Source organism: Phalangium opilio, unplaced genomic scaffold (assembly GCF_054372755.1).
Source record: "Phalangium opilio isolate 3A_F unplaced genomic scaffold, DU_Popi_V2 ptg000090l_1, whole genome shotgun sequence".
NCBI lineage: Eukaryota > Metazoa > Arthropoda > Arachnida > Opiliones > Phalangiidae > Phalangium > Phalangium opilio.
Window position 1 is genome coordinate 3,559,071 of NW_028324195.1, and position 72,089 is coordinate 3,631,159.

At 38.1% G+C, this 72,089-nt stretch overlaps 3 protein-coding genes across 3 annotated transcripts; 1 reads left to right on the forward strand and 2 right to left on the reverse strand.

The window, feature by feature from the left end:
- Positions 1-18,215: 18,215 nt before the first annotated feature.
- LOC149645039 (uncharacterized) lies at positions 18,216-20,452 on the forward strand. Its single transcript, XM_089850407.1, has 6 exons — positions 18,216-18,569; positions 18,952-19,296; positions 19,364-19,446; positions 19,531-19,682; positions 19,735-19,917; positions 19,977-20,452. Exons 1-6 carry the CDS (start codon positions 18,216-18,218, stop codon positions 20,450-20,452), a joined length of 1,593 nt encoding a protein of 530 aa, XP_089706533.1.
- A 16,414-nt stretch (positions 20,453-36,866) lies between these two features.
- On the reverse strand, positions 36,867-37,903 carry LOC149645040 (uncharacterized). The gene is made up of 2 exons (XM_089850449.1): positions 37,353-37,903; positions 36,867-37,278 (listed from the first exon to the last, which is right to left on the reverse strand). The coding sequence occupies exons 1-2, from the start codon at positions 37,757-37,759 to the stop codon at positions 37,206-37,208; spliced, it is 480 nt and encodes a 159-aa protein (XP_089706575.1). The 5' UTR covers positions 37,760-37,903; the 3' UTR covers positions 36,867-37,205.
- Positions 37,904-46,442: 8,539 nt separating this feature from the next.
- On the reverse strand, positions 46,443-48,739 carry LOC149645041 (uncharacterized). Its single transcript, XM_089850408.1, has 2 exons — positions 47,866-48,739; positions 46,443-46,987 (listed from the first exon to the last, which is right to left on the reverse strand). Exons 1-2 carry the CDS (start codon positions 48,737-48,739, stop codon positions 46,443-46,445), a joined length of 1,419 nt encoding a protein of 472 aa, XP_089706534.1.
- Between the last annotated feature and the right edge of the window lie 23,350 nt (positions 48,740-72,089).

Sequence of the window (72,089 nt, forward strand, 5' to 3'; positions counted from 1 at the left end):
TTTAGATTTGAGATCATTTTTAAATCAGTTCGCTATTCCTTTAAGGTATTTCATGGGCAGTGGCAGTTTTTGGGAAAAAACTTAAGGGTTGAAATTTTCATGCAGACGCCATTGACACGTGTCAAAACATACAATTTAAACTAGTATTTTCCGAACTCGGAAACCGTTCAGCATCATGAATCGGTTTATTGACCGGTTTTTTGCTTTCTTTTTCGAGACGAACTTAGCAGATTACACTTCGTCGTAGCGAACAATTTCCCATTGTTTTAAATTTGCCGCCAGTTTGAAACGTCAGTCAAGCGACATCTACTAGTGTATGAGCCACCTATATTTTCGAGTACCAACTCTAGGGACTAAAAACGAATGTAATTTTCGGAAAGATGGTTGGATAGGGTTTGCAAAACCGTGTGATGGCACTGTCTATCGCCCAGCTATTCAAGATGGCGCCGGTTTCAAGATGGCGGTTTAAGGAAAATTTAAATCGGCTGTATCTAATTAACTACTAATTGTATTGCAATGTTTAATATCTCAAATGGAAGATATTAAACAGTTCTTTAATTTATTTACACTTGTGATTCATCATAAATTGCATATTTTTGCAGAAAATTACCAAAAAAGAGATTTTGACCTCCTAAAGATACGATGTTTTGTTTTATTAAAGGAAAACACTACGACATGGAAAATTTTCAACATCATATATCATATCAACATTAAATAAGCTGCATTTTAAGCTATTATTTACCTTCCTACGTTAATTTATGAATAAGTGGTGGAAAGAAGATGTATAGGCTGCCTTACCTTTAGTCAAATCTGGAGCGGTTTATTGTGCTTTATATATTTTTCAAAATAATAAAAATTACCTTATTCAGTTGGAGATAATAATTTTAATAGTTATTTCGTTTTAAACTTAAAAAATAACACATTTTAATTTAAGTGCAGCAATGGTTTAGATTCACTACAAGCGGCGCTGTTAGCCTAGTGTTATGAATTAGTCATACCAAAATACAACGCAATAAAGATAACGTGGCATTTTTATGACGACGTCGACGAATGTTTTTTGTATGCAGTTCAGTAGGTGCCCAAAATGTCGCGTGAAAAAGGAACTAGCTGTGTTAGAAAGCCGTGTATTCTTTGTAACAAAGAATCACCTTTAACAGAATTGACAATTCCTCAAGATGAACAATCATGACAGTTTCTTCGTAGTGCGGTGGAAGTTAGGAATTTTGAGCCAATACTGAAACTGGTCTTCTCTGAATCAACAATGGATAATTTATACTACCATAGGAACTGCCGAGCGAAATTTATAAGTAAGAAAACTTTATTGAAACTCGGGAAACAAGCCGAGTCTGCTGGAAAAGTTTTCTGAATCTCAAGATACCAGAAGATCGTCAAGGGCCGGTCCCTCAAAATCCAGAGTTTATGACTCTGTTTGCATTTTTTGTGAAAGAACATCCATGTTTGCATTTTTTGTGAAAGAACATCGAAGTATCTTAAAGGGTCCAACACCTGTGAGCAACTAACACAGTCAATGGAATTAAGAGCAGACGAGACTGTTCGAAAAGTTGCGATTGAGCGAGCTGATGATCGTTTATTTTCCATTAGTGACACTAGCATTGAAGTTAAATGAAATAAGGAACAGACCGGAGTTTCAAGAAATATTCGATGAGGTAATTCATAAAACGATGCAGAAATGGCTGCTTTTTCAGCAACACTGTAAGCGTCTAATAATTCAGAGTCTGACTTCATGGTTGAAGGGTTGATTTTTCGAATGTAGTCTTTGTAGCATGATTTGTCTCTGCTAGTTAGGGCTATTAAACGATCATCAGCTCGCTCAATCGCAACTTTTCGAACAGTCTCGTCTGGTCTTAATTCCATTGACTGTGTTAGTTGCTCACGGGTGTTGGACCCTTTAAGATACTTGGATGTTCTATCACAAAAAAGGCAAACAGAGTCATAAACTCTGGATTTTGAGGGACCGGCCCTTGACGATCTTCTGGTATCTTGAGATTCAGAAAACTTTTCCAGCAGACTCGGCTTGTTTCCCGAGTTTCAATAAAGTTTTCTTACTTGTAAATTTCGCTCGGCAGTTCCTATGGTAGTATAAATTATCCATTGTTGATTCAGAGAAGACCAGTTTCAGTATTGGCTCAAAATTCCTAACTTCCACCGCACTACGAAGAGACTGCCATGATTGTTCATCTTGAGGAATTGTCAATTCTGTTAAAGGTGATTCTTTGTTACAAAGAATACACGTCTTTCTAACACAGCTAGTTCCTTTTTAACGCGACATTTTGGGCACCTACTGAACTGCATACAAAAAACATTCGTCGACGTCGTCATAAAAAAGCTACGTTATCTTTATTGCGTTGTATTTTGGTATGACTAATTCATAACACTAGGCTAACAGCGCCGCTTGTAGTGAATCTAAACCATTGCTGCACTTAAATTAAAATGTGTTATTTTTTAAGTTTAAAACGAAATAACTATTAAAAGTATTATCTCCAACTGAATAAGGTAATTTTTATTATTTTGAAAATATATAAAGCACAATAAAACGCTCCAGATTTGACTAAAAGTAAGGCAGCCCCTAAATCTTTCTTTCCACCACTTATTCATAAAATAACGTAGGAAGGTAAATAATAGCTTAAAATGCAGCTTATTTAATGTAGATATGATATATGATGTTGAAAATTTTCCAAGTCGTAGTGTTTTCCTTTAATAAAACAAAACAACGTATCTTTAGGAGGTCAAAATCTCTTTTTTGGTAATTTTCTGCAAAAATATGCAATTTATGATGAAACACCAGTGTAAATAAATTAAAGAACTGTTTAACATCTTCCATTTGAGATATTAAACATTGCAATACAATTAGTAGTTAATTAGATACAGCCGATTTAAATTTTCCTTAAGCCGCCATCTTGAATAGCTGGGCGATAGACAGTGCCATCACACGGTTTTGGAAACCCTATCCAACCATCTTTCCGAAAATTACATTCGTTTTTAGTCCCTAGAGTTGGTACTCAAAAATGTGATATTGAACACCTGGCTCATGGACTATAGTGCCATTTGTGAAATCCTAACTTCCACCCCCCTTTTATTCCTATCGCAAGGCCTAGTATTAGAGAAGGCAGTGGAAATATAGAAGGCGGTAGGGACGAGTGAATTTTTACCTCTCCGAGTGACGTATGTCACGGAGAGGTATTACACCGGCCGTGTCTGTCTGTCTGTGTGTGTGTCTGTCTGTCTGTCTGTCAGACCCCACGTGACCGCGTTCGCAGTTTACAAACAAATACCCGATTTCTGGAACGCGTTCGAGGTTCACGGAAATTTGGCCATTCATCTACCAACACCAGTCTTTACTAACTGGCTTCTATGGACCACAATCTGCTAGTCTTTGTCCATCCCACATGGACACTAGCCTGTACTTGCTGGCTCGTAAGCACCACCATCTTCCGTTCTTCGTCAATCCCACATTGACACCAGCTTCAATGCATCACCATCTTCAGTTATTTGTCCATTCCGGCTTCTTCTCCATCGTTATCGTTTGGTTTTAAGATATTCGCGGCGATCGGCTAGGGTTACGAGAAACGTCTAGCCTCCCAATGGCAGGGCTTCCACCATCGGTTCACGCGAATGCGTTTTTATCTGTTATTTTAATGGAAACAAATCGTATATATACCCCAAAATTTGAAGAAAGCGGGCAAGAGGGGTACCCTTCACTTTAAACGTCAATATTAGCAAAGTTTCTAAAGATAATAGGAACAACTTCATTTTAAACGATTTATCTATTTTTAAAGTTATTTACTGGCGATTAAAATAATTAATATCATTTATATGAAATTAATAATTGAAGATAAACTTATTTCTATGTAATGACACAAGTGAGAGTTTATATAGAACCAGTAATGAAGATTGCATCCGAATCGAAACACTACACGCATATCAAAGTTAATATAAAGCGAGTAGGATGATAAGATCTCTCACAAAACGATAACATTTCCTTTTTGCAGAATATTAAATGGAAATATTTTAAATAGTTTTTGGCATTACGATTCTTTAAGTAGTTGGGTAGCTATAAAGCTCTGTATCATCTTAATATTCCAAGAACATCTTTTGATATTAACATTTCAAATTTGGTGTTTACTTTTTAATTCAGCTTTACTACAATTATATATAGTGTAAACGCATTTTTTATATTCATTAGATAAAATGGATGTTAATTCTTCATCTAGCCACAAGTGTTGAAACGATTGGGTCTGTGAAATAAGATACCCTAGATTTAAACTAGAAATGACCTTAATTGCTTCGCCTCCTCTTATAGGAGGTGTTAACGGTTCAGAGTGAGCCGAAAGTTAAATACACCCTTCAGTGATACATTTTAGGTCCTCATTAGAATTATTGAGGATACAAAGGAAATTGATAAACGCTTAAGCCTTTGCTAAAGACCTTGGAAATATTTCGCCAATGTGAACTATGTATTTCCGGTTTTTGTTATTGGCTGGTGGACCTGTGTTTAGAAAGTAAATTTGTCTCGGCTCGGAGAGGTTTATTTTGGTTTCCCAACTTGTTACTTCTCCTGAGAGACAGGCTATGGAGAATAGGTATGTTGGTGATCCTCAAATATTGTTTCACTTTTCATTTTTACCTTGTCCCTTTTATATTACACTAACCCCTCTTTGTTCGAGTCTCGGACGTTTATGTTTAGATAATATGGATGGGTTTCGCAACAAGAATCGAAGGCATCCATGTTAAAATTAAAAAGATAGCATTATCATTTATTCCCTTCTGATGTTACACATTAATTGTTGCTTTTATCGCCATTTCAACGATATGGTAAGGAAAAGTAATTTTCAAGCCCGGTAATCAAAGACGTTAAGTTCATAAACACTTAATTCAGTTTGCCTACTAAAACCTGTGTAATTTTGCAACTAGTTTAAGGTGGTATTGCGAGATCCCTATAGCAAAAGTATCACAGATGTACTTTTTTTGGTGTTTGGAGGAAAGTATTTTGCTACACAGAAAAAACAATGTTTAGATTCTAAACGTTTTCCTAAACGGGAAAATGCAACGCCTTTTTAAACACGAGCCCAGCCTATACGCGTTTAGTTCTGAAATTTTTATTTTTCAAACGCGTATAGTTTGAAAATGTTTACGTTTCAAACGCGCATAGATAGAAAAAGTATCTGTTTCAAACGCGTTTAGATTGAAAACGTTTATGTTTGAAACGCGTTTAGATTGAAACCGATGATGTTTCAAACGCGTTTGGTTTGAAAACGTTTAGGTCTCAAACGCGTTTGGATTGAAAACGTTTAGGTCTCAAACGCGTTTGGATTGAAAACGTTTAGGTCTCAAACGCGTTTGGATTGAAAACGTTTAGGTCTCAAACGCGTTTGGATTGAAAACGTTTAGGTTGCAAACGCGTTTGGATTGAAAACGTTTAGGTCTCAAACGCGTTTGGATTGAAAACGATTATGTTTCAAACGCGTTCAGATTGAAAACGTTTATGTTTCAAACGCGTTTTGATCGAAAACGTTTAAGTTTCAAACGCGTTGAGATTGAAAACGTTTATGTTTCAAACGCGTTGAGATTGAAAACGTTTATGTTTCAAACGCGTTAAGATTGAAAACGTTTATGTTTCAAACGCGTTGAGATTGAAAACGTTTATGTTTCAAACGCGTTGAGATTGAAAACGTTTATGTTTCAAACGCGTTGAGATTGAAAACGTTTATGTTTCAAACGCGTTAAGATTGAAAACGTTTATGTTTCAAACGCGTTGAGATTGAAAACGTTTAAGTTTCAAACGCGTTGAGATTGAAAACGTTTATGTTTCAAACGCGTTGAGATTGAAAACGTTTATGTTTCAAACGCGTTAAGATTGAAAACGTTTATGTTTCAAACGCGTTAAGATTGAAAACGTTTATGTTTCAAACGCGTTAAGATTGAACACGTTTATGTTTCAAACGCGTTCAGGTTGAAAACGTTTATGTCTAACCCGCATGTATTTTTCCAACGTTAATATACAGATGTGGTATAGCTTAAGTAATATATAAACAACTATTTCAAATTATAATATAAAAATTATTCTTGGAATATCAAAATAAAACGGATCTGTATAGCTACAAAACTACCAAAGCCATCGAAAATACGAAAAATAAATCTATATGTTACTTTTAAATTATGAAAAAAAGAAAATATTAAGGTTTTGTAGGATTTCTTTACACGAGGCGAACTGCTACCGCTTTGCAGGTTGGAAAACATAAAATATTACCTCTCCGAGTCAAAAGGAGGACTACTGCTACAAAATAATTAACCCAGATATAGAATTATTTCTCTTTTTTGAAGTAAAAATTTACGAATTATTAAAGCAGTATTCCAAGCATAGCGAATATACAGTAAAGCAGTCTTGGACACACTTAAATCAGTAAATGGGAAGAAAACAGGAAATGAAATGTATAGATTTTGGAGAGATATAACCTTTATGTGTTTGAAAAGGCCCAATTGTCTACGCCTCAATTGTTAACCCTATATTCTTATAGCTACATTCACAACTGGTTAGCAGTATAAACACTACTGTCTCGTTTCACCTCAACGATTTTCTTAGTTTGCCAACATGATTGTTAACGTTAAATATCACCAAAGCTGACTTGTGGTTAGACGCACTGTAAATCAATACGCACCATAATATGAGTGAAAACTTCTAAGCTATAACCCGATAACGATTAGCCCTTTCTCTGATCTAATTGCCGCCACGATGCATTCTTCTATTATTAAATCCAAACCTGATTATTTAAACGTGTAATTAACTTTCGGCTCACTCTGGACCGTTAATGTCCCTTCATTACAGACACGAAAATAAAAACCCACAGTTTAGTTCACCTCAGGTCTCAATTATTTACTCTTTGGTTCACTAAGCCTATTGCGGAAAATACTTGATTTACCCGATTGAGTCCAGACCTAAGCTTTCATCATGAAATCTTTATAGCAAGTATTATTCTATATACAGATGTAGAATAGCTGAAGTAATATATAAACAGCAATTTCAAATAATAATATTAAAAAAAATCCTTGGAATATCAAAATGAAACAGAGCTTTAAAGCTAGAAAAGTACTAAATGCATCGTAGTTACGAAAAATATTTCCACACATTCACTTTATATTATGGAAAAAGTGAATATTAAGGTTCTGTAAGATTTCTTTACACATCAAAGCAAAGCGAAATGCTAACGCAGCGCACTAGTGTAACAACGGACGGACACACACAGACAAAAACATACACTGCTTTTTAACTCTTTCCGTATTAATTTTGAATTGAGAAACAGGATTATCTTAAATATTAAAATAAATATATAATTAATATTTGACATTTTCTTCGTTAGTTGTTCGCCTCATTGAGCTTTACATCGTTTTAAAAAAGAACAATTAAACATTCTTGAAAGACTTGACTAATATTGACGTTTGAAATGAACCATACGCCTGTTGCTTCGCCTTACTCAAATAGGTAGTATATAAAGGATTCGAATCGCAGCTGTAGATAAGAACATCGCAATTGCGTGAACTTTTGGAGGAAGACCCCGCCATTGGAAGGCTAGACGTTTCTCGTAACCCTAGCCGATCGCCGCGTACAAATATAAGTACATTGGTAATGGTATAACAGTCAACGTGGTCGTCCCCTAGCAAAAACGTTGAACTGACCTGACCGGTCCCAGGTGCCTAGAAAGGCTTAAAAAAGTGTAAACACTCTATACACTCATTTGCAAGTTTAGAATCATCTTGATTTTTAATAGAAAACCCCATTTTGATGTTTTTACGTTGGTACGCCAAGATAACAAATAATATATTTTGATTGGTTATAATTACTAAACCTCTGATCTAAACTTACAGTTCACAACATAAATGGCACTGAAACATTTTTGAAGGCAATTTTAGCGTGAGTCAAACCGTTTAATGAGCAACACTTTTCTAAAATTAGGACTAATAACTCAAAATTAAACCCAGTTATATTATAAACCAAACTAATATAGAAACAAAATTTTATTTATTTACTAAATATGGGCGAAGTTCTAATATGGCTTTTTTGTGAGAAAATTCTGACTTTTGACGTGTCAAGCACCAGCGAATGAATGTACCCCATGCCCAAATTTCTGAACCTTGGCCTCTCGGCATGAGAAGGGGTTAAAACCGATTCACCAAATAAAGTATTAATTATTCTTCCTCAGATGCTCGAGTAAACTACATGACGTCAATATGTTTATATCCTTTACACCTAGAGTAGGTTTTGAACACGTTTAAACCCTGGCGTTTCGGGTTATGCTCACTTTACGATAAGTTAAGATTTTAAACGTGTTTTTAAAGGCTTTCAATGCGCTGTTGTGTTTAGTTTTTATATGTTTAGCTATTACACCCATTGTTACTAGTTGGTGTTTTGTTTTCGCACGTCAAATCTAGGGGTTTAGATTTTCAACATGTTTAAATCAAATGGATGTGCTCAAAACCTATACGTTGTTTTTTCTGTGTATATAGTCCATTAACGTAATAACTATGGCTTTTTGGAATTGGGTTTTATCGAAAAGATAGTAACAATAAGTGAGTTAGGCGATCTTATCATAAATAACTGATACGGAGAAAAAGGTATACATGTTAAATTCTGATAAAAAATAATAGTGACAATATTCCAGATAAATGTCTACTACAAAAAAAAGAATTGGATTTTTTACAAAGCTTAAATTTCAAAATATTACGCTTAAAGTTAAACTTCAAAGCAAGTGGATTTAGAAAATAGAAAATATTTTTAATTTAACCGAACGTAGAGTACGACCCTTTTTTCTACATAATTTTTTTCGGAAAATTTTGTCGATTGAATACATTTGTCAGTTAAAATCTTACTAAGATTATTCAATCTCAAAAAATATCATCTAAAATTGTTGTACTGTTTAAACGAATAAACTTCTGAATAGTTTTCGATTATTTGTAGTTAATCGTATTTTTCGAAAAATCGATCAAAAAACCCCGAGCCCTACTCTATACAACAGTAACAAGGAGTATAAACCCATTAGTGGAAGCAGTATTTTTTTCGAAACAATCTCGCTTATGTTTATCCTCTCTAGACTTCGCTAAAAACGTATTACTCCTGCGTAAAATAGTTATAGACAGGCAAGGATTCATACCATTAAAGAAGGAGCGCAATATTATCCATATTTTCTTTTCATATACAGAGAAAAGAAATTATTATGTTTCTGAGAGGAGCTTCCCATTTTGGTTGTTGTTTTGAAAAGTATAGCGAAATGCACGGACCTTGATAGATATAGGAGGCAATGAATGAAATATATCACAATGCACGGGCCTTGATAGATATAGGAGGCAATGAAGGAAATATATCGCATGCACGGGCCTTGGTAGATATAGGAGGCGATGATAATCTCTCTCTTTGCACGAGAGGTTTATCTTTAATATTTAAATAAATATAATTATTTTTAATTATTTTAATCTTCAGTAATTAACATTAATAATAGTTAAATCGTTTAAAATAAAGTTATACCTATTATCTCTCAAGCTTTGCTAATATTGACGTTTAAAGTGAAGGGTACCCCTCTTGCCCGCTTTCTTCAAATTTTGGGGTATATATACGATTCGTTTCCATTATAATAGTAAGGAAAAAGCGCAATTGCGAAAACCTTTGGTGGCGATCGCACCTTAGGGAGGCTAGACGTTTCTCGTAACCCTAGGTGATCGCCGCGTATATCCTAAAACCAAACGATGATAATGGAGTAGAAGCCAATGATACAGATTGGTGTCTATGTGGAATAGACGGAAGACCAGTGGATGGTGGTGTTAGAAGCCAGTGTAAGTGCAGACTGGTGTCAGTGTGGAATTGACAAAGAACAGAAGATGGTGGTGATTAGAAGCCAGTAAGAACAGACTGGTGTCCGTGTGGGATGGACAAAGACCAGAAGATGGTGGTGTGAGAACTCAAGTAGAGGAGCCATTTCCGTGACTGTTAAAGCAGTTCGAAAATGGCAAACACGTTTGCTCCGATACGCAAACTGCGAACGCGGTCACGTGGGTGTAACAACGGACAGACACACAGACACACAGACACACACACAGACACGGCCGTTACAGAACCTTTCCTGGACTACGTCACACGGAGAGGTAATAATTAAACTTCGTCTAATTTGTCTAGAAAGCTGTAGATTGCAGCAAGAGTGTTACAGCAGCCTCGCTAGCTACGCGTAACGGTTTAATGATGTAGTTATTTACCTGACGTGTAACAGGGAATCTCACAAGAAATGCTTGCCCGGTCCTTAGGACAGATTTTAGGCTTGCCGGAGCTAGCTTTCGCTTTTTTGCGTCTAATGTAAGTAAATCTTTTGACTTACCCTCGCGTGTCGGGAGAGTTGGCGCTCTCCTGTAAGCGAAGCTTCTGGGCGACAAAGTTTGAGGGAATACGACACGTGTCGGCGATCCTAGCCGACTGCCCCGTGTCCGCCGGAGGTGACATGACCCAACTAACCCCTCTCGTCACCTCCCAAGTAAACTTTAACTACTTCCTTCCCATTGAAATTCAATATTAATGTTCGGTTGCCTGGTGGTTAAGCGTCCTGCTCTGTGTTGTACATCGGCATTAGACTAACCATTTTAGGGGTAGTCTTCCAGCCAACTGCGTTTTTCGCTTCGCCATGCCCCCCCCCCTTCGAAAAAAAACGGCCGCTGCACTCGCGTTGCCAGTTCTTTGGTGAGCCTAGACACTGGTTCTGAGGGGCAAGTTCTTAGGCCATGGTTCGGATCCGTTTTGATAATGGCCTAACCCCGTCACGGCGTAGAAACTGTAAGCCTAGCTTGCGTCGGTAATGCCCGAGTAGGACCGGGTTTCATAAAATTAGCGCTTGTTTCTTGTGAAATCGCTCGAGGCAGCTCGATACAATGTGAATGTGGTTGACCCTTCCTTTAGAAGTAATTCCCGTCCAGATTTCATGGCGGCGCTCTAATGTAGAACCTTAGCCCAATTTCATTCGCCTTGTCGAAGGTTATACGCTAACTAACTCGTAAGACTAATCCTGTCGATGAGTACCGCGGATATGGTTGTCGATTGCGTATCTGGTAGTATACCTCGTGGGGTTTAGTATTCAAAGATCTGACAGATGTTTGACTTCCTGTACCGTATCGTCGCGTATTGTATTGGATTCGGGGAAACTCATTAGCTATCCAATTGCCCAAGTCATAGATGTTAGGGCTTTTGAGTATTTCTCGAGCTGGAAGGGCTTTTAAACGCATTCCGTACTCCTAGGAAGTCAATTTCGTTAGAGTCCGACATCAGCAACTATCCCCCCTGCTCTCTCGTGTTTAGCCCTGTCTTTAACTTTTTTCCCCATAACTCGCTGTCCAGCGAAGCTTCTTATTCCACCATTTCCCCGTCTCTAGTTATTTGTATTCAGTTTTTTGCCTGCCAGTTAAATCACCGGCTTGGCTAATATTTGGGAAGCTAAATAGGCCCAAGTGGAAAAACTGGTTTCGTAGACGTAGAAAGGGTTAGATCGTAATTATGAACTGAATTCGCTGAGCTCGCGCGATAAGCGATTCTAGTCGGTCCCAATGTGAAGGTGAACTCGCGGTTCCTAGCATTGTGGTCATTTCTGTTGGTGCTTCTCGCCAGGCTAACCGCGCAATCTAAAGTGGCCTTTTATACTGACCGTTTCGCCAGTTTGAAACTGTAGACTTCATTCCATAAGTTCAGCCATTGTTTTAGGCTATCACATGTATGCTCTACTCTAGTTGAGGGGTTTGTAACGATGGAATGGCGTACCTAAGAATTTCCCTCTTTTTCTTAAATTGTGAAGAGAAAACACCTACCGTGTTTTCGTTGAAGAGAGAAATGGAAACTTTCCAAAACCCCAAAAAACAACCTTGTGTGTAGGAGCGAAAGATAGAGAGCACTTGTTATATTTTTCGATTCAATAAAATGTACTTAGACTTTTTAAACGTATCCCCAACCGGCTCATTATTTCCTCACGGATATTAATATTATTTAAGTGCTTACTTAGCGAGTTATTTTGTAGCGAGGTTATTAAACTAGGCTATGAGCCCTTTAACTCTAATTCCCCGCCACATCCCATAATTCAGATAATCCACCGAAATCTATTATGTAATCCTACAGCTCCTATGAATGACAAACGTATGAAATCCTCCATGCCTTACTATAACGGAAGACAACTCTTCTGATAAACCTAAAACCATTTCAGCAACCTTGAGGTAAAGTGTTACGACACACGACTTTTGATTAAATGGATAATCTAGATCGAGGACGTATGTTAGTGAAGTGTAGATAGCAGAAAGTTCGGTGGGATTTAGACTTACAAATGGCAAAATCAAGATTCTGCTTACATCAAAATCAGTATCAGTGGGCGATGCTGTTTGCATATATCCGCTTCACTCTGGACTTGGACAAGGCTGTTTCCAAGTGTTTCCTTACATCCAAATTGGATCCATATTCAGGAGCTCAATTCTATAATCTTTATTTAAATTATACACTTGTTATATACACTTGCATGTTTCACACGCGTTAACTCAACTTTCGCAGTATTTACAAGTGTCGGCGAACAATGGTTTATGTTAAAAATGGTACATAGGCTGTTTTACCCACTCCCGAACTATACATTATAGCTCCTACTATATCCTTTATTTTGAAAATGTACTCTAAAAAAATCATAAAATTATTTAAATCCCCATTTTTGTTGAGGCTTATCTTCTGGGTCAGATTGTGAACTTCTGGTTAGTTGTAGGGCAAAATGCCTTGAGATGAATTATGTGTGTGAATTCTACAATTGAAGATTAAATACGAGTGAACCGGGTAAGTAGAACCAGAGTTATTAAACCTTTTCTAGATTTTGTCATCCATTTGCCAATAGAAGAGTGTGGGAGACCACATAACGTTAAAGAGCGTCCAAAACTCTACAAGATCTGAAATTTTAACTTGGTTTCATTTTTTTTTCGGTTTCCTTCTACTTTTGGGATAAAGTGACTTTACTAGGCCTACATGCCCAATGAAAGTTGAGGAAAAGGGAGGCCAAGAGGACCGCTACCAGTTTATTTCTTCCATTCAGGAAGGTGGCGAAATTAAGCCGAACGTCACAGAAGGAAAAATAATTTGAAATTGCATTAGTTAAAATGTTGGCCGCTGATAGCGTACTCTTTAGTATGGTAGAAGGTACTGGCTTTCAAGATGTTATAGCAATTGGTGGGCCGCAGGTGCACGTGCCAACGTCTTCGGAGTTAGAACATTGACTCCATAAAACCATGAAAGATTTTATGCCACAAATTGTATGTTCGGATATTACTCCAAAATATATGTCAACTTAATTTATTATCTAGATTAGAAAAATGTTATGACATTCAAAAACACTTTTTCGGTGGGGTGGGATTACTTAAGTGACATGTACTTCAATTGACAATAAATGGTGCGTAAAAAAGGCAATTCTTGGTTTTATCGGTGACGAAGACAATTTTCAATAAAACGTTTCACTGTGCTTCAAAATATTCAAGTCGATTTCACCGAGGTATTCCAATGTTTTAGTTCTGTGAAGTCCTTTAAATGAATCTAAGAATTTCAAAGAAAACCTCTTACAAGAGCCTGGCTTATAGGTAAGGATGTGGTGAAATATTATATTTTCAAAATAGTTCAATTTATGGTAGTTTTATAATCCCTGATGGTATTTAGGAATTGTAGTTTAAAATTATGTTGATTAATATCAATAATCTCAGGAGACTAGATTTCTGAAAATAGCTTCTATTGCGTAAATAATAGCTTAAATAAATGATAATTTAAAAATTCCTGTAGAAGTGTTTGACTTCTATGGCACCTATCCTTGAAGGGGATGTTCGACTGTTTCACCTTGCCCTCCGTTAGGGGCTTTTAAGGCCTTTTGCCAAAAAAATCATATTATCGGTGGACGCGGTTTCAATTTTATAAGAAGGTTGAATCATGGATGAAATTCCTTAAAATTTCTGAAAAATGGGCCTACAAGTTTGTCATCAATGCTCCTGATGGAGCTGATTTAATGAAATCGAAGAATTGTCGAGTCACTTCTCTTATTTGAGGTAAGAATTGTGAAATATATTTCAGTGTCGTCCTTTATCGTAGTATATAAATGAGAGAACGGGATGGGTATGAATTTTCCATAGAGATAACATGGGGTATGATACCCTATGGGAAAATGAACATTGGGTATGAAAATTCAACGGTCTCGAATGTTTCCGAAGCGGTTGTTTTGTGCACCTTGGACGGCGCGGAGAGTACTTAAGTTTCACGGTAAAATGAGAAAAGAGCAAGACGGGTTAGTAATAACATTGAGTGTATAATTTCGTCTCGATTTCTCTAAATTGGCTCTCTTGGACGGCAAGGAGAGGACGTAAATGTTACGGTTAAAAAAAAGAGAGAGAGCTCTAGTTTCGTTACGATGAGAGAACTCAAGGTTTGGAATTTCATAAATTGTTTATGCGTGCGGTTCACCCGTACGAGACATTTGTCTGCGGCGGTGTGTTTTTTTATAATTAAGGAAGGTAAATCGGAGTATAGGAAAGAAGAAAAAGATTTTTTTGTCGTGATGCAAAATTATGCAAATTTTTACGGTCTTTGATCAAATAAGAGATCGGGAAAGTTGGGTATATGTATACGGGGTAGAAGAAACAAGAGGCATGGATGAGGGATATACCCTATGGAATATTACGATAGGTATTTTCTCCCTTTAACATGGATATACATGTACTGTGGATTTTAGTATTATAAAGGTACAGTTTTCAAGGAAGATTTACAGTATATCATGAGTGAATAATATGTTAGCTCCCTATAAGTTACTCAGGCTCCATAGGCGTAATGTATCCAGCGATTTCTTCTCATTTCGCCCGCGCGGGAAAAAAATCCGAATTTTGCGCTCTCTCTTGTCGAAAAAAAAATCACGCTCGTACGGCTCCCGACCTCTAGTCGTCGGCTGCTTTTTCACCAAGGGAGTGTTTTAGTCGTGAATGTTTATGTTTTAACAATTTAACATTAAATCATGGCGTTTGAGTCAGTACTGAGACAAAAAAAATGCAGGAAATCAATGCAATTTACCGATATTGATCAAGAATGCTAAAGATAAGAGTTGTTATTGTGACTGGAAACCAGAAAATTATGCAACTGAACTAAATCCAATCAACTGATCTCTTAACTGTTTTCTTAACCGAGGCTACTGAGCGAAATATTCGGCTGCTTAAATAGCTCCGATATCATTTGCTAGCTTCCACTACACGCGCTTCCGGGGAAAAACTGGAAAGAAGAGTAAATAAGATTTTCGTTCACGTGGTGGCCGCAGAGCGTCGCATATAATTGGGAAGCCGGCGGTGCGGGTGAAAACGCTGGAGTATAAAAATGAATTGCCTAAGTAACTTATAGGGAGCTAACATATTATTAACTCATGAGTATATCTATAAGCTATATTTTTTAAAAACGAATTATTATATAATGATGCTACTTATTTAATTTTATTCCTAATCCGTATCTGGTTTGGAACACATCTCGGAAAACAACTAAAAATGTAAGCGATTATTGTATCAAAGTTTTTCTGAGGCAGTCGTTACAAATGTATGTTATAAAATTAAGGTTGGAATGAAACTCCTGCATAGTTGAAGCAAACTTTATGAGAGCCAACAACGAATACGTCCTTAAAGAATCGGCGTTTCTCGTTATTAAAACAGGTGAAAGTGGTGTTTACACTTTTAGGTCACCTTTCCCCTACAACGAGTTCAACTCCTATATCTCCAGACATATTTGCGGGTTGCTATGGGACGAGGGTGAATACGAATTGGACGAATTATCTTGAATCGTCGCGTCCATATCGAAGAAAGCACCAACCTTTACGCAAAGGGGCTAGAAAAACAAGTTTATCTTTCTGAACTTTTTGGAAAAACAATGATAAACGTCGAAGAATTAGGGTGACTTGTCTAATCTCTGTTCAATAGAGTGTAAATATCACTCTTATAATAAACATTGCGCATTATCCAAAGCGCACCAAATGAAACTATGGAATATGTAATATTTATCTTGCGAATAAAAGTATTTTGATTTAAACCAAATATGTTTTTCATATATCACAACATGGACTTTCTAGATAGGAATTAATACGTAAACCTATTGTCGGAATGGAAGTAGGAGTTTTATTAAAAAGTGCCTCAACAACTTAATCTGATTCTTATATTTTAATTTCAATATGCCGAAAATCAATTTATTATTCGTCACTATGACGTACATGATGAAAGAAGATATTGTTATAAAACACCTATGACAACAAAATCCTTTAAAGTTTCTAATCCTAACCCCAAAACCCCTTAAAATTGATTCGGTATCTAATTATATATTTTTAAATACCGTGATAATGTCTAGACCGATTGACCTTTTGGTCATCACTGACGTAATTGATCAGTTCTAATAACATTTACAAACATATTAATAAGTCAACGTCCAAAGCTCGTGTGTGATATTAAACAATACAAATTCCAATTTTTCGACTAATATAAAAGACCAACTCGAGAAACTAATATTCACAACCAACTCTAAAGAGTACCATGACATCCCTCGATAAAAACAAGATTGTTACCATACTAAAGTATACAGCGGCCTTGGGAGCAATACCTGGACGCCCAGATCTGTCTGCACTGTCATTCCGAACCTTCGAGGTTATTGTTCGGAAGTATCATAATGGATTTTGAATTAATATTCAATCTATTCCCGAATCTTGAAGCATCAAAGTATCGCTTTCTTACCATCCAAACATTGGGTGGCTTAACCCAAGTTATTAAGGTATGGTATTAAGAAAAAACAAATCTAATCATGATCCTAGTGTATTCATTCAATTAATTTCCAAGGTGGAGAAACTAGACCTGGCAGTAACAGAGGAAGAAGACCATCTTGCCTCCATATTTTTAACCGCTTTGAGCCCAACTTCGCAACAGCCTATACCCACCACCGTATCTATTTTGGCTTCCGTATCATCACCAATGACGGAACCAAGAAGTACACCATCAACCTCGGCAGCAACGACTTCATCACTATCTCCGGCCATCCCGCCCCAGACCGTAACAGTAGACGTTCCCTCTAAAAAGGGTTAAAAGAGATGTGCCACGCCAACAGAAAAGCATCCAAAGAAAAAACTTTGAAAAAAAAATATTTATAACGATTATTTGGAAAAATTAGTTGCGTTACAGCAAATTTGCCAAAAAACTTTAGATGGCGAGTTTGATAATTTTGAAATGTAAACAAACAAACAAACAAACCAAAAAAAAAACATTAATAAATAAAATTTCTTTAAACACTCTGAAACAATGTTTTATCATAATTCCATAGGCATATTACTAAATAAAAATAGTTCAGTTAGAAAATCTCTTTATTACAAAGAATTTTTTAGATAAATGTCTTAAAGCTGGAATGATTTTTTTCATTCATCTTCCCTATTTTTTCGTCTTTGATCAGGGTGTTTAAAGCTTTTCCAGTAACGTAGAAAGGAGCGTCACTTTATCGCAGATCATATTTCACGACTACAGAGGGTGTCGAGTCTTTCACATATATAGAGAGGATTATGGAGAGTAATGGGTATGAACTTTCATTACGTATATCAGATCGATTCAGACCTAGCAAATTATTAGTCGCGACGAACAACTAGACAATATGTTTTTCATGCCCTTTATGCTCGAGAGAATTTTCTTTCAAGTTCCTTTTAAATCGCCACGTTCGTGAACAACATGGAAAAACAAAATATGTCTGCCATGTCTGTAATAACAGTTTTGCCAGAAGGTACAGACTAATTCAGCATTCGCGCATTCATCGGAGTTGTCTAGTTTCCCCCACGCCAGGACCATCTCACCAACAACCAGGTGTATGACTTTCTTCAAAACCTCGAAGAAGTCGCGGTTCTCGAAGACGCCATCGTGAGTTCGCGATATACCCCGCAAACGACTGAAACGGATCCAGAATTAATAATTAAAAAAATTAGATCATCATTAATTAAATACTTGGAAAACAATCTAAGTAAGAAGCGGGGTATAAAGTGGAACATTTTTTTACCTGTGAGACACGTTCGCGAACTGAACGACGGATCGGAAGTCGAAGCATTACCCTATTTCCGAAGCCGAACTCAAACTTCCTTACTATCACATTTAATATCTAACCAAATAGACTCGTGTGTGAAACAATGGTACAGGCGATGGAGGAATTTCAAGATATGGGCAGTGGATGGACCATAGATCGTATCTTGTTTTTTCAAGTGGATATTATTAGATACATGTCACTGGTTGGTGGTACCTATATAGAGCTTCCTCCTGAACTGAATAATCCCGAAAAAGGACTCTTAAATATAAAAACTAATGATCAAAAATGTTTCTCGTGGTGCATTCTCGCAAAATTACATCCGCAACCTCCAAAATCTAATCGCGATGATCGAAATAAATACGTAGCTTTTGAAACGGAGTTAGACTGCACCGACATAAGTTTCCACTCAAACTTAAAAGGTTTAAAAATAAAAACCATCTGTCAATCAATGTTTTTGGTTACGAAAATGAAGTTTTTCCTCTCCACATCAGCGAAAATAAAGCTCCCGAGGATCGACAAATAGACCTGTTTTATCTAAAATCAAAAGAAAAGCAACATTTTTGTCTAATTACTGATGTTAGCCGACTATTAAGTCATTTCACAAACTATAACGGAAAAATTTACGTGTGCCGTTATTGTTTACATCGTTTCGCGGGAAAAAAACTCAGAACGAAATCATAGAGAACACGTGAAAAACTGTAACGTGCACATTCCACAACTCATTAAAATGCCACACAAAAAACCCATCTAGAAATTTGAAAAAAAATTGATTGGCTTCAGAAGGTAGGAAGTCATTTAGAATTTCCATAAGTTCTTAGTCTTAATAAATTTATTTTTAGGTCCCATACGTCATAGATGCGGATTTTGAATCTATAATTGACAAAATACAGACTTGTTACCCATCGTCTTCAATCTCATCAACAACCAAACTTTCTGAGCACGTCGCGTGCGGTTTCAGTTACGTCGTAATAGGACCCGACGAAAAGCCAAATGCACCTGTAACATATAGGGGAACCGATGCCATAGACATTTTTCTAGAAAGTTTGTTGAAGGAGCAAGACAATATCACTGAATTATTAAAGGAAAATATTCCTATGGATCTGAGTCCAGCCGAGGAAAAATTATGTCGTAAAGCGACTCATTGTTACGTGTGTGAGGACGTCTTAACACAGGATGATCCGGGAGTGAGAGATCATTGCCATTATTCTGGTAATACGAACATAATATCAATAAAAAATTAATTAATATTAGTTTTTAGGGCGTTTTCGTGGAGTTGCGCACAATTCTTGTAATTTAAAGTTGCGAGTAGGAAAGTTTACTCCTGTCAATGCACGGTATGTTCTTGTTTTAACATTAATTATTAACTATAATAAACTATGTAAAATTTTTTGTTACGACGCCCATCTTATAATGCAAAGGATAGGGCTTCAAAAAGATGAGAGCATTTCGTGTATCCCATCTAAAAGTGAAACGTATATCAGTTTCACTTTCGGTCGTCTACGTTTCATCGATTCAATTCGTTTTATGCCCGCTAGTCTAGAAACTTTAATTTCTAATTTGGCCATGGGGGGTAAAGAAAAAAAAATTTCCCATCTTGAACTCTTTCTATCCCGCACATCAAGCCCCGTATCTACTGAAAAAATTAACCTATCCATACGACTATATGAGCAACGTAGAGAAGTTTCAAGAGGTCGAACTTCCACCCAAAGAAGCCTTTTTCAACGCTCTCACTGACGAACACATATCAGATGAGAGTTACGAAAATGTTCGTCAAGTGTGGGACATTTTTAACATCCAAAATCTAGGTATTATTTATGGTAGCTTTCTTAAAGTAATAGTGAAATTAATGGTGGTATATTAACAGGGGAACTCCACGATTTATACGTGCAGGCAGATACCCTTCAACTCGCCGACGTATTCGAAAGTTTCCGCGCTATGTGTGTAGAATATTACGGTCTGGATTGCGCGCATACTTACACCGGACCGGGGTTCGCCTGGGAGTCCGCGCTTCACATGACCAAAGTGAAATTGGAGTTACTTCTCGATATTGATATGCACTTGTTTATAGAGCGTGGTATTCGAGGAGAGGTTTCGATGATTAGCCATCGCTTCGCCGAAGCTAATAACCCGTATCTCCCCAAAACCTATGACCCCAAGAAGGACAGTAATTACATCATGTACCTCGACGTTAACAACCTTTATGGTTTCGCCATGGTTGATTACCTACCCACGAGTAGGTTCGCTTGGGTACCAGTCGAAGACCTCCTCGACTACGCTCATAAAAACGTGCTTTCTCTATCGGACGAGTCTCCTTACGGTTTCATTTTGGAGGTAGATTAGATTATCCCGCTGAGCTTCAACATGAACACAACCAGGGTTGGCAAGGTGGAAAAAACCGCGGTTATTACCTGGTAAAAACCGGGTGGCAAAACTAATTTTTCCGCGGTTTTTACCGCGCGGTTTATACCAGGTTAAAACCGATGGCAAAAACCTTTTTTTCCGCGGTTTTTTCCAGTTGCTATGTGAAGTATCTGACTAATTATTCGTTAAATATTCGCGAAAAACCTGGAAAATTTGAATACTAAAAATTTAATAGAGTAATAACCACCTCAAATTTAAAAATTAAAAATACTATTGTTATTTTTCTAACATAACAATAACAAACATCACGAAAATGCACTTAAAACTCGCTAGTTTACCACTTTGTAACCATGAATTTAGTTTTTGCCGGTTTTTACCGGTTTTTTCCACGTGTCCCGGCAAAAACTAGTTTTTGCCGGGTTTTTGCCAACCCTGAACACAACTGTTACCCTCTCGCACTCGAATCTCAAAGAATACAAACGGAACAATTTTCTTCATATAACAAACTGATGCTACAACGATTACACCTTCCGGAGAAAGACACCCTACCTAAACTAGTTCCCAATCTTTACAACAAAGAGCGATACGTAGTTCACTATCGCAATTTGAAATACTACGCATCGAAAGGACTTAAACTCACGAAAGTTCACCGTATACTATCTTTCGACCAAAGTCCCTGGCTTCGACCCTTCATAAATTTTAATACTGAAAAGCGGAAACTTGCCACCAATAGTTTTGAAAAAGATTTCTTCAAACTTTTGAACAACTTGTGCTTTGGTAAGTAAGCCGCAACTTCAATTGAACAAAAAGTTGCAATCTAATTTAATTTAATTAAAAAAAAACCAAGTAAAACGATGGAGAACTTGAGAAACCGGATAGATTTTCATCTCGTGCAAACACCCGAGCGAGCCATCAAGAAAGCGTCCTCTCCAGCATTTGAAAAATTTACGATTTTCCACAACAAACTCTTGGATATCCATATTAAGAAGAAGTCGCTTACTTTACACTGGATTCACCGTTTTGGATCTTTCGAAACTAACTATGTACGAGTTTCATTACGAGTACATGCGAAAGGCTTACGGTGACAGGGCTCAGTTACTTTTCACGGACACGGACAGCCTCACGTATAATATACAAACGGACAACGTCTACTTCGACTTTCATAATTCATCCCATCTTTTCGATTTCTCGGGACATCCCGTGAATCACCCTCTTTACAATAACGTAAACATAGAGGTTGTTGGAAAAATGAAAGATGAGATGGACGGAATTCCTATACGTGAGTTCGTTGGCCTTCGTCCCAAAATGTATTCTATCCTCTCCGAGAAGGGGGAAAAACCGCGAAAGGTGTTTCTGAAAGAGTACTTGTAACCGTAAAATTTAAAAGTATTTAAATTAAAACTAGCAAATTCAGAAGTTCCCAGGATACCCGTTTAAAGGACTTATTGTCCATGACTAACTATATTTACCGAGTAATCCATTGTCGAAAGAAGACACAGTCGTAGTAGAAATAATACTTGTCTTTATGAAACAAAAACACGTCTGAACTTAGCGCGTGTACAAAGGAACTGCAACTGACAACTGCCCTCTTACAGATTGTAGGCGGGGGTTTTATCCCCGCGAAAAATGTTTTTTAACAAGGTTGACAGCAGTGGCGCTTAAGGCGCCACTTCGGGACAATTTAACATTATACAAAATTAATGTAAAAAATGAAAAATGAACAAAGCAGACGACGCGGTTTTTCCCCGGGAAGGAGAAGCTTCGTGTGGACGGTTACATCCTCCCCCCCAAAGAAAAGTCGTCTGCTGCGGCACTCTTGTTCCCAATCCGCTAAGTCTTGGGCAGGCGGCGAGGAGGGCCTCCTGGCCTTGGCAGCAGTCTTCTATGGCGAATCCCATGGGCTGCGTCAAATCGTCATGCTGCGTTCCGAATAGTCTCCCATGGTTCTCGCGAGATTGCTTGACGGGCAAAATTAAAATCACTAGACGTCACATCTGTGATTGAATGCATGCGTAGATACTGTTCTACGTCTGGGCGAGACCGAAGAGTTTTATGCGGATATGTTGCTGGAGGGTGATAATTTATGTCCTGTTCAGGACCTCCAGACTGTGGATTCTTCCTCAGTACAATCTCACGTTTCCATCCTTTACGGAAAGGATTGACAAATCTCATACGATTTATGGGAACAGGGTTGGACAATTCCGTATCGTCTTCCACAGATTCAGAGGAAGAACTGGAATCGTCAGGGTGAGATAGAGGAGAGGGTAGAGGGAGAGACTTCTCCCTCGAGCTCCTATCAGGAGAGGAGGGAGGAGAAAGGTCTGGCGGTATCCTATTCACTCGGAAAACCGCTGGAGGATCTGAGAATAAGGCGAATGCGTCTGGCTCAGATTCCTCAGGTAGATCAGAGACTTCTGGGAAGGACTCTGGTACTTCTTCCGACGGGGAATAAGAGGATCCATTAGTGGATGAAGATGAGGTTTGATTGCTCCTCGTTTTTTCTCCAGACGACTCGGTCTGCGCTTCTTGGTCTCTCAACAGTCGTTGTCTTCGTTCTCGTCGAGTCTCACGACGTTCGTCACCAGTACTGACTCCAGCGTCCTGAAGTACAGGTATGGACTGTGACGAGGTAGAACTTGAAGATGAACTACTTGACGTTGAGGATGACTGGCTTCCGTCCGGTTGGCAGACATCTTTGTTTGACCAATACAGCTTCAAATGAGCGATATTCTCGATTCCTTTTCCTTCTCCAGTTTCTGGGTCTTCTAGTTGATAACGCAATCGATCGATCTTCTTTGCGATTTTGTAGGGACCATCCCATTTGGGACATAACTTAGCGGCGACGTTACGTGCCGCTTGAGACAAGGGATGCGTCTCCTTCCAGACAAGCGCACCAACGGGAAATTTAATTCCTTCCCGCCTTTGATCGTAGTAGCGCTTCTGGTGTGCTTGCGCTTTCTTGGCAAGCTCTTTAGACAAAGCAAGTTGCTTCGCTAAAGCTGAGAGCGATGCGGACCTTTCAACAAAGTCCGTTACTGGCATACCTACGTCCATGTCCCAGGGAAATCTCGGTTCCCTACCCATGTTCAGGTAGAAAGGAGTTCTTCCTGTTGTTGTATGTGTAGTCGAGTTGATGGCGAACTGGATGAATGGTAAGTTCTCGTCCCATCTTCGGTGATCTCGACCAACGAACATCTAAATGATTTCGCCCAGAACTCTGTTAGTGCGTTTCACGACGTTACTCTGCGGATAATACGGAGTGATGTATCGTGGTTTGACTTTGAACATCTTGAGAATGTCCTTCCAAAGTTGAGAAACGAATTGTGTCCCATTGTCGCATACGATGGCTTTCGGACATCCGTAGCGAACTATCATGGAGACGAGTTTCTTTGCACACGTTCTGGCTGTGATGTTCTTCATTGGGTACAGTTCGACAAATTTGGTGGCATAGTCCGTGAAAACTAGGAGGTATTTGTGGTGGTGTCGGCTTCGTGGTAGAGGTCCCATTATGTCCACTCCCAGCAAATCAAATGGCTCAGAAATGGCCGTAGGCTGCATGAGACCTGGACGTTTTCTATTGCGGGCCTTGTGCATCTGGCACAAAGGACATCCGCGGACGTACTGGGTAACGTCCTGCCGGAACGATGGCCACCAGTATCTGGCTCGTACTTTGTCGAAGATACGATCTCGACCTCGATGTCCAGATAGAGGGTGGTCATGGAATAAGCGGATGGCGTCCCGCCGGAACCGCTGTGGCAAATAGATTTTTGCTGGTTGTCTACCATAGGCCTTTCGCTACAAGACATCGTTCTTTAGCTCGTAGTACCGATGTCTTTGAGGATTATCTCCTGATAACTGGAATATGATGTCATTGGTGGCTTGTTCATCTTGTTGGGCTTTTCGCACTTCTTCCAATGTGAAAGAGTGATACAAAGCATGATTGGCGGGAGGAGCTAATCCGCTACTGGTTGAGGACGAAGTCGAAGTCATTGAAGAGGATTCCGCTGGACTGGAATCTTCTGACGAGGACGGTGAAGTCGTGTCTTCCAACGACATGGCTAATAGCGAGACAGGTGCTCTGGATAATGCGTCCGCAACCTTGTTCTCAACTCCCTTCTTGTGTATGATCTTGAAGTTATACGTCTGTAGGCACATTGCCCAACGAACAAGTCGAGAATTTGGTTCTTTCAGTGTGAACAACCACTGAAGTGCTTTGTGATCAGTGATCACAGTGAAGGGTATACTTTCCAAGTACGGCCAGAACTTTCCAACTCCCCAATAAATGGCAAGACATTCCTTTTCCGTGGTGGTATATCGTCTCTGGACGTCGGTCAGTTGCTTACTGGCATAGGCAATAGGTACCTCGACGTCATCTTGGATTTGTGACAGGAAAGCTCCAAGTCCGGCGTCGCTAGCATCCGTTGTCAGGATACACGGCAACTTATGGTTGTAAGCCGCTAAAGGAGGCGCCATACAGATCGCATCCTTGATGGCCTGGAACGCTTCCTGCTGTTCTTTCTTCCACTGGAACGGAACGTCCTTCTTCTTGAGATGGTTTAATGGGGCAACGATCTTGGAATACTGCGGGATGAATCGTGAGTGCCATCCAGCCATGCCCAGAAATCTTTGGATTTCTTTCACGTTCTTTGGGACGGGAAAGTCTACCATAACCCTAGTCTTGGAGGGATCAATATGAATCCCTCGTTCATTTACTATATGCCCTAACACGGTCGCTTTGCTTTGCGCAAAGCGACATTTCTTCGTCTGAAGCGTAAGTCCCGCTTCAGACAGTCGGTGAAAGACATATTCCAAGGCTTGTAAATGGTCTGCCCAAGTACTGGATGGAATGACGATGTCATCCAGATAGACACAGATGGAAAAGTGATGTCCGTCCCTGAAGACTTCGTCGATGAGTCGTTCAAACGACGACGGCGCATTGCATAGGCCGAACGGAAGTACTTCGAACTCGTACTTTCCCGCATGCGTGATAAAAGCGGTCTTTGCTTTCGCTTGCGGGTGGAGATCTATCAGCCAATAGCCGCTCTTCAAGTCCAGTGCTGTGATGAACTTTGAGGCACCCATTTTTCCTAATAGTTCTTCTATTCGCGGAAGCGGATACGGATATTTCACGGTCACTTTATTTAACGCGCGATAGTCGACGCAGAAACGTATCTTTTCGCATTTCTGGTGGACAAGTACCACTGGCGACGCGTAAGGACAAACGGAGGGCTTCACGATTCCGTCGCGGATCATTTCGTGAAGATGATCTTCAATTATCCGTTTTTTCTCGTCGCTGACACGATACGCGCGTTGACTAACGGGAACATCGGTGGTAGTCTGTATCTCGTGATAGACTAAGTTCGTACGTCCCGCTTTTTCCGAAAATAGTTTTGGAAATCGTAATAAGAGAGTTTTTGAGTCTTCTTTCTGCTTAGGACTCAGTATAGGCGACGCGACAGCTTGTTCAATATCCTCGATAATCTAAGGTGTTTGAGTCTTTAACCCCGGGAGATTAAGCACGAATGGAAACGTTGTTCCGTCAATCTGACAAGTTTTTGTACCAAAATCCAAAACGGCACGATATTTATACAGGAAATTTTTTCCCAAAATAAAGTCGTTTGGTAGTGAGGGAACTACGTGAAATTCCTGCTTTAGTTTCAACTGTCCTAAGCGGAAGTCTATTCGCGCACGTCCCTTTGTGAAGGTATAACGTCCATCGCCTAACACTATGCATTGAGTCTCTTCTTCTTCCGGAAGTACTAAGTCTGGTTTTAAAGTTCTGACTAAATTTCGCCACTGATATAAGCTGATAAAACAAGCATCAGCGCCTGAATCTAGTCTGGTCGCGAAAGTGCCATGCGAATACACGGCATCTATGGCCACGGGAGGATCAACCTCACAGCGACGCATATCCATAGAGCCAAAGTCGATAAGGGGCTTCAGTTTCTTCGCGCGGCGGGAAGACAATCCCCTTTTTTTCTTCCCGCTTTCGCGTTTTTCGAAGCCTGTCTTTGCGCGACTTCTTGTTTGTCCGGACAGGTTGTGGCATAATGCCCTACGAGTCCGCACTTATAGCATTCTACGCGACTCAAATCGTTTTGCTCTGTCTGAGCCGATGTAGGTCTATTGGGAATTCTTGCGTTTGGTGTCGCAACCTTTGATGTCGCACCTCGCCCCGGCGGTTTTATTAAAACCGCGGCGGTGGGAGAATTTCTTCTCCCACTGGATTTACGCGGGGTAGACTTTGCACTGTCTCTAGGATACAATGAGCTAGAGGGGGGTCGCTCGTAAAATTTCTTCGGTTACGCGGCCCTTCTCTATGAAACTGCGCATTGTCTTTACGCTATCGTGAAAGACATGGATGCGTATTTCGGGGAGGGTATTTCGCTTGCAAATACCGACCAGTTCAGAGTCAGTATACGGAACGCGTAGGTTCTGATTCATCACGGTAATACTCGCGATGTACGCGTCAAAAGACACACCGGTGGGTTGTATAAACTGCGCTATTTCAAGGCGGAGGGATTCCTCCGCTCTACCCGAAAAGAAATAGTCTCTAAACGCGCCTTTTACTGTACGCCACATTAGTGTCTGATTTGGCCTATTCAAGTCTCTAAACCAGATTAATGCACGACCCCTTAATATTTGGGGTAGAAGCGCGATAATGTCATCTCCTGTCATGCTGTGATAATCAGCGAATTCCGTCAAAGTCCGAAGGAATTCTGGCGCGCTTTCACCTTCGACACCACTAAATATTAAGTGAGGAGGCGGTTTTGGCCTACTTTTTGCGGCTGGTCTAGTGCCTACATTTGCTAACGTAGTTGCTAGAGTTTGAATAGTTTGTTGCCAAATATTTGACGCTGCACCTTGCGGTGGCGGCGGCGGAGGTGGGATTCCTCCAGCCGCTTGTCCTTGCGAAGGACTAGTACCGAGGCTTGGAGGGGGAGTGTTCCTCCTCGGGGGAGTATGGGATCCCGGCAACTGCGCGTTAATCGCGGCGATTAAAGCATGCGGATCGACAGGATTCATGACGCGACAGTTAATAAGTCAAGCAATGGCACAAGTAATTGTCACAAGTACGCGTTAAAGCACAATTGTCAGTCGTAACGAGTCCTGGCAAGCTCGCCACTTTATGTAACCGTAAATTTTAAACGTAGGAAAGGGGCCTAATTTACACGGCTCATAAAGATATTTAAATAAAAACTAAGAAAACTAAGAAAAGTTGTCCATGATTATATAATTACCAGATGATTCATTGTTGCAGGAAGAATAACGCAGTTTGTAGAATAACCACTATTGTATTTATTTTATCAAAACCAAAAATTAAACACGTCCGAACTGGCCCGTGATACAAAACTAACTGCCCCTAGTCGGTGGCGGCGCGGGTTTTTTATCCCTTGCGAAAGTAATTTTTTTGTCTTTTTACAATGAGCTAGTGGCGCTTAAGGCGCCACTTGTGAGAGAAATTGTAAACATAAATATAGAAAATAGATGAAGCAGACGACTTCGGAGGAACGTGGAGGGCGTCGTTACATTCTCCCGGCCGCGGCATGGCTAACCATGGCTAGTAGATAGCCGGGAGAGGTTGATACGGGGGCAGGGGCTCTGGACTCGGTAGTGGGGTTGGTGGCAGGCTGCGCCGTGGTGTTTGTGGCGCTGGGCTGGGCGGCGGTGACGGGCTATGGTGGGGTCGCCGACGCAGTGAGGGCGTTGGAGGTAGGCTGGGGCCTCGGGGGTCCCCGAACGGGAAGTCCCCGGCGAGTCCGAAGTATCTCTCTTTTTTGGGGAATTTTAAAAATTCCCCAGCATTTCTTTGGTTGCTCATCCAAACTTCTTTGGTTGTCAGTACAAGCTTCTTTGGTTTAACCGTATTTACCATCTCGAATAGTGACAGACCATGTTAAAGGCTTATAGAAGATACCATAGTGATAGGCAGGATGATGTCAACGCGTTCGTGGTGTTCTCCTACCCGCGTGAACCGCGCTTTCCCCGTGAGCCGTTTGGGGCGCCCCCGACCGGGTTTAGGGAATCGCGAACCGCGCGCGCGTTTTAATTAATCGCGTTTAAGTATGTGGTTTCATTCGAGTATTAGCCATGATACCATTCACTACACCGGGAAATTTGATTATTTTCGGTCCTTCGGGATCTGGTAAAACAGTTTTATGTAAACGAATAATAGAAAATAAGGATAAAATGTTTCAACCTAAAGTTGATTTAGTTGTTTGGCATTATAGTATATATCAGCCTTGCTTACGATGAATTAAAAGAAATGGGTGTAATTATGCGTTAAGGTTTACCCGACGTAAAGGCCCGTTTTCAATCAAGCTTTTTCCAAAAAAACGCTCGCTTTTGCTTGAAAAATTCAAGCGAAACGCGAGGTTGTTTTCATATGCGCTCTTTCGTTAGCTTGAAGCCAATTTAGACCTCGCTTTTGCGTCAATTTTCCTTCACGCATATATCTATCCCGGTTAGATATTTGCGTGAGCTTTTAGTTTTCAAGCGCGTTGATAGCGAAAACGTGTCTGACGACATCGCTAGGGGACCAATAGAAACTCGCCTAGCTGGGGAGATAAATTCTGTACTACCCGTTTCACCGATAGTTGGCCAAACAACTAAGTTCCTAAAAAATATAATAATATTATTAATAAATATAATATATAACGGTGGGGCGAAAATGAGTTCAAAAACTAAAGAAATTCTGGAAAAATTGAAGAAGGAGAGAGAACTCATAAAAAAAATCGGCATCAGATGAGAAGGAGAAACTTATTAGTTTGGTTCAAAATAAACCAAATCTATGGAACAGAGGCTTAGCAGAATATAAAGACCGCGATCTAACAGAACGATCTTGGAAAGAAATTTCAAAGGAATTAAATTTACGAAGTAAGTACATGTACATTATTCATTAGTTTAAGATATTCCTTACTAATTTTTCCCGACAGAGGAACAGTGCAAAAAGAAATGGAAGACTTTATTCGACCAATTTCGTGTTCACTACCACATAGTTACGAAGGGCAAATTTACTTGTAAAATAAAGAGTAGAAATAAACCCGCATTTCACATTTAAATGCAACATTTTTCGTTGTTTACCTATTGTAGAAAGCCATCCGCTTCCAAAAACTGTTTTCTTCAAATAGCTGAGCCCAAGTGCACTGTATAAATTTTTGGAATTTTCCGATAAGTATTTATAGAGAATCAATAAATGCAGTAAAAAGGCTATGCGTTAATGACGCCATAAAAGGGTCATATCTAAGGATGGGAGCTTGTAATTTATCATCCGTAAATTACCAGTAATTTAACAGAAAATATTGCTCTAAATTACCTATTTATACTATATAGTAACTTTTTTTATCAAAGATATTAATATTTCTGACACTGGCAACCTTTCGAAGTACAGTTTACAATTGTGAATTTAGAAACTTAAGTATAAACTATTCACAAAACCGTAAATATTTTTGTAGGAAAATTTGATTTCATCTATAATTTAATCGGTAAATTGAAATTAACGTAATTTAATATGACTTGGCAATTCTTTGGTTTTAAAAGTGAAAAACTTCAACAAACCTATGAAATTATAGTTGATTGTTACATCAAACTCGAACTTATTCCGAAAGTTGAATTTAATGAACTGCATGAAACATTTGGTATATTAAGTTTTGGAATTCTAAATTTAAAAAAAGATATCAAAATTGATAAACATTAGGCGTTTTAAAATTGCTACATATTACCAAATGTCATTTTTCAATCCATCACGATATTATTAAAAAAAGGGGTTGGATTTTTTTTTATATCGCTACACTACCCTTCTATTAATTTGAAAATTTTGCATATTGAAAAAAAAAACCCAAAAAAAAATTACCCCCCCACAGATGAGAGTAGAATTTTCTGGGGTGTAAAAATCTGGGCTAAGGATTAAGCTGCCACTTTTTAGGGGGGTAAAATGGGATAGAGTGTTTGCAATAATTCAATACATTAAAGTGTGCATTGGTAATCTATAGCCAAGAAGGGATATCTAGTTTATTAGGGAGAAGGTATAAGATGCCCAAGTATTCGAGCGCCATAGTCCCAGTCTTCCCTTTCAAAATACAAGGGTGGGGGACGTAAAAGTTGGCCGGGCTATTTCGCCTCTCCTCAGTCGGAAAACACGTAATTTTCGTCATTCGCGTCGCGCTGACGTGAGCTTTCAAGAACCAATGAGATGCTGGTTGTAAGTTAGAGGCGGGGATTAACTCCGGACCTACGTTTGGACTAGAGGTAAAGCGGGAAGTGTATCGAATTTATACCTTCTGCCTAATAAACTAGATATCACTTCTTACATTTAATTTTAAAATCATTCGGAGATATTCCCTGGATGTTTCACTACGCAGACAGGTCTTATAATATTTAGAAGAACCGATAAATAAATCACTTGGTTTTCCACTTCACCCTCCCTTTAACTCTACGGTGATATAGTTTATGAACATTTCGCTTAATTACTCTGGCCCTGATTATTGTAACACCAAGTATTTGGTATCATTCGAAAGGAGAGAAACAGGACTACAACATACTTAAAGGACATCCCCGTATCTCTTATAGACGCAGAGTTATGAGCCTCCGAAGTGCATGGGCAATCGAAAGGAATAAAATGTTTCTACAGAGCTTGTCTATCAGCGTCACTCCTCAAAGTCAGTCTTTCTACGTATAACGGCTTTTTAACTAAAGCAACAAACTCCAACGATCTTCTTGAACTGAGAGAAAGATTTGAGCGCGGAAAAAAAACCTAGATTCCAACTTCTTCCCTGTTGTATAACCTCTCTTATCTCGGGTTCGCAACGTGTTTCTGGAGAGTACGAGAATTTTAAAACGCAACTTTTATCTCTTTCAGTTTGAAATGGACGCGGGGACAAATCTAGTATACGAATCAAGACTGTAGTCTAACGATCCCCAAAAACGTTTGAACGGTGGTGCTGGTGCTAAATCCCACCGCGCTCTGTTTGCGGATTTGAAATGGTGGTATTCTTGGCGGGATAACTTTAAACTCGCGCCTAAAAACACCCGCACCCACCAACAACCGCTGGCCCGATAAGGGAAGAGAGATTGGTGACCAAAAACCGAGAACCCAACCGACGTTGGTGGGGATCAAAGATGCTAATTTGCGAGTACGAGGAAACTGGAAATCTTCAAGCTTAAATTCGAAATGAAACTGCGCAAAATAAGGGGCCGCAGTATGATATAGGGCTTCGACAGTTACCAAAAGTCCTTATTGCTCGAAGCCATATCTTCCTTTGCGTCTGTCTTTGTTGACCACATACCCTATCATTATTCCCTCTTAAGACAACAAGGTACTCAACAACAACACAGACTCTCTCTACACCCGACATTTGAAACCAGAGTTTATGCGAAAGTACCATGTTGAGTGCACGATGATCAACATTTTGTCCTATAGAGCTATTTCAGTGGGGGAAAAATTTCGTCTGCTACGAAAATTGGGCCTGCCTTTGAGAGTGTAGGATTGCTCCAGAGTTCACTCTGTCTTAAGATACGAGATGATGAGGAGAAACTTTCATTACTCTCCAATAAAGACTCATCCCCAGAAATTTTACCCACTAAAATCAAATTCCCCGACTTTTCCCTGACTATGCTGTAATTTTTAAAATTCCCTGACTTTTCCCTGACGTTTTCAGTCCATTTTTAAATTCCCTGACTTTTCCAGGTGTTCCTTGACCCGTGGCAACCCTGTTCAATGACCGACATTACTCTGAATTAAATTACAATTAATTGGTTACAATTTTGCCACACAATATTTTGATACACTCCTTTCGAGGCTATTTTTCAAATAACTTAAAATAGGTTTATCGCAATACTTAAAAGCTTTTTAAGTAGGCATAATAGTTTGTTGAAATGTTCTTGAAATGGAAACATTGAAAATCCATTTTCAGCCGATTTCTCCATTCGGTTTTAAAGTTAAGTCTTGAAATGAAAATAAAACATTAGAAAATAAATTTAAAGGATTAAATGATTTCGGGGAAAGCCAACATTCAGGGTTTTTGAGTTTCACGTTAATCCCTATTGCCCCTGTAGAAATGTTTACACTGCCTTACTCTCACGTTCAGGGAGAAGCAACCCACCAGGAACCAACGCTACAAAAATGAGATAAATATCTAATCCACCTTATGTAATTGGGTTTCATTCGAATTATTGTAACAGTAATGGGTTTCATTCGAATTATTGTAAAAGCAATGGGGTTCATTCGAACTATTGTAAATGTAATGGGTTCAATTCGAATTATTGTAAATGTAATGGGTTCAATTCGAATTATTGTAAATGTAATGGGTTCAATTCGAATTATTGTAAATGTAATGGGTTCAATTCGAATTATTGTAAATACAGGAATGTAATGGGTTGAATTCGAATTATTGTAAATGTAATGGGTTCAATTCGAATTATTGTAAAATTAATGGGTTCGATTCAAATCATTGTAAAATTAATGGATTCGACATTAATTTGTTTTTCCAGATTTGATGTTTTACAAATGAGATAGGAATATATGTATTAAATCTAGAGTGAAAATTCAAATCGGCTTACCGCGAAACACATTGTTTTAATCAAGCACGTCTATCTATTTATTAGATTAAAAAGGACTAGAGTTTTTATTAGTAACTCGCGTATTTTATTTAACACGTTTAAAAAACTATCTTGACAGCTTTTTACACAGATTATAGCAGCAGGCGGTAATAAAAAGTTCAAGCGATTAATAGGTGGCGCCACCCGTATTTGATAAAGATTCATGCTCGACAAAAAGTGTATCGCGAAACGTCGATCTCGAGATCTCACGTTGTGACTCTAGGTTTAATACATATATTCTATCTCATTGGGTTTTACGCAGCATGTGATATTCGAATTTCGTCAATAGTAGAGTGGGATATAGACCGAGTGGGGAAAGGTAAAGCCCCGCCCATTGACATGCGCGGTAACCACTGGATGTTTTACTTCCAACAGCAACACGTAGATGGCGGGAAATTCTACACTTTGGCGCGAAATTTAAAATGCCTCGTTTTACAACATTGGTGTAAATATAAATAATGTTAGTCCAAATCTTAATAAAAAGGTGAATATTTGTGTTAAAATATAGATTTTAAAATAAAAAAATGTATTTCCCACCATGATTTAAACACAACATACAAATTGTTTATTACTAAACAATAAAAGTAAATATGTTTAAGTTCATGAGTTTTGCAATATTAAATGTATAATTATGGGAGTAGTTTGTCTTTCGGATTTAAATTTATTATTTCTTAAATAAATATGGGTTGTAACTGCACATTTTCGAGTTTCAGAAACACAGAAGTGAATGTATATTTCCCAAATAATCCCAACGTTAGGAAATTTATCAGTGGACCGAGCAATGATGCCTTAAAATGAAAGTACCGGCACTTCCGTTTTTGCATGGTAATGTCTTGTTTTATCAATGAAAGAATAATAGTTTTCTAATAACCAATTCGTTTGAATGTTGCTGAACTTCTACTTAATTGACTCCAAACCCATCCGCACAGCAACTCAAACTAAAGATTTGGGTACTATATTCGACGCTAAGTTACGTTTTTGTAGGCAGGTCACCAAGACTATTAGCTTATGTCGTCGCTCCTTAAAGATTTCGCTTAAGTTTTGTGGTCAGATGAAATCTCTGCGTCATTTCCACATCTTATATTTCAGCCTAGTTCGTTCCAGCAGGTTGCTGTCTGGTTGGGTTGCCTGGGGATAGCTGAAGCCAATTTCTATTATACGATTTTCGAGTGAATTCCGTCACCAGTGGTGGGCGGCTGTCAACCCCGTCCCCAATGCACTGGAATAAAAAAACTTAGGCTTTTGGCCTTTGCACGGCGCCCGTGGTCTGCTAAAATTAGAGGCAGTTAAGAATTGTGCAGCTGCTGGACACTGGCTAGAGTCAGTGGACTGTAAAATATGTGTTTTTCAATCTCAAAGGCCACACGGAACATATCTTCACATTCGAGACTATAATTTAGACGGGGAACACTATTTTACCCCGAAAATATTTTTGCCGAACTTTTGCCGAATTACCCCAAAATCTAAAATAGTAGAAATCTCCCATGCATCGTCTGCTAAAACATCCTAAATGACTTATGGCTTCGCCTTCGGCTATTCGGGGTAAAATAGTGTCCGTTTCGGCACTTTTCGGCAAAAAAGAGTGGGGTAAAATATAAAAATACGGGGGGCTACACTAAACGTCGAAATTAAATCAAGTTAATCCTTTAAATGCATTTCAGAAACTAAATAAGCCTAACTAAGCTACCCTGTCTTGCCCCAACGACACTTATAGGGATTTTTCGGCAAATATCAAAAACTCAACTAAACATTGACATTAATATGAATTGTTTATTGAATCTCAATTTATAAGCTAAATCTACTCTGCCGAACCACAATCCAACGTTAATTTCAACTTAATTAAGCATAATTAACGTAAAATTCGACCAAAAACATAAATTTTTGGGACAAAAATTAAAATAACTTTTAATTGAACTACATAATTAAGATTAAAACAAAGCTAGAAGCTGGTAAAGCTCCTTTTTTACTATTTGACACTTAAATTAATTTATATTATCTTTTAAAAACATTAATATTCAGGAAATTCTAAAGTTTGGGGTAAAATAGGGTTTTTTCGGCAAGGATTGAATTTTCAATTAAACAATGATATTAATGTGAATTGATTATTGAATCTGATTTTATAAGCTAAATCTACTCTGCCGAACCACAATCCAACGTTAATTTCAACTTAATTAAGCATAATTAACGAAAAATTCGACCAAAAACATACATTTTAGGGACAAAAATTAACTTTTAATTGATCTACATAATTGAGATTAAAACTAGGCGAGAAGTTGGTAAATCCCCTTTTTTCCTATTTAACACTGAAATTAATTTTTATTATTTTTAAAAACATTAATAAGCGGGAAATTCCAAAGTTTGGGGTAAAATAGGGATTATTCGGCAAGGATTGTATTTTGAATTAAACATTGACATTTATGTGAATTTTTTATTGAATCTCAATTTATAAGCTAAATTTACTCTGCCGAACCACAATCCAACGTTAATTTCAACTTAATTAAGTATAATTAACGTAAAATGCGACCAAAAACGTACATTTTTGGGACAAAAATTAAAATAACTTTTAATTGATCTACATAACTAAGATTAAAACTAAGCTAGAAGCTGGTAAATCCCCTTTTTTCCTATTTGACACTTAAATTAATTTATATTATCTTTATAATACATTAATATTCAGGAAATTCAAAAGTTTGGGGTAAAATAGGGTTTTTTTGGCAAGGATTGAATTTTCAATAAAACATTGATATTAATGTGAATTGTTAATTGAATCTCAATTTATTATCTAAATCTACTCTGCCGAACCACAATCCAGCATTAATTTCCACATAATTAAATATAATTAATATAAAATTAGACCAAAAACGTACATTTTTGGGACAAAAATTAAAATAACTTTTAATTAAACTACAAAATTAAGATTAAAACTAAGCTATAAGCTTGTAAATCCCTTTTTTACTATTAAACACTGAAATTAATTTATATTATCTTTATAATACATTAATATTGAGGAAATTCAAAAGTTTGGGGTAAAACAGGGGTTTTTCGGCAATATATTATGGGGTGAAACACTATTTTACCCCGAAGTTATTTTTGCCGAACTTTTGCCGAATTACCCCAAATTCTAAAATAGTAGATATTCTCCCATGCATCGTCTGCTAAAACATTCTAAATGACTTATGGAAACAAACTGCAAGTGTTTATTAAACTCAGGTCACGTGTCACCAAAGAGCCGCTATGGAACAGTTTACCCGTCATTTTCTACTCTGAAAAATTGGTTGCTGTAATTTTCACCAACAGCCGGGAGTGTGGCGTACTCCTGTAAGCTAAGCTTCTGGGAGGCAAAGTTTGAGGGAATAAGACACATGTCGGCGATCCTACCCTATAGGTGCCGACTGCCCCGTGTCCGCCGGAGGTGACTTGACCCCCACACCCCATCCGTCACCTCCCAAGTAAACCTCATTTCCTTCCCCTGCTTACACACATAATGAAACCTGACTAATCACATCCTTGCCGAGGTCCTCTGACCCGCTAGCATTGAAACCTCCAAAAAAAAAAAAAAAAAGAACATTTCACCAACATGGAAAGTTATGTAGAATTAGAACCCTTTGAAGAATGGCGCAAACATCCTCTTCTGTTAGATTTAGTTATTTATTATATTGAAAAATGTAGCGGATTTAATCGAGATGGTGCCTTAAGACTTCATTAATAAAAGGCTGTTTCTATTTAGGCCCAAGTTTTGGACTTAAAAAAGCCAGGAACACTATTTAGGACCACCCTCTCTTAATAAAAATCAATATTTTACTTTGAACAATTGAATTTATTCTAAAGACATGTAAAATTATCAAAAGAAAAGAACTAAATTTTGTACAAAAATTACAGACAATTAAAAATATAAACAAACAAATGAATTAATAAAAGTGATAAATAAAAATAACTAAAATCATGGCGTTGCTTTTGCCTCCTCTTCATGTTTAAGAAAAGACATAAGAGATTCAGATCTGATTGGGCAATGGGACATGAGAGCCTGTCATATTTGAAACTGTGATTTCAGGACCAGTTAGGGTTAAATTATCCGCCATTAAATCTTCTTCATCCTAATTGGTGGAAATACAGTGTAATTTTACTAATTTTATTGTTAAGCTGCTAAAAAAAACCAACTTACCCAATTGTTCCTTTCATCTTGTTCTTTAACGGGAGTTGACTGACAACTAAAAGAAAAATAAAATAAAATTAACTTATAGATTTAACAGATTTACAATACAATTAAATAATTTATACAAACTTAGGACTGAAATTTGACAATCTAGATGCGGTATTTGATGCCATGCCTGACTTGGGCGTATAATTTTCTTTCAATAAATCTCCCCATCTTGTTTGAATTTCATTTGATGTTGATTCAGAAGGGTCAGCTTCGGTAGTTGTTGAATTAACTAATTTCATAAAAATCGTTTTCAGTCCTTCTTCTTCCGTTGGGTCACTACTCTTATAATCGTTTATGAATCTTCCCCTAAACATTTTTGCTGCATTTTCTTGACTTCTTGAACTAACGCCCAATTCCTTCGCTATTTCTCGAAAATGAACAATTTTGTGAATCTGATCGAGGGGCACTTGTAAATTTAGGTACCGTTGGTACAAGCACCTTGCTATCATCTTATTTCCTATTTTCTTATGTCCGGCTTCGAAAACCATATTAGCTCCTGTTAAAACTTAAACAACCTTCTCTAAATGGCCTAGCAGCTAAAATAATTTGATAACATACGAAACGCCTATCATTTCAACTCGGTAAAGGGGGGGACCTTTTTTATCGCTTTTATCTATAAAGGTTTCACTAAATTTCGTTATTGATTTTTATGTGATTATAAATCGATGAAAAAACTGACCATTTCATTATGCCTTTAAAAAAACCCTGATAAAACAGATTTTTTTATCTCACTCTTTACCATTCCGAGTGACGATGACGTCATGGAGAGGTATTACACTGGGCGTGTCTGTGTGTATATTTGTGTATGTATGTCGATTTCGAGAATGATGATTTCTTCGAATGACCGACCCTTCGTGCTATGCTCAATCCCTTGGGTTATAGTCAATTAACTAACACATTTTGTTAGGTCTCAATACTAGTTTTATTTTATCAGCGATCATCGATTTTCAGTATATTTTATTCTCCTTATAGAGCCGAATACTCAAACCTAACTGTATATTTTTAATAGAAAGTAAAATGCATCCTATGAAAAACATTAACATGTACAAAAATGGGCCAAGCCTCGCCTCGTGCCCTTTCCGCTGTAAAACGTTCTGAGATCCCATGTAGAGCCAAGTCTGCCTTTTGATCTCATTCAATCGCCAATTGAACAATTATGTTATAAATTAAGTCCTTTTCCTAGTTAATAACCAATATTCTTTGACTCTATCATTATTATAAATCTTTGTTCTTATCAAAAATATCGTGACTTGGCAATCGCAGGTAAGTAATATTAAAAGGAAGTCGAGGGGAAATTCACTAAATCGTTGCCGATTTTAAAATAATCGAAGGGATATTCACTAAATCGTTTATGGTCGAGGGGATATGTACAAGTTTATAAGAAGAGTCATGCATAACCTTATATACACGCGCTTGCCAAGTCACGATATTTTTGATACGAACAAAGATGTATAATAATGATAGAGTCAAAGAATATTGGTTATTAACTAGGAAAAGGACTTAATTTATAACATAATTGTTCAATTGGCGATTGAATGAGATCAAAAGGCAGACTTGGCTCTACATGGGATCTCAGAACGTTTTACAGCGGAAAGGGCACGAGGCGAGGCTTGGCCCATTTTTGTACATGTTAATGTTTTTCATAGGATCTCACTTCTTTTTGTAGACCCTCTCGTTATACTTCGGTAGTTATATTAAAACAAGACCCTCTCGTGGTACTTCGTTTGCCAATATAATCGCTAACGTTTGTCCATATTTACGCTGAATTACCGCTTTCGACCCGCAGAGAATATGTAATAAAGATTGTACGCGATATCCTATAAATAAAGAACTAAAGAACAATTTTATAAAAATTTCGGGATGTTTTAATTTTTCTGTGCTTTATAAAATAAATGAAAACTAAATCCTGAATTTTAAGTTTCTATCTCCTCTAGAAGTACCTTAGAATTTTGATGATCGGTGAGTGAGTGAGTGAGTGAGTGACAAAATAAGGTAAATTTCACCTGCGATATTTCGAAAAGTATATAGGGTAGGAACTTGAAATTTGGAAACTAGAGCTAGGATTGACAGTCCTCGCGGCAAGCAAAATTTCAGACTTTTACCTCTAGCCATCACGAAGTTACAGTGGGTTTAAAAGTGCCACGAGTTGCTTCGAGAAAAGGATGTCAGTGCTCGACTTGGCTGGGAGCACGGCAGTGCTCCCAGATATGCGTAATGTTATGCAGATATTTCACAATAAAATACTTTTACTAAAGGTATTTTGGTGAAAAAACTAAGATAAGCAATTTTTTAAAATATTCAATGTTTAATAATCATGTCTACAAAAGTCAAAATTTGAATTTCTGTTACTTCCGGCAATTATCTCTTACTTTTTCTCATCTTTGTCGCAAAGACAGTTTTTATTAATCAAAAATGTCTTGATTAGAATCAAGACCTAAAAAGTATCGATAAGTCTGAGGTTATCACTTGTCTGAAGGATCAGATATTAATTTTTCTATTTAATTGAAACTTAAATGCATGCTTAAGAAAAAACAACGTTCCATTACCGTTTTCCGTTGAAATAAATTATTTTACTGGTAATCAATTTCAAAAATTTACTTATCTCGGCTTTTCGACCACAATTCCATTCCCCGAAAACATTTTATCATTACATTAATTACTTTTGGGAGAGTACGTGTATGGTTTTGCGTTTTAAAAGGTTCCTAAAGACGTTACATCCCCATTCGTGACCGGCACGCTTCGCAGTGGAACATTTTAATTATTCTAAAACCAATGGCGCCAAATTCAATAGGGACAGTTAGATTTTTACTCGCGGTTTTGCAAAATGATGTAATATCAAGTGTACTTTAGTCAACCGTCGTATTGTTCTTTCTCATAGTTCAGGGCATGATCAGTGTTACTGCCCAATTTCTCTCTCTAGTTTCTAACAATGGTTAGAGACTATTTGATATGGCACGGACAACGTTATATACATTTGTAAATTTTAAGTAGAACAAAAGGAAAAAAATCCAATTTTTTTATATTTTGGTTTGAAATAAATAAACTCATGATAGTAGCTATAACGAACAGAAATTCAAGGGAATGGCACCGGTAATGAGCAGCAAAAAGAGAGGAAAGTTTGCTTCAAGATAGCAGAGGGACATGATAGTGAATATAGTAATCTAGAATTTTGTTTCGGTTCAAACCTTAATATATCATGAAAAATTCAAGTGAGGAGGCGGCACTACCTAGAAAGATTGATTTTGGCAGATAACAGCGAAAAAATTATGTTCTACACACACTGGGGCTATTGGAGAGTTTCAGGGCCGCAGGTCGCACATGATGAAATTTCAAGTCCAGTTTACATCAATTCTCCCTGGTCGTACTAGTAGCAGGTTAAGCTATAGTTTTCTCAGGTCCTGTTAGTCTCGAAAGGGTTATATAGTCCTTGTAACTTTTAAAAGGTTGTTGTCATGGCTAAACAGACCGCTATTACAGTTTTTTATTGTTTTATAGGTTATTTTGACACGTTATCTCCCAAAAGTAATTAATGTAATGATAAAATGTTTTCGGGGAATGGAATTGTGGTCGAAAAGCCGAGATAAGTAAATTTTGGAAATTGATTACCAGTAAAATAATTTATTTCAACGGAAAACGGTAATGGAACGTTGTTTTTTCTTAAGCATGCATTTAAGTTTCAATTAAAAAGAAAAATTAATATCTGATCCTTCAGACAAGTGATAACCTCAGTCTTATCGATAATTTTTAGGTCTTGATTCTAATCAAGACATTTTTGATTAATATCTGTTCCTTCAGTCTTCATTTTAATTAAGAATGTTAAGAAACTGTTTTACATTTTCAAAATCTGCACTAAGTAGAAACATATATAAGGGGACCATAACTTTAACTCAATCAGACATTTATTTATAATGATACTTCAAAAAAAAACGTAAATCAATAAAAGTTTGTATTCTTATTGAAATTAACATAATACAATTTTTACAATCATTTATTGAGGCGCCCCCCTAAAAATTCCAGAAATAGGACCAAATTGACAATTTTACAAAATTTTTAAAATTGCTGAATTATGTCCGTTTAACATTTAGCTCAAAATTGTCATAAGCCCAATATGAAATTCGAATATCCCTAAAACTTCATAAAGACGATCCGGGATTGTCAATTTCAAACTTTTTTGTAGCATAAACTAACGTCTGTTTGTTATTAAGCTTAAAACCTTAAACAAAATATAGTCAGGGCTACCCTAAAAGTTCACAAAGATGATCCAAGATTGTTAATACGCCTAAAAAGTGCCATCTTCAAAATATGTAGCCGGGGAAAAGAGAGCGTGATCGAGTGGGTTATGCTAGTGGTTGGAAGTTGCGGGGGTTGGGACAGGGATAAGGGAGTTGAGATGGATTGGAAATGATGATGGGCGACCTGCGGCACCGTATCTCTCCCAATGTACCTCGCGCAAGCCCCTACCCTTCGGTAGGCGATTGCTAAGTGCTGCCGCGTAGCGCCATTTTATTTGTATGAGAACTAGCTTCTATTTTGAAGATAGAGGGAGCGCCCTTTACAATTTTGTCCAGTACGACCCTACCTAACCGCTGAGGATGCTGGGAGGACTATGTTGCCTATAGGTATGGGGGTTTCCACTCCATTCCTCTCGCCTTCAAGGTTGGGACTCCAGGCATAGCCAACTCCATCACGCACTCGACAACGCAAAGCAACTCGCGCCAGCGTGGAAATAAGGCGGTGACACAGGGCAAATGACCATTTTAAAAATTGCTTGGTCCAGTTCAAAAATTAAATCGGAGGAGGGGTCAGTGGTCCTAGAGACTACTAAGAAAGTTCAAGGGTAACCAGACTCCACACATGAAAATTCTAATATTTTAATTATCCACTTCTTTAGTTTAGCAGACGACGTGCTCTGGTCAATGGTCACGGACCAGTTTATTTATTCCAAGTCAGGAAAGTCGCTGGCCTAATGTCCAGTTTAAAAGAATGCTTATTTGGTCACGGACCAGAAAACTCACGTAAACGCGACGCGAATGACGAAAACTACGTATTTTCCGACTGAGGAAAGGCGAAATAGCCCGGCCTCCTTTTACGTCCCCCCTCATACAACTTTTGGAAAACAAATTTCCCTGAGATTTCCAGGCTTTTCCCCGTATACTTCCCTGAGTTTTCCAGGTTTTTCCCGTATATGGAGTATCCTATGGAGCAAATGTTAACGAAGGAGGGAAGGGGCAAATAGGACTATTACATAATCAAAGGATATCCTCGTATCTCTAATATAACCAGAGTTTCGAGCTTCCAAAATTTAGTGTAATGTTAATCCTATGGAGGAGGCAAAGTACCTACAAGCACCCGGGGCAAGTACATAAAAGCACTCACAAGCACCTAAAAGCACTCACAAGCACCTACAAGTACCCGGGGCAAGTACCTACAAGCACCCGGGGCAAGTACCTTCAAGCACCCGGGGCAAGTACCTACAAGCACCCGGGGCAAGTACCTACAAGCACCCGGGGCAAGTTCCTACAAGCACCCGGAGCAAGTACTTACAAGCACCCGGAGCAAGTACCTACAAGCACCCGGAGCAAGTACCTACAAGCACCCGGAGCAAGTACCTACAAGCACCCGGAGCAAGTACCTACAAGCACCCGGAGCAAGTACCTACAAGCACCCGGAGCAAGTACCTACAAGCACCCGGAGCAAGTACCTACAAGCACCCGGAGCAAGTACCTACAAGCACCCGGAGCAAGTACCTACAAGCACCCGGAGCAAGTACCTACAAGCACCCGGAGCAAGTACCTACAAGCACCCGGAGCAAGTACCTACAAGCACCCGGAGCAAGTACCTACAAGCACCCGGAGCAAGTACCTACAAGCACCCGGAGCAAGTACCTACAAGCACCCGGGGCAAGTACCTACAAGCACCCGGGGCAAGTACCTACAAGCACCCGGGGCAAGTTCCTACAAGCACCCGGGGCAAGTTCCTACAAGCACCCGGGGCAAGTTCCTACAAGCACCCGGAGCAAGTACTTACAAGCACCCGGAGCAAGTACCTACAAGCACCCGGAGCAAGTACCTACAAGCACCCGGAGCAAGTACCTACAAGCACCCGGAGCAAGTACCTACAAGCACCCGGAGCAAGTACCTACAAGCACCCGGAACAAGTACCTACAAGCACCTGGAGCAAGTACCTACAAGCACCCGGAGCAAGTACCTACAAGCACCCGGAGCAAGTACCTACAAGCACCCGGAACAAGTACCTACAAGCACCTGGAGCAAGTACCTACAAGCACCCGGAGCAAGTACCTACAAGCACCCGGAGCAAGTACCCACGAGCACCCGGAGCAAGTACCCACAACCACCCGGAGCAAGTACCCACAACCACCCGGAGCAAGTACCTACAAGCACCCGGGTCAAGCACCCAGGAGCACCCGGGGCAAGTACCTACAAGTACCCAGGAGCACCCGGGGCAAGCACCCAGAGGCACCCGTGGCAAGTACCCACAAGTACCTACAAACACCCACAAGTACCTACAAACACCCACAAGTACCTACAATTACCCACAAGTACCTACAAACACCCACAAGTACCCGGGGCAAGTACCCGCAAGTACCTCCAAGCACCCGCAAGTAGCTACAAGTACCCACAACTACCAACAACTACCTACAAGAACGTACAAGCACCCACAAGTACCTACAAGCACCCACAAGTACCTACAAGCACCCACAAGTACCTACAAGCACCCACAAGTACCTACAAGCACCCAAAAGTACCTACAAGCACCCACAAGTACCTACAAGCACCCACAAGTACCTAGAAGCACCCACAAGTACCTACAAGTACCCACAAGTACCCACGAGTACCTACAAGTACCCACGAGTACCTACAAGTACCCACGAGTACCTACAAGTACCCACGAGTACCTACAAGTACCCACGACTACCTACAAGTAGCCACAACTACCAACAAGTACCAACAAGTACCCACAAGTACCAACAAGTAGCCACCAGTACCTACAAGTAGCCACCAGTACCTACAAGCACCCACAAGTACCTCCAAGTACCTACAAGTACCCACAAGTACCTACAAGTACCCACAAGTACCTACAAGTACCCACAAGTACCTACAAGTACCCACAAGTACCTACAAGTACCCACAAGTACCTACAAGTACCCACAAGTACCTACAAGTACCCACAAGTACCTACAAGTACCCAAAAGTACCTACAAGCACCCACAAGCACCCACAAGAACCCACAAGTACCTGCAGGCACCCACAAGTACCCACAAGAACCCACAAGTACCTACTAGCACCCACAAGTACCCACAAGCACCCACAAGCACCTGCAAGTACCCACAAGCACCTACAAGCAACCACAAGTACCTACAAGCACCCACAAGTACCTACAAACACCCACAAGTACCTACAAGCACCCACAAGCACCTACAAGCACCCACAAGTACCTACAAGAACCCACAAGTACCTGCAGGCACCCACAAGTACCCACAAGCACCCACAAGCTCCTGCAAGTACCCACAAGCACCCACAAGCTCCTGCAAGTACCCACAAGCACCTACAAGCACCTGCAAGTACCCACAAGTACCCACAAGCACCTGCAAGTACCTACAAGCAACCACAAGTACCTACAAGCACCCACAAGTACCTACAAACACCCACAAGTACCTACAAACACCCACAAGTACCTACAAACACCCACAAGTACCTACAAACACCCAAAAACACCTACAAGCACCCACAAAAACCCACAAGTACCTGCAGGCACCCACAAGTACCCACAAGAACCCACAAGTACCTACAAGCACCCACAATTACCCACAAGTACCTACAAGCACCCACAATTACCCACAAGTACCCACAAGTACCTACAAGCACCCACAATAACCCACAAGCACCCGCAAGTACCCACAACCACCCACAAGCACCTACAAGCACCCGGGCAAAGCACCTACAAGATCTCAAACGCCATGTTTTTCTTGCTTAATATCCCTCTAACGGCTTGAATCACGACATAAACGCCGTAAGTCCAATATTAAAAATTAGGGCCAAAATGCGTGTCTCTAACAGTGGTAAAACGCCGTAATTCCAATACCCAAAACAACGTAAGTCAAAGTATGTGTTAATAATGATAAAAATCAATACTTAAACTTAATTTATCTTAATAAAACTAAAGAAAGGCACATCTACGGACTGTTATCTTTCATTTAAGATGGTTCCCAAACATAACGAATGAATAGTTTTCTTTATATGCCTTCCTAGAGAAGGTCACTTTACAAAAAAATCCCATACTATCTCTATGGAAGAATATAGTATTTTTCACCAAATGTCGGATTCATTTTATGGATTCTAAAACCACCGTTAACAACTTTTTTCATTATAGAATTAACTATTCGTTGGATCTCTTTGAAATTTTAACCACAAAACTAGGGCCCAAATTTTAGTTCACTGGCAAAATTTCAAAGCAGTATACACAATACGAAAAACGTTACGGCCAATCAAAGAACCCTCCTTTAGCATTAGAGGCAGTATCAAGTCTTATCTAAGAGAGCGACCGCTCTCCTAGAATAATGGCGAAAAGTGAGTAGTGTTTTCTCTATTAACATTACTAGAAAAAAATTTAACCCTTTTTTTTAATTAGTCAATACGTTAATAATTGCAAGGGTTTCGCGTAAGTTTTTTTCATATACCTTAAAACTAGTATTATTGTTTATATAAAACTAGTATTATTGTTTATATAGTTTATTTTATTATTATTTTTATAATCAGCATGCTGTTGGAATTAGTCCAGCTTCGCACTTTCCGAGCGAGGATGCAAATAATTCAAATAAACATCGAACAAACCATTCGCCACGGCCAATTAGACGAAACATTATTTGAAGGAATATTTTGCATTATGACACATGCTATTAAAAAATATTGATTGAAAAAATCTTTTCAATTCAAAAGAATTTTTTAATATGCTCCTGAAGAATTTACAATTTTAAAAAAATTTTGTTAATTTTATTTTAAGTTTTTCTAAAAAAACACAATGAATCAAAATAATATTTTTTTTTTTTGAAAATGATTTTTTTTTGTAAAAAAAATAGTTCATAAACATAAATTGAAAAACAGTTTAAATTTGTAAATTGCTTTTTTTTTCACATTTTAGACTTACATTCCTTTAAAGTTTATAACCGTATGGTACAGTTTCGAAATTATTAGGTAAAATTCTTACTTTATCTAATATTATTCTGTATACTTTAGTTTCATCGCGAGATACAACAATATGATTTGGTAATCTTCTTATTTGTTTAGGATTACGTATTTTAAAATCAGTAGTTTCATTTTCTTCAATTTCAAGGCCCAATAAGGCTTTTAGGTTTTTTATATTTATAATTTTTTCCGAATTAGTGTCTAACCTAAATCCTTTCACTTTAGTAATATTATATTTTTTCCCCGAGTCAGGATCAAATATTGACATGCTATAATTTTTAGGACCTCCGCTTACGAATAATTGACAATATGCTCGCTTGCCAAAACATTCTAATTCATTTTTAAGTTGTCCCAAATAGTCTCCCGTAGGTAATAAAGGGTCTCCATTAGGTGTTAAATACAGTAATGAGTCAGTGTCGCAATAGTAGCAGGCTTGACCAACTTGTTCTAAAGACTCTAGTAAATGTAGCCTCGCCATTGCTGTAGTGTACGACGCGCAGGGTTGGCAACTACCTATCCAGTCCGGTTTAAACCACCTGGTTTAATCCGGATTAATCCACTTAAAAAAATCCACCTAAATTATCCGGCTTAATTATGAATGGGGAAAAATCAAATTTGTGCCATAAAAATAATTAAAATACAACCAGAAACAATTAAGGCAAAAATGTATGAAGCGATAACTAAAGATTATTTATTGTAAATGATAAAACTAATAGTTATGTTACCAGTTACTGTTCAGTTTCAGCTTACAATATTTTACCAGTATCACTCGAACTTAAAGCATAGCGTGGTTCCAGTGGATCCCCTACAGGTTGACTTTCCTTACGAACTCCAGTTTTGGCTTGGGAAAGCTGGAGGCATTTGTGGGCAGGATTTATACGTGCATGTCTAATCCCGCCCACTAGCCTTTGCCAAGCCAAACCCGGAGTTTAGAAGGAAAGTCCCTTTGTAAGGGATCCACTGGAGCCGCGCTAGTGTTAGGGTCGTGCACTCAGGAAAGAAATAGATTTCATGAAAACATTTTAGCAGTTAAACGATTTTATATTGGAACCGAGGCTAGGGGTCAGGTCGGGGAGTGCCCCAAAACTTAAATAAGAGCTAAACAGAAGTACTTTGCCTACAAAAAAAAACCTAAAATTACTCATTTTTTTAAAAAAATCCGGATAAATCCAATAAAATCCGGTTTAATCCAATAAAAACCACTGGTCTGGATTTTATTCAAATTATCCGGATTTTTGCCAACCCTGACGACGCGACTACTACATTCGTGTGTTTGTGTTCAATTTCGTTTCCTTCGGTAGGCATATATTTAACTAGAAGCGTCTTTTCGTTTATAGTCATAATACTTCTAACTTCGATTTCGGGATTTAATAATAATTCGAATAACTCACGACCAGTTTTCAAAACTTCCGTTTTGGTTAAAACAGTTCTTTGCGCGAATTTTCCCCATAAAGAATTGAGCATAAATTTTGCCAATGATCTTAACCCCTCGTTTTTCTTAATATTATCTAGATTCAAATCGATACCTTCCATTAATTTGTAATTTTTAACGTATTCTCGCTTCTCTTGTTCGGTGTTACAATTTGATGGAAAACCGCTAGCCTCTGTTTTATATCTTAAAAAGGTATCGATATATTCTTGAAATAAGCCTCCCTTTCCGGTGACTTTATCGTATTCGGTTATTTCATAAACCCAAGCTTCGATCTTTTTTAAAATCACGTAACCTCTATTAACCGCGTGCCTAAGTTCGTCAATTACCCAAGTACCGTTTAATTGTCTTTCGTGAGGCTCGTGGTTACATTCCTCTTGATTTTTAGTTTTGCAACACGTGTAACACAATGTAAAAACTAATTTATTATTAATTTTAGCCGGAAGAACCGGGTGGTATAGGTTAGACGGGGGCAAAACTTCGCATTTAAGTAACCCTTCAAATTCAAAAATGTCGGGTATATTCTCGAGTAATATTTTGGGGTGACTTAACACGTTCTTTTTACATTTATTTACATAGGGATATAAAGATGTGAAATCTAAATAATGAATCTGTTCGGTACCCCTTGTTTCGTGGAATGTTTTCAATGTATTTACACGACCTCCGAAAAAACTATCTTTAGGATTCAAGGGTTCTTTAATTTTAGTTAATAAATTCTCGTTCGATAGAAAATCGCTAATTTCGGGATTATTTTTCTTTTCTAAATTCCACTCGCATTCCCAAATCGTTGACAATTTTATATTATTTAACGATTCCAGCTTGTTAATTATTTTCATCGTTCGAATCCATCTAGTATTTAAAGTTTGACCCGGATCACCCGATATAAGTTTATGTCTATTTAAAGGAAAGCAAACTTTACACCCGTGGAACCAACATCCGAAAAATTCAAACACTTCATTCTCGTACTTTCATATTAAGGACTCTCGCTTCTTTCCCCGTATACGCCGATTGAATTGGAATGTTTCTTTTATGGCTTAACCATACTAACCATTCAATCGCCACGCGAGATTGATTTTCTTTAAGGCGGTATAAATTCTTGGGTATTATACCTATCGTATCTTTTTTTAAAAAGGTTTTCCGACACACGTGACTACAAACCCCTGGCATTGTCACCGCCCCGCAACGAAACGGATCTACACCGACTCTATCTATTAAAAGTTTACGTAATATCAGGCAACCTTTTCTCAAGATAGTCACGTCATTCGAGCAATATTTATTAAGATCAATTAAAAAATTAAACCCATATTCAGTTTGGGCTTCTTCGTTATACCATTTAAGAAACGATTCGTGATTTTTTGAGGTAAAATTTTCGCATCCGTAGGCCTCTTTGGGGGGTAATCCTTTCTCTATGACGTAATTGGTCTGTTCTTGATTGTTAATGTCGAAATTATGATCGACTACGTTAAATAGAAAGTGGGGGAAATACCCCTTAGATTCGTCATCCTCTCTAAAGCCGAAAGTGGCGGGGAATTTAGACAGAGCTACTGGGACGAATTTGTACGAGTCTAAGAATATTAAATTGTAAAGTTTGATCTGATATACCTCGGCTCCATTCACGATTAATTCCGGCTGCCAATTTTCGTCACGACCCATGATTTCTCTTAATAAAAATTTCAGGTCGTATTTACTACCGTTATGGCTAATTATAACGCATTTTTAACGTCGGCCATTGTTCTTAGGTACTCCATAAAACCGTGTATAGGATTCGATCCGGCGAATTTTCTTTCTCTGTTTCCAAATTGACCGCATAACGCCCAAAATCTTAAATTTATTTCGTCGACGCAGTTTTCGCAAACAATTTGGCTAATAAGTAATATTGGTTGATGTTCGAATCCTTTCTCTTTACCGTCTTCTTCGTACCGTTTTATTTGTATCGATTCTATGTCGAAAAACACGAAGACGAAACTCGGTAAATTAGTTTGTCTTTTCTTCGCGGACGAAGCTAAAATCGGGGCATCTTTGATTTTTTGAATATAACAAAGATGGTCGGGACCTTGATATTTTCCACACACGTTGCAATACATTTCCCCGCAGATATGTTTTTCTTTTCTTTTGCTATAATCTATAACCTTAAAACATAACGAACAGAGAAATAATTTTTCGCAAAGAGGTTTAGGGCCTTGTAAATGACTTTGAAAACATTCCTCGCCCCTAAACGTTCTTAAACATTTGTCGCAATTTAGGTGTTCGCCTACGCAAATTTTACCTCTCATGCATCTATAGCAGAAATCGTTACATTGATGATTTTGATATTGCCAATAAGGAACTAAACATTTAAAACAAAATCTGTCGTGTCCAAAAAGGGGTCTAATGTTCGTTATCACGTTATAATGATTTTTTTCGTTTAAGAGAAACAACCTCAGTCTCTCGTCGTCAATTTCCCCCAATGTTAATATCGGTACGTTATTTTCGAATTTATATATTAATATAGAAAACTGATTTAAACAATTTCTAAATTTAACGAGGGATTCGGCATTACCGCAATCTTTGTTAGGTCTGACTCCCGCTTTGACGCAAAGCTTGAGCGCTTCGTCTTTTCGCTTTGAGTTATTAGACTTTCTGATGTTTTCCCAATGACGTTTAATGAACGTATCGTTGGTATTGTCATTCTTATGCTCCCAATGCGCTTTCGAGACAACCAAGGAACGCGGAAGACACAATACATCCGAATTTTCTATACGGGTAATTCCCCTTCGATCGCGACAAAATAAATTGTAAGGTTTAAGACCACCCGGTTTCTTACGACCGTGACCTTCGGGAACCCTTACCACGTGAAACGTTATATTTATAGGACCCATGAAAAATTTCTCTAGCTCATCATCGTACAATATCTCGGATATTTGTTCAAATATCGAATCAATATCTATTTGATCCGCTCTTTGAAACGATATTTCTAACTCGTTTCTTAATGGCAAATTGTAACTACTCATAGATATTTGAATATAATCTGTTGGTTTGTACTGCCTTAAAACGGTTTCTACTATATTCCGAATACCTTCCATTATATCGTCCGTTATTTTAACGACTAATTCTCTTCCGTGTAAATTGAACTGTTCTATGTATTTTTGATTCTGACTTATAATTTGGCAACAAGGTAAATCATTTATCAAGGAAGGTTCCACCCCTCTTCCTATTTGGTTGGAGGCAATATCGTCCTCTTCGCTAGAACTGGGTAAAAGTTCAACTTCCCAAATCGATTCGTCATCGCTTGGTTCAATCTCGCTGTTTTCATTTAGTTCCTCTTCTATCGCGTCTCCTTCTAATTTGTTGTTATTTTCTTCGAGATATTTCCATATATCCCTATCATACTGCGAATTCATAAAGTCTTCCTCCAGTGTTAAATTTTCATTTAATTCTAAACGTCTTTCTTCTATACTGTGTTCGTATAAAGGTCTAAATGGCGGTATAAAACTATGTAAAGTCTCTAGTTCTTCTAATGTTTCGCAAGATTTCGGCGAAAGTTTAACCGAGCTCATAAATCGAATTATTTCTACGAACGCTTCCATAACTCCGAAACTCGCGTTCTTAAGAAATGTTGGTATTTCTAATGGAAAAGTCTTTAAAGGATCGACGTATAGAAAATGGCATAGGAAAAAATAAAATCTATATATTTTTTCGATAGGCCAAGGCCTACAACAGGCTAATTCCTCCAATTCCCATATCAAACCTTCCGCGTCCATTATAGGTGCGTGTTTCTCAAGACGTATTCTGGAAAACTATTACGTACAACTAGAGTACAACTCCGTATTTATACTCTCCTTTAACGTTCTCCTCCCTCGCACCCTCTACGGTTACTTCTTACTTTAGTTTTGACATGTTGAAACTGGCAAAATTATTTAGGTGATATATTCTTTGTTGTCCTCTCAACAATAAAAGAGTAAATAAGTTATTTTATACCGAAAAAAGAAAGACTTTAAATACCTTTAGTATAATAATTGGGTTTTCCTATTATTCATACCGATATTATAAAAAATACTCCTCTATGTGTCAAGAAAAGGAAATAAAAGAGAAGCCTTAATTATTGGTTGTCAACAAGGTGAAATGCAAAGGTTTTTTACTAACGTTTAAAAGGTCATAATTCACTTAATCTTCGCGATCCCCTCAACAATAAAATAGTAAATAAGTTCTTATACCTAAAAAAGAAAGACTTTAAATACCTTTAGTATAATAATAGGGTTTTCCTATTATTCATACCTATTATAAAAAATACTCCTCTATGTGTCAAGAAAAGGAAATAAAAGAGGACCCTCAATTATTGGTTGTCAACAAGGTGAAATGAAAAGATATTTACCAACGTTTAAAAGGTCGTAAATCACTTAATCTCTAAGAGAAAATAAGAAAGATACGAGTAATAGAAAGTCTTTGTGCGGTGTTTTACGGGACCAGGTGCTATATTGTTACTACCCTCACTATTTTCAAATAAAAGCAGGCCATTAGTTACTGATAATTATTAGTTGTCATTCACCTGTCAACATGGAAACAAGTCGTAATGAAAGGAATATACCAATGTTAAAACCAAATACTATTGTTATTTCTTTGTGTTTTATTATAATTCTGGGAATTTTGGAATTTGTAAATTTATGGTTTCAGAACTTTGACATTAAGATAAATTTAAGATCGAACAATGAGACTAAAGACTTTCCATCCTATTTACTTTTACAACAATACCCTAATAGTACCAACGCTAATTTTCGAGTATAAATAGGACCCTTACTTTACCATATTACCCACACTTTCTCGACGAACACCGACCAAGAAACATGGAACACGGAGACTCTAACAGTAAATATAGATTTTTTAGCCCTTTAACTCTCTCTTTTAATATTTAAAGAAACTCTGTCTCTTTATTTAAGTCTCTTTCTACGACCCGAACACCGGCGTCAGAAGAAAAATCTCAATTTCTCCGATTAAGAAAATCAATACCCGTTTTCATTTAAGCGATAAATTATGCTTAACTTTCGGCTTTGAGAATTTACACCTAGACATAGAACTCCGTATTAACAACAAAAACTCTTTCGAAACCTTCGCTTTAACCGACGACGAGTTTCACAATCTGCTCTTAAAGATTGGTCCTCTAGCCGGTTGGACATCGGGGAACGAACCCCGTCAATTTGAAGCGCTACTTTCTGACAACGGCAATAGAAAAGTAACTGCTCTCGCGTCTAAAGATTGTTTAAAATTTTATTCCGAAATCAATGATAAAAAATTGTGCGAAATAACTCTTAACTCCTTTGAAGCTTACGAATTAAATAGAAGCTCAGAAACCATTAACACTCATTTACATAGACTAAGATCTCATAAGGTCGTATTCAGAACCATGATTGAAGTTATAAATAATTATCTTTCAAGCATTTACGAAATGCTTTTCGACACTAAAATACTCCCCTCTCATTTATACATGATTGAAGAACACGAAAAATTTGATCGCGTTTACAGTTATTTTACAAATTACATCTCCCCTTTTAAAATTATAAAAGAATTTGAAGAGAAATTGAAAAATCAAGAAATTGAAAACGAGTTTAACAGTTACAATATCTTTAGTATATTAGCTGGACAACTTTATATTTTAAAGGATTGCATTAATTTTTAAAAGAAGTCTTATTAAAAGGCTTTTTTTTATGTTTTGTATTGTTTTTATTAGAATATTTATAACATTTGGATATTATTTCTAATGTATTTTATATTTTAAAGGATTGCGTTAATTTTTAAAAGAAGTCTTATTTAAAGGCTTTTTTTATGTTTTGTATTGTTTTTATTAGAATATATGTAACATTTGAATATTATTTCTGATGTATTGTCAATTTTCTTATAACTTTAGTTATGAATTTGTGGTAATAAAGTTTTTAAACTTTATACACGTTTGGTATTTTTAAAAAAAAACATATATTAGGGTCTTGGTCATCTTGTTTTCCTACTACAACGTACCCTTTTAAATAAGATCCGAAAAGAACAAATCTGAGCTTAAAGAGGACCCCTCTCGACTTGAAGAAATTCTTCTTTTTTTCCGTCAAATAAGGTTGACCATAACGACATCTAGCGGTGAAAAAATATCTTTCCCTTTAAACCCTAAAAAGAGTTTCGCTTCTCAAAAACATATATTTTACCTATAATACCAAATGGGGTGAGGGGAGGGGTGGATGAAAATATGGTCGGGCAGGTTCCCTATAAACCCAAAAAAGACTTTCCCTATAACACCAAATGGGGGTCGCAGAAAAAGAGTACAAAATGGGGGGAGGGGAGGGGGAGGAGTTTTCCCTATAATACCAAAGGGGGTCGCAGGGGAGATCCATTCCCTGTACTGCCGTATTATTCTCTGACAATGTCCACTGGAGTGCGCAAAAATTGTGCCGCGTCTTCAAAGTCAAACTATCAGAACTTCGGAAAAATTTACTGGTCAACTGTCCAGTGACCCCCTTAGTGTTTAAAATACTTATGGAACATTATTGGACAATGTCCAGTGTTCTGTGCTTATTTCAGGCCCAGGACTCCCAACTGAAGCATAGCCCATTCGATCCGAGCTACTGGACGCTGCGCTGCGGCTGCTCGCGCAGCGCGAGCAGCTTGCATCGTGATACGCGTGATCGAGTGGGCTATGACTAAAGTGAAGATTTCTTTTTCTCTGAGCATAGCCTACTCGATCACGCGCAACACGTCACAGGGTGGGAAATAAGGATTTTTTTAAACTGGACATTAGGCCAGCGACCCTCCCGAGTCCTGACTTGCAATAAATAAACTGGTCCGTGACCAGAGCACGTCGTCTGCTAAACTAAAGTAGTGGATAATTAAAATATTATTATTTTAATGTGTGGACTCTAGTAAACTAGTCTCGTGGACCACTGACCCTCCGATTTAATTTTTGAACTGGACCAGGCAATTTTTAAACTGGTCATTTGTCCTGTGTCACCGCCTTATTTCACACGATGGCGAGAGTTGCTTTGCGTTGTCGAGTGCGTGATGGAGTGGGCTATGCCTGGAGTCCCAAGTCAGTCTCCCAACCTCCGCGACTTCCTACCCAAATACCCACTAGCATAGCCCACTCGATCACGCTCTCTTTTCTCCAGCTACATATTTTGAACAGGGCACTTTTTAGGCGTATTAGCAATCTTAAAACATCTTTGTGGACTTTTAGGGTAGCCCTGATTATATTGTGTTTAAGGTTTTAAGCTTAATATCAAACAGACGATAGTTTATGCTATAAAAAAGTTTGAAATTGCAATTTCGGATCGTCTTTGTTAAGTTTTAAGGATATCCTAATTTCATGTTGGGCTTATGAAAATGAAAACTATGAGCTAAAGGTTACACGGACATAAATCATCATTTTTAAAAATTATGTAAAATTGTCAATTTGGTCCTATTTCTGGAATTTTTAGGGGGACGCCTCGCGTTTCAATAAACAATTGTAAAAAATTGTATTATGCTAATTATTGTAAGAATACAAACTTTTAATGATTTACGTTTTTTATTGAACTATCATTATAAATAAAAGTCGGATTGAGCTAAAGTTACGGTCCCCTTTATATATGTTTCTGCTTATAGTGTAGATTTTGAAAATGTAAAACAGTTTCTTAACAATCTTAATTAAAATGAAGACTGAAGGAACAGATATTAATCAAAAATGTCTTGATTAGAATCAAGACCTGAAAAGTATCGATAAGACTGAGGTTATCACTTGACTGAAGGATCAGATATTAATTTTTCTTTTTAATTGACACTTAAAGGCATGCTTAAGAAAAAACAACGTTCCATTACCGTTTTCCGTTGAAATAACTTATTTTACTGGTAATTTTCAAAAATTTACTTATCTCGGCTTTTCGACCACAATTCCATTCCCCGAAAACATTTTATCATTACATTAATTACTTTTGGGAGATAACGTGTCAAAATAACCTATAAAACAATAAAAAACTGTAATAGCGGTCTGTTTAGCCATGACAACAACCTTTTAAAAGTTACAAGGACTATATAACCCTTTCGAGACTAACAGGACCTGAACAAACTAGAGCTTTACCCGCTACTAGTAAAACCAGGGAGAATTTATGTAAACTGGAGTTGAAATATCATCATGTGCGACCTGTGGCACGGAAACTTCCAGTGTTCCTTGTGATGCATCATCTGAACGCTGAGGATGCTGGGAGGACTTCGGTGCCATGTGTAGCCCACTCTATCCCGCAAGCCTAACGACACAACCTGCTATAGCGCGAGCAGCTTTCTTCCGTGAGCATGGATCGAGTGGGCTATGATCCAATGGAATTTTTTCGCTGGTATCTGCTATTTTCACGGACCACTCGTTCACGCCAAATCAATCTTTCACCTCACTTGAATTTTTCATGATTATATTAAGATTTGAAGGAACAAAATTCCAGATTACTATTTTCACTACCATCTCCCTCTGCTAACTTGAAGCAAACTTTCCTCTCATTTTGCTGCTCATTACCGGTGTCATTCCCTCGAGTTTCAGTTCTTTATAACTACTATCATGAGTTTACTTATTTCAAACCAAAATATAAAAAAATTGTATTCTTTTTCCTTTTGTGCTACTTAGAATTTACAAATGTATAACGTTGTTACGTGCCATATTAAATAGTCTCTAACCATTGTTAGAAACTAAAGAGAGAATTTGCGGAGTAACACTGATCATGCCCTGAACTATGAGAAAGAACAATACGACCATTGACCAAAGTACACTTGATATCACATCATTTTGCAAAACCACAAGTAAAAATCTTACTGTCCCTATTGAATTTGCCGCCATTGCTTTTAGAATAATTAAAATGTTCCACTGCAAAGCGTGCCGGGACGAATGGGGATGTAACGTCTTAAGGAACCTTTTAAAACGCAAATCCATACACGTACTCTCTCAAAAGTAATTAATGTAATGATATAATGTTTTCGGGGAATGGAATTGTGGTCGAAAAGCCGAGATAAGTAAATTTTTGAAATTGATTAAAAGTAAAATAAGTTATTTCAACGGAAAACGGTAATGGAACGTTGTTTTTTCTTAAGCATGCCTTTAAGTGTCAATTAAAAAGAAAAATTAATATCTGATCCTTCAGTCAAGTAATAACCTTAGTCTTATCGATACTTTTCAGGTCTTGATTCTAATCAAGACATTTTTGATTAATAAAGTATGAGAGCTTTCAAAAAAAAAGTGTTGCAATCCATTTAAAGCTCACAAAAAAGCCATCTACGGTAAGATCAGTATATGGTGTTTTATTTGAGACACTCACAATGTTGTACGCAAATTTTCATGGCTCATATTAATAAATCGTTGTTTATAAAAGAAGCAGCCATATTAAAAATAACAACTGGGAAAGACGTAAAACCAGGACAGAAACTGTGCTCGAACTGTTATGAGCATTTTCTCGGATAACAGCTCCTCCCACCATCTCCTGAAGAATGTAACTCAACACCTTAATTTTTAAGTAAAAGCCCTGCATCTGACCGTTCATTTGAGTTGTCGGGAAGAGTTCAAGATCAAGAAGACGTTCAAGCCCTGAACGAAAATCTTTTGAACTTAAGTACTTCACCAGATAACCGCCACGGTTTGCCAACAATGCAACGATCAGCATATGCGAAAAGGAAAGTTGAAGAAGCAGCTGAAGGGCTAAAAACAAAGTTTGTCAAACTTCTTAGCATACCTGAAGAAGAATATGAAGCAGCTACTTCAAAGAGAGATGATTTTGAAGATTTACTAGTCCATCCTAAAACTAAAATAGAGAAAACAACGAGACAGGAGAAATGCAAACTTCTAACAATAATTCCCCTTACATGGTCAGTAAGAAAAATTTCCGAAGAATTTAATATATCCAGATATTTAGCCAAAAAGTGTCGTTTGCTGAAAAAAGAAAAAGGAATTTTCAATGAAATAGAGAGGAGGAAAGGCAAGCCCATTTCAAAAGACACGTTTGACATGAATAAAACATTTTATGAAGATGATGAAATTTCTCGAATTTGCCCAGGGAAGAAAGAATTTATATCCGTTCGAATACAAGAACAAAGAGTTCAAAAGCAGAAGAGGCTGATATTATCAAACATTAGGGAAGTCTACCTCCAGTTTAAATATAGATACCCAGACGCAAAAGTTGGTTTTTCCAAATTTTGTTCTCTAAGACCGAAATGGTGTGTAACCGTCGTTTCGAGTGGCTCTCACTCGGTCTGCGTTTGCGAAAAACACCAGAACATCAAATTAATGACGACGGCACTTCATGGACATCCAGTTTATAAATACTTAATGTCTAAATATGTTTGCGACCTTAATGATCGTCAGTGCATGCTTTATCTGTGCAGAAACTGCCCTGATCGTGTGGAATTTTGTAATTATGTTCAGGCGCTCTTTGATGAAAATGAAATTGACATTGAAGATAAAATTTCTTTCAAGCAATGGATCCATAAAGATTCCCAAAACCAAATTGAAAGAAATTTTGATGTCTGCCAGGGAATTTGGTGAGAATTTAGCATCCAGCATGGAAAAAGCTTAAGAGCACCATTACATTGCAAGAGCACAGGCGACATATTCAGTGGCGCCGCCAGAGGTAATCGCAGTAAGCGACTGCTTACTTCAAATTTTGAAGGGGGTATAATTTTGCAGAAAGGACCTCATTTACAAAAATAGGATTTTACTGAAAATATTCAAAATTTAGTCCTGGAGTCGCAGGTGGAATAACGCGGAGGCTATTACAGGTTTGGCCGACTTTTGTAGTTCGTCGCTATCATAATGGGATGGGGTTAGGTTACCAAAGAATGCGCTTTGGGGATGGGGACCTTTAGTCCTTCCGGGCCTAGAAGTGAGAGGCGAAAATATTTTCACTTGATCGAACCCTCCTGCTGGTAGTAATTTATTGGAAGCGAAAGAGGTAACTAAAACTCTTTCGCACTTTTCACTCGACCAGCTCTATTGTGTTACTTTTTTGTGTACTGATATAGATCGTCAACGGGACGGCGCTGACTTGAGGACAATTATTAGAGAGTTTATGCTGCACTACTTGTAGGCTTCTACAGTGAATTTGTCCAATGCACTGTAGAAGCTAACTGTTGTAAATTGAAAATATTAAGATCGTTGGTATAGCCTCCCCTGTTTAGTTTTTTATCATCTTATCTAACTTACGATGTCATAAAGAATTATACATGAAATGTTTTTTATTTACTGTATAAATACTCTGCTTTCATAATATTGTAAGCTCTTCCTATGTCGACTTTGATTTGAATAAATCGTATTAATCTTAATTACTCGGGCTGTCGTCTTTTTAACAACAGGTTATGGGCCCTGCATGTTAGATAAAGTTTTGCCGAGACTTTGCTTAGGGTATAGTTTAGTCCGTTAAGTATTTGTGAACGTTAAGAAGATCAAAATTCAAGGTAGCTGGTTAATACTCAGAAATGGCCATGAGTCACCATGCAAGGATCGAAACGCTCACCAAGGACAACTTTGATACCTGGAAACTGCAAGTTGAAGCACTACTAGTCAAGAATGACGTATGGAGCTACGTGGACGGAACCTTACCAAAACCTATCTTGGTTACGGGAACGAACGGAAATGAAACACAAGTCACGGACTGGGAACGCCAAGACCGAAAAGCTAAGTCAGATTTAATCCTTGCGATCAGCCCAACTGAACTGAAGCAGATTAAAAATTGCGTCACATCTCGAGATGTTTGGTTGAAGCTTGAATCGACTTACCAGTCACGAGGTCCAGCCCGGAAAGCAACATTACTGAAAAGATTGACACTAACCAAGATGAAGGAAGGCGAGGATATCCACGAACACGTAAAGAAGTTTTTTGAAACCGTGGACACACTGGAAGACATGAACCTCAATATCAATGATGACCTTCTAGCGATTATGCTTCTTTATAGCCTTCCCGAAAGCTTTGAGAACTTCAGGTGCGCAATCGAAACCCGAGATAATCTCCCGGATCCAGAAGCCCTGAAAATTAAAATCATGGAAAAGGCCGACGCGAGGAAGTCCAAAGAGAAAGACACGGTTCAGAATGCAATGGTAGCCTTCAAGAAGAACTGGCGCAAGAAACCTACGAAATCAATTGGCGAATCCTCGAAACTAACAGAGAAGACTATTTTCAAGTATAAGTGTCACCGATGTAAGAAGCCAGGTCACAAAGCCGCTGATTGCAGGTCGACTATGCAAGATAAAGCCGGCACCGCTGAAGAAAAGGCCAACGCAGTACATGTATGCGGAAATCCAGAAGAATTCGCCCTATACACTGATCAAAATGAAAAGGACGACTGGTGCCTAGATAGCGGGGCTACTTCGCACATGACCTCGAACGAAAAGAAGTTCCTAAACATCGAGGGAGTCAAGAAAACATTGAACCTAGCAAACAATAACTCCACCGACATCAAAGGTATTGGATCAGTCAAAATCAGCGCAACAGACGGTAATACTGAAAGAATCCTAAACCTGGAAAAGACTCTTCTCGTTCCTGACCTGAGAACAAACTTGATGTCCATCTCTAAGATAACGGACAAAGGTTTCGAAGTTCTCTTCAAGAAATCTAACGCAATCATTCTGAAAAACGACGGAACAACAGTTGCCCTCGCTGATCGTACAGGAGACTTGTACTTCTTGAGAAAAGATCCGGAAACCGCAAACAGCGTACAAGTAGAAATCAATCCAAAATCCACACTGGAGGATTGGCACCTCAGAATGGGTCACGTAAACGAAAGAAGTCTAAAAGACATGTCTCGGAAGAACATGGTCCGTGGTCTAAAGCTGAATAAAGACGAAGATCTGGCAACGTGTGAAATATGTATCCTGGGAAAACAATCTCGAACACCATTTCCGAAGGCACAAGAGAACCGCACCATCGAACTATTGGAGATAATTCACACAGACCTTTGTGGCCCAATGCGAGTCTCGTCTAAAGGTGGAGCAAGATACTTCGTCACATTCACAGACGACAAGTCAAGATGGAACGAAGTATTTTTCCTGAAACATAAAGACGAAGTCTTCAAGGCATTCGTGGAATTCAAAGAAAGAGTGGAACTTCAGACGGGACGAAAAATCAAGACATTACAGTCCGACAACGGGACTGAATTCTGTAATAAAGATTTCGACAATTTCCTTAAAGAAAATGGCATTGCTAGAAGACTTACAGTTCCGCAAACGCCTCAACAAAACGGAGTTTCCGAACGTAAAAATCGCACCCTAGTAGAGATGGCCCGCTGCATGCTGATCCAATCAAAGTTGCCACCCTCATTCTGGAGCGAAGCAATCGCCACAGCTGCGTACATCAGAAACCGATGTCCTTCTCGCAGTATTAACGGCGACCTCCCATACACAAGATGGACGGGACGAAAACCAATCTTGAATCATCTACGTACGTTTGGCGTAAAAGCGTATATCCTGGACGAAAATACGTCGAAGGGAAAATTCGATCCGAGAAGCAAAGAAGCTATTTTTATTGGATATTCAGTAGAATCAAAAGCATACAGATTCTGGCTGCCGAACGAAGGTAAAATCGTACGGAGTCGGAATGCTAAGTTTCTCGGGAAATTCGATTGCGGGGACGAATACGAAGATTTCATTAGTCAAGAAGTCTACGCCAAATATGGTATGGAACCTGGAGTCCAAAAGAACGATTCAACGAAAAGTGATTTCTTCCAAGTACAATTGAGCCCACCCTTTGGGCAAATAACCGAACCAGCAGTCAAGCCAAAAGACGAACAAACTCCTAGAACAGAATCCGATCGCGAAGCCAAGCTACCTGAAACGAAGAAAGGACCTGGAAGACCCAGATTGGAACGCACTGGAAAACCGGGAAGACCCAAGAAAGTCTTCAACATGGTTACGCTTCAGAATCCTCAAGACGAAGTCAAAGCTAATCATCAAGACGAAGCCGCAAACCTGATCGGTATTCCGGATCCAATGAACATAAAAGAGGCGTTATCTTCAGAAGATGCGACTGACTGGAAAAGAGCAATTAAAAGCGAATTCGTATCCCAGATAAAATGCAAAACTTGGGAAATAACCTCGAAGCCAGAAAATCGCCATCTTATCGGAAACCGTCTTGTTTTCCGAACGAAGTACACCGCCAGTGGTAAAATTGAGCGACGTAAAGCCCGTCTAGTTGCCAAGGGTTTCGCACAACAGCCTGGAGTAGATTATCAGGAAACGTTCGCCCCGGTTGTCCGATCAAGTTCAATCAGATTGCTGATGGCACTAGCTGTGAAACACAACTTGATGGTACACCAAATGGACGTGGTAACCGCTTATCTTAACGGTGAAATTGAAGAGGAGATCTATATGGATGTTCCAGATGGTCTTGAGGATGTTCTCCAAGAAATCATTGACCAAAATGAGGAAAATAAAGAAGTCATCAAAACGGCACGAAAATGGCTCTCCGATTTAGAAGATCCTAGCAAAGTTTGCCGAATCAAGAAATCTTTGTATGGCCTGAAGCAGTCCGGACGGCAATGGTACAAAGAACTCGACAAACATTTGCGAGAAATCGGAATGGAACCCCTGAATGCTGATCCTTGCATTTACATGACGAGAAACGACGAAGACATCATGCTGATTGCCATTTACGTCGATGACTTAATCATCTCTTGCAACAATGCCAAATGGACGGAGATGATTAAAAACGAACTAAAATCGAGATTCGAAATGAAAGACCTGGGCGCCATTCACCACTGCCTTGGCATTGAATTTCGTCAAGATTTCGAAAATTCAACCATTACAATGTCACAGGCCAAATACGCGGAATCCATATTGCAACGTTTCAGCATGCAAGACTCAAAACCAATCGCCACTCCCTTGGATGCTAACGTCAAATTACAGAAGCCTGAAACGTTATCTGAGGAGACCATGGAAAAATTCCCATATCAAAGCCTCATTGGATCATTAATGTATTTGGCAGTTTCTACCCGACCAGACCTTTCGTACGCCGTCAGTAACCTCAGTCAATACAACACTAACTTCAACGAAGAGCACTGGAAGGCTGGAAAGCGCATATTACGTTACTTAAGGGGAACCACTCACCATGGTATCCTCTTCCGAAAAAACGATGAAGAACTACAAGGTTTTGTCGATGCTGATTGGGGTGGATGCCTAAACGACCGACGTTCATACACCGGCTACGCATTTAAACTCTCAAATGGAGCCGTAATGTGGGAAGCAAAGAAACAGAAAACCATCGCACTCTCCAGTACTGAAGCGGAGTATATGGCCATGTCGGAGGCGACCAAGGAAGCGATTTACCTCACGCAATTCATGAAGGAGATTGGATTCCCCGTGAAACCTATCAAAATCTACAACGATAACCAAGGCGCCCAAAAGCTTGTCCGAAATCCGGTTTTCCACTCGCGTACCAAACACATCGACATTCGGCACCATTTTATCAGAGATGCATTCGAATCTGGACTAATCACCTTGGAATACATGACAACGAACGATATGCCTGCAGACGTCTTAACGAAAGGGCTTTTCGCTCCAAAACATCAAAGCTGTGTCCAGTCCTTAGGTGTTCAATCAACTACCACAAAGAAAGAAGCCTTAAACCAAACATCATGACCACGAACTTTAAGGGGAACTGTTGTAAATTGAAAATATAAAGATCGTTGGTATAGCCTCCCCTGTTTAGTTTTTTATCATCTTATCTAACTTACGATGTCATAAAGAATTATACATGAAATGTTTTTTATTTACTGTATAAATACTCTGCTTTCATAATATTGTAAGCTCTTCCTATGTCGACTTTGATTTGAATAAATCGTATTAATCTTAATTACTCGGGCTGTCGTCTTTTTAACAACGTATTGCAACTAAAACTCTCTACTCTTACTTCTTATTTCGAAATAGTAAATACCAATGAGGTATTTGAGTGGGTCAGTAGAATTAAATCTCCCGTTCGTAAGTGTTTTTTAAATGGGACCGAAGGTCTTCTGAATCTTTTGCTGATAAATTTGTTATATAGTTAATACATCTAAAATTTATCTTATTGAAAAATGAACGTGGTTTTATAGAAAAAACCTGAATCGGTTGCCATAAAACGGGAAAAAATTAAGAAAAATAAAAAACTTATAGAGAACCAGAAACAGTCGATGAATCGTTTCTTGTGCCATTCAGCCGCTGCTTTGCAAGACATAAGTTCATCGACTGAGAAGCGAAATGCGGCATCTGAAGTAGAATTAGCGGAGCCTGAGGCTGCCGCAGCCGCAGCAACGTGCTCCAGCAACGAAATAATTTTGACGGGAGAGCTTTCAAGTACAATCAAAAACCAAATAACTTCGGATCATAACACTATGAGGACATCAACTAGTACAAAAAAAACTTGGACATAAACTTGGACCAAGATTCTCTGCCTGTTCGACCTGTTTTATCAGATTACCCAAGAAACGCAGAAAATAGAAGCTTCAGTACCTTTTGGTATTAATATGATATGCTGGAGTATTCAGTGAAATTGAACAAAGCATATTGCTTTTGCTGTCGTAATTTCTTTAAATCGGCTGATACAAAGCTAGTCTCAGGATTCAGTGATTGGAGGAATTTAAGCAAAGTGTTAAAAGATCACTTTCTGTCCGAAAAATCGGTTCACCAAGAAGCTCGTGCAAAACATTTAGATTACGTTCACGCGAAAAATAACGGTTCAATTGCTTGCAAAATTGATGAAAATCACAGTGATCGCGTGAATAGAAACAGATTAGTGTTGAAAACTCACGTCGAAGGGATTCTGCTTTGCGCCCAGCAAAATTTAGCTCTTCGAGGACACAGGAATGAAAACGACGCTTTAAGTAACCGAGGTAACTTTATTGAAATTACTTGTTAAAGCGGAAAATTCCAGAATTCAAAACACTTGCGGAAAAAATGCCAAATAACGCTAAATACAAACACAGCTCAATACAAAATGAACTAATTGACATCAGTGCTAAATTAGTTGAAACAAACCTAGTTAATGAGATTATCAAGTCAGGTGGATATTTTTCCGTTATAGCCGACGAGTCGAGAGATAATGGTGGAATAGAGCAGCTTAGTGTTTGTGTACTCTACCCATTTGAAGGTAAAGTAAAAGAACGTTTTTTAGGTTATTTTGATTTACACGTATTCAACGCTGAAGCTATTCCGTCACGAATAATATGTATTTTATCAAATAGTGGGTTGGACATTACTAAATGTGTTGCACAGAGTTACGATGGTGCTAGTGTTATGTCAGGAAATGCAAATGGCGTGAACATTCGTGGAAGTGGTGCTTGTCCCTATATACATTGTTACGCCCCCCGTTTTAATTTAGTTTTGATAGATTGTTGCTCAGACATGCAGCAGGTAAGAGAACTACTCGGCTTGCTCCAAGCTATCTATAACTTTCAAAGCAACTCCGTATTAAGAAGCGAGTATTTTCAAGAATCGCAAAAAGAACTTGAGTACAAAGAAATATTGAAAATGCCACAAAGCTGTCAAACTCGATGGTCTAGCAAGAAAAAAGGATTGTATTATTTTAGAAATAGAATTGATTCGATTTTATTAGGTTTAGAAATAGAAATGATTCCAATTTAGTAGGTTTTGAAAATATTGTTGAAACCGGAAAACCAGACGAATCCGCTGATTGCAGAGGATATATGAGCCCGTTAAAAAACTTCGATAATTTGTTATTACTAATTATTTTAGATGAAGTTCTTGAGAGAACAAAAGTTAGTTTACTCCCGAGCCGCAGACATGTGCGAAGCAACTGTTTCTTGGATTAAAGAAATGAGAAACGAGGAGACTTGATGAAATTTGGAAAGAGGCATCAAAATAAGCATATAAAATATCATTTGTAGTTCCAGAAATAGAATTGATTCGAATTTATTAGGTTTTCAAAACATTGTTGAAACCGGAAAACCAGAAGAATCCGCTGAATGCAGAGGATATATGCGGCAGTTAAAAAACTTCGATAATTTGTTAGTACTAATTATTTTAGATGAAGTTCTTGAGAGAACAAAAGTTAGTTTACTCCCGAGCCGCAGACATGTGCGAAGCAACTGTTTCTGGAATTAAAGAAATGAGAAACGAGGAGACTTGATGAAATTTGGAAAGAGGCATCAAAATTAGCATATAAAATATCAGTTGTAGTTCCAGATCCAAACCGCAAACCAGCGATATGTTTAAAAAGAGAGCGAAGAAAAGGGTTGGGGGCAGTTTAGTTTACAGTACTCTAGGAAATAGGTCGGATGATTCTTTAACAGTAACAGAAAAATAAAAATTAATATTCTATGAAGTTTTGAATAAATTTAACCATGAATTAATGAGAAGGTTAACAAATAATTCTAGTCTATTCAAGTTTTTATCGGCCTCTGAGCCTAAGGATGTCAATTTTCTAAGAGATGAAAACGTCAATAATTTTTTCAAGGTTTTTGTAAGATTTGAATTTGATTTGATTTCTTTAAAATCTGAACTACTTTTAGTTAAAAACATTGTTAAGAATCATCAACTATCTTCTCTTGACGAACGCTACAATTACTTAATTAAAACGAAGGACCGGTTTTTAAACTTATTGAAATACTTCGATCTAGTGTTCTGCCTCTTGTGAATGAAGTTTCAGTGCACTAAACCGAATAAAAGTCTACTCGCGAACTGCAATGAAGGAAAGTAGGCTATCAAACCTAGCTGTGTTATAAATCAACAGAAAAATCTGTAACGTTTTAAGGGACAATCCCGCAACTGTTGTTGATGAATTTAGAAAATCTCAAAATAGAAGATTATAGCAACGCCTTTTTATTATAGGGTAGGGGGCCCATTCACAAAATACCGCTTACCCCGCAAACGTTTCTAGCGGCGCCACTGTAGAAGTAAGCCTGGCGCTGCCATCCCCAAAAATTTGCAAAATCAGGGGAACTCTCTCGTGCCCCGGCGCGCGGAATGAACGTCGCCAACGGGACAAGATGACCAATCACAGGGCGCGTACGGAAACCTACAGTGGGCACAAGAAAAAACTAAGCTAATATTTCAATACCTAGAAAGAATCGATTAGGCCTAACATTTAAATAGCAATATTAAAGGTGGCCTACTGGCCTATAGGTAATGTAAGCTTAATATTAAGTGTGTTATTTCAATACATTTTTGGTAACAACGTCTAAACACAATGGAAGGTGGCCCTTAAAAGGGCCTTTTTTGGGCAGTTTAATCTGTCGTGCCCAGGAGCAAAAATTAGCTTATATATATGATATAAGGTGGCCCTCAAAAGGGCCGTTTTTCGAAGTTAGTTTTCCGAACTTTTCGTTTCGGTTTGTGCCGCCACTGGCCTAAGTGGCCTCCTCCTTCCATTTGTTTTTACCCACTCTTTGGCGGGGGGGGGGGCTGGGCTGATTATAAAGCTTTTCGAAATCCAGGGACCAAAATCTTTCAGGGGTGCGGGGTCTTTTTTTGACGGATCTATGTCGTGAACATAGGTTCTGCCGCCGTTTCTGCTCATTCTCAGGTAAAGATGAGTAGTACTAAAAAATATTTTTAAACACCGCGACTGAATACGAATAATAATAATAAATCCATATACCCCATCGCAGACTTCGCAAGAATGGCCAGGTAATTTCATCCTAGCTGCTTTTCCCCGCACTGGGAAATTCGAATTTTTCTCCTCCACTTTCCCTTTTTCTGGACTGCAAGAATAAAATAGTAAAACTATTTTACTGCGCTTAAAATTCGCCATAGTTAAATATAATTACTCATCAAAACTGTTCAATCGCGGCTTTTTCGCGGCTTTCCTCTGATCCAAAGGAACAGAGCCCCAACGGCTAGCGGACGCCGGTTCCGACATTTCCCCGGTTCCCGCGCGCGAAAAGTTGGTTTCCGATTCTGCCAAGATATTTTTTAATGAAAATTACAAAAGAAAAAACCTAATAGAACATTTAATTAAAAATATTTACGTCTTTGTTTAAGAGCTTCCTGCAGGTTCTTTATTTGGGCCTGCAAGGACTCGTTTTCCACAGTCAATGTGTTCACTTTATTAGACAGATGAACATTTTCTTCGGCCAACCTCTCGTTTGCCGTGGACAAAACTGTACAGATAAGGAATATATTTTCTAATTTTCCCAAAATCATAAAAAGTATAAAAATAAGCTATTTAACCTTCTTCTTTAAATTTATGGATATCTTGCATTCCGCGATAAAAATTCAACAACTGATCCATCTAGTAAGTTAAATACATAAATTAGGGATTTACTTCAAAGAGCAAGTAAATGTGAAGGGTTGAATAAGTATATTACCTTAAAAAGGCAGAACTGCTGAAAATCTTATACAGACTATTAGCGGACGTTACTGAATGAGAAGTGGTGACTGCAAACCAAGACCGAAAGAGAAATGTAAAATGGGAAGGGGGGATTTTGGGTAGGAATTGGTTTCGTTTCACCTCTTCTGTAGGGACTTCCAAGTGGGGGAAGTGAAATTACACATTACCTAGCCTTCTGAATAGATAAGATCCCATTCGAATTTTGCCCCCATTGGAATTATTGGCGCCAAAGGGGTTTATCGTGGACTGGCAATGACCCGCTTTTGCGAATATATTTTTTTAACCTATAATACTAAAAACACAAAACAAACTGACACCGATGACAAAAACATACTAAAATTTTTAGATATCAAAGTGTTTTCACGCGTTTTGGTCATATTTTTAGAGGAAACACTCCATGAACGAGGCTTATTGAAGTGGTAATATTACGTCATGACAATTAATGTGACATTTCGCAGCTAAAAACCACGTTATCGATTGCTAAGTCACATTCTTAAACGCTAATTTCATCAATGAAGTTTAACCCCGTTATTTTAATTTCGGCTGGCATTTTTGGCATAACTATCTTTTTAGCTTGCAAAAATGTCACGAAAGGGTTGGTGTTACTAGTATTTAAATATGAAATGATTTATTTAATACGGAATTAATACGGAATCAATACGGAATCAATACTAGTAATACAGTATATTTAAAATAAATAAATAAATTCTATAAATTTTATTGTATAGGACACTAGTATTTAAATATGAAATGATTTATTTAATACGGAATTAATACGGAATCAATACGGAATCAATACTAGTAATACAGTATATTTAAAATAAATAAATAAATTCTATAAATTTTATTGTATAGGACACAAGTGTTTTAAAGAAAAATGGTAGTTTTATCTTTTTTCAAAAGTGAAAGGTAAACGTTATTAAAGGGAGGGCATCGAGGGGCTATTCACTCTGATTTTATGTACGGTAAAACATTTAAGCATTGTAAAAGATACCGCTATTCATTCATTATGGTAAGGTATAGAGGGGTTATCCACTCATTAGGGTAGGGTATAAAGGGGCTATTCACTCGTACGATGTGGCTACTATTACGAGCCCTTGGTTCGTCTAGTTGGATGTTAAAAATTGCTTTAAATGAGTAAATGTATCTGATCTCTTAAGCACCAATCTATCATCAATCAGTTGTCTGATAATTTCCTATACCAGTTAAATAAAACTCCCATAGACAAGGTAAACAGTCCTTTAACTCAGCAAAAATCTTTCCTGACAGTGATTCAACATATTTAATCGGTAAAACTTTGTTAAAAGAAAAATAAATTTCCAAAGAAGTGCGGTTGAATTTGAAAATATGAACTTTTGAATGAAGGCCAAATATGCGGTTGTTTTTCTCCAAAAATTCCTCGATTTCTAGGATGATTTTGTGATTTTCAATATTATTTCAAGAAAAAGAGAATGATTTCTATTTTTTAATATTTTTTTGCAGCGATTTCTATAATTTTGAGGGTTTTTCATGAACTGATTTCTAGATTTTTTTTCGAGATTTCTGGGCCGAAACTTTAATTTTCTAACCGGAGAAATATACATATCGTTTTTAGAATTAAAAATATGTAACAAATTTAATTGAAATGCTAAAAAAGTAAAATGTAAAGAGAAGTGTAGCTATTTAAATAGAAAATGTCAATAAATACCTTTAGAATTTCAATAAATAGGATAAAATGTAACCATGTCGATTTTTTTTCTACCAACCTTTTAAAAACAAATTTGTAAAGCGCAAAGAACTTTAACCTTTCGTAAAGTGAAGAATTGGGTAAGAAAAATAACCACAAAGCTTCCCTCGACCTGTTTTTCGATGATATCTTTAACTAAATCACAATGGTTACGGAGAAGCCTGTGAAGGTGAAAGAGATGGCTTCTAGAGGACAATAGCTCTTTCAATAAATTTCTCTCTTTGTGGTTTCCTCCCCCGACACGAGAGAAGAGGGGAAACATTGATAGAAAATTTCTGGCATAGCGCACCCGACCACGCGCTTCACGAGGCAAGCTGCTCGCGCCACCGTCGGTTTAAAAAAACGGTCGCGCCATGCCAAAAATCCAGTTTTTAACGGGTTCTTCTTTGGGAAACCGATGAAAACTTATATTTTTATTTGAAAATGTGTAGCTATTGCATTCGGGAATGCGACAGGTATTTCCCCTAACACGGTTGCACTGCTTGAGTCTGTGCTTGAAGTTTACATATTTCAAGTTTTTCTTCAATATCTCACTCCAGAATGAGTAGCAGACGACGCGTTCTTCAAAAGCACAAAGATAAATATGTTGTCTATTCTGCCGCGAAGCTGCATCTCCTGTCCTCGCGTTAGATTATTACTCCTACTTGAAACCTTGATAGAAAATTTATTGAAGCAGCTATAGCAAAACACCCCAAAAAACCACACCGTCACTAGTACTTTTACCTTTCGAAAAGAGAAGCTTTCGGTACCCCTCCAATTTTGTAAAGCCAACGAGTTTGGTCGAGGTAAAAACGCGGGAAACGCTCCCTAAATGCTAAACAAGTCACGCAAGTTAGGATTTTCGTATTTGCTAGGTGTGGTTGGGGGTGGGAGTGCATTATAACTAAGTATGTACTCATGGTTTCTAACTCTATATGGCCCAACGATTTAGGTACAATACTTTCTTACGCTACCTAGTTATTATATACACAAAACACAAAGACACATAACATTATAAGAACGCTTTATGCTATGACGTTAAATATTCGAGCTTAAAATGTGTTAAAACTGCAGATGGCACTTCTACATTGAAAAAAAAAAGAGATAAAAAATGAATGAAGCTACTATAATAAACGTTCGGAGAACTGGAGAGAATCACCTCTCGACGCGCTATCTTCAATACTGCTAAAATGCCAACCCTTAATTATACACGTCGTGAAAATTAAAAATGTGTTATAAATTTAATTAAAATGCGCAATAAAATAAAATGTATTTAAATAGAAAATGTCACTAAAATCCTTTTGAATTTCAACAAATAGAATAAAATTTAAACAAGCTTTTTTCCACTTTTTTTAAAGATAACTAGGCCTAAATACATTGAAACTGCACAACTGGGGATATTCGTATAGATTATAAAGTTTATTTCCACCAGTGGACCGCAAAATTCAATTTATGATAAAAAACAAGGATTTTTGTTAATAGACCTGAATTTTTTTCATTTCTTAATGAAATGAATGATGGCAAATAATTTTAAATTCATTAAGGCTACTAATTCAACGATGTAACTTTATAGATACTATTAAAGTGTTTAAAATCGTCATATTTTTCGGGGAGATTTTTCCTGCAGAAGAAACTTTGGTTTGTTATTTCAATTTGCTCAGGTGTCCCACCACTTTCTATTGTCTATTTTCAAGATGAAATTCCATTTCTTAATTGAAATCCGCCCCCCCGTGCACCTTCCTCATGCTCTGACCATCTAGATAGAAGGCACCAAACGGGCCAAAGGGTTCACCTTGGATTAGCAATGACCTCTTTTCAATGAGATGGGCGGACTGCGCTATCAATCGCAGTTTTTTCCTATAGCTAGAAGCCATTTCCCCGCCAAGATGACGCTGATATATTCGCTTCGCGCCAGAATACCTATCCTTCTGAAAACTTGAAAAGACGAGGTCCCATGCGAACTTTGCCCGAAAATTATTGGCACCAAACGGGCCAAAGGGTTCATCTTGGATTAGCAATGACCTCTTTTCAATGAGATGGGCGGACTGCGCTATCAATCGAAGTTTTTACCTATAGACGGAATAGTTAGGTTTTCCCCGTGAAACGTTTACAGCTTCGTGTTATGGAATTGAAATCTTTAACTTATAGATTTTAATTCCAGCCTTCAGCTTTATAAATATTAAAAAAGATAAATAATTTCATTAAC

Excerpts from the sequence above, each read along its gene's own strand:
- LOC149645040 (XM_089850449.1), bottom strand. The coding sequence starts at position 37,759 with ATGGTTTTCGAAGCCGGACATAAGAAAATAGGAAATAAGATGATAGCA. Across the intron at positions 37,279-37,352 it reads TTGTCAAATTTCAGTCCTAA|TTGTCAGTCAACTCCCGTTA; the intron begins GTTTGTATAAAT and ends TTTTTCTTTTAG.
- LOC149645039 (XM_089850407.1), top strand. The coding sequence starts at position 18,216 with ATGGTACAGGCGATGGAGGAATTTCAAGATATGGGCAGTGGATGGACC. Across the intron at positions 19,297-19,363 it reads TAACACAGGATGATCCGGGA|TTTTTAGGGCGTTTTCGTGG; the intron begins GTGAGAGATCAT and ends AATTAATATTAG. Across the intron at positions 19,447-19,530 it reads TTTACTCCTGTCAATGCACG|GATAGGGCTTCAAAAAGATG; the intron begins GTATGTTCTTGT and ends TATAATGCAAAG.
- LOC149645041 (XM_089850408.1), bottom strand. The coding sequence starts at position 48,739 with ATGAAAATAATTAACAAGCTGGAATCGTTAAATAATATAAAATTGTCA. Across the intron at positions 46,988-47,865 it reads GGAAGTTTTGAAAACTGGTC|GTAGTTGCCAACCCTGCGCG; the intron begins GTGAGTTATTCG and ends CGGACTGGATAG.